This window comes from Taudactylus pleione, unplaced genomic scaffold, assembly GCF_031769625.1.
Source record: "Taudactylus pleione unplaced genomic scaffold, aTauple2 ptg001650l, whole genome shotgun sequence".
Taxonomy (NCBI): Eukaryota; Metazoa; Chordata; class Amphibia; order Anura; family Myobatrachidae; genus Taudactylus; species Taudactylus pleione.
The window spans coordinates 214901-286989 of NW_028286047.1; the positions used below are offsets into that span (position 1 = coordinate 214901).

Genomic DNA, 72089 nt, shown 5'->3' on the forward strand with positions numbered 1-72089 from the left:
GCTGAGGGTGTTAACTGTCCTGAAGTGCTTAGTGACCAGCCAGCGCTGCGGTCAGCCCAACCAGGGTCCAGCAGGAGAGGAGAAAACAGCAACAAAGTTTATAGGTTAGTGTGCTAGAGGTATAGGGGAGCAGTGCATGGGTGAGAGGGGAGGGGGGGTTTGGGCAGTATCATCTGTAGGGGGGCAGGTGAGGGGGTGTGCAGTCAGGAGTTGTTAGAGGGGACAGTGCGAGTGGTGACTAGGGGGAAATGAACTATGAGTGGGGGAAGTGAGGAGGGCAGTAAGCTTTGAGGGGTGCAGTGTGAGTGGGAGCAATGATTGGGGACAGAGACTGCTATGAGTGGGGGCTGTGTGAGGAGGGCAGTAAGCTGGGAGGGGGAGCAGTGTGGGCTGTGATTGGGGCAGTGATAGCTATAAATGGGGGCAGTTAGCTGTGAGTGGGGCAGTCTGGGTAACACATAACATTTAATACCATTAGTGTAAGGTGAAACTCATTTCTTGCTAATTAGCAATAACAATAAATATATCAGCATGTATGTATTTAATTATTCTCTGAGGGCCTGATTCAGACCCGCTAGCAAGCGCTGAACGCTCGCAAGCGGGTCGATGTTGCCCTAGTGCGCATGCACACGACGGAGGGAGCTCCATCGTGCGCATGCGCGAGACCCGAATAGCGATGGCCAAGCCGTCGCTATGGGTCTCGCTACAAAGGGGGCATGCTGTCGATGGTGAGTGACGGGAACGCCTACCGTCTGGGGCCGGCCCCACTGACATCACTAGTGATAGAGCCAAAAGCACTCCGGGCTTGCGGCAGGCGAGACCCTACCGCAGGGCCTCGTCGCAAGCCCGATGGTCGCAATGGTCTTGACCATCGCGACCATCTTTTTGGCCGCTCGCATAAGCTGTGGGTGGTCACCCACAGCTATGTGAGCGGCCAGGAGGCCGCTCCAATAAAAGGTAGGACGGCCCTGATTCAGAGCGAGCGCTCTTGTCAGAGCGTCCGGCTCTGAATCAGGCCCTGAGTCCATAGGATTACTCCCTCAGTGTAAATTATCAGTGTCGTTTGTAAGCAGCTTTCGATTGCTACTTAAATGTAATATTTGAGTTTGCAGTTCAGAGTTTATGGAATATATTTGTGTCAATAAAGTAGATGTAACAGTTTCTGGATTCCTAAAACTTCCTTGTTATTAGTCCTTTCCAACAGCAGGGGGTAATAAGAAATTAAATAACCATGCTACAATAGCAATATGCTCTCCAAGGGGAAGTATTCCATTGAAACTAACGCTGAGTGTCTCCAGTCTTTACAGTTATTCCTAATCAATACTTCTCCCCCAACTCTGTAATTACATACAGTAGGTATTAGTAACCTTGGATCTAGGGAATCCCCAAGGTTGTTGCTTTAGGTCAGGGGTTCCCAACCACGGTCCTCAAGGCACACTAACAGGCCAGGTTTTGAGGATAGCCATACTTGAGCACAGGTGTCTTAATTAGTACCTCAGTTATTTTGATTTACCCATCTGTGCTCAAGTCTGGATATCACTAAAACCTGGACTGTTAGTGTGCCTTGAGGACCGAGGTTGGGAAACCCTGCTTTAGCTAATATACTGTTCCCCTTCAATCCAAAAACCATAAAAGACCCGGTAACAAAACCCTCCTCCCTACTCTGTATATTCCTGTGTTGAACAGTGCTCCCACGGGTCTGGTACTTGGCTGCTGAAATCAATCCCTCCGCATACACCGGACTCTGGGGTCTATGTACCAATAATCGAGGAACGGACGCAATTAGTATGTATCCATCTTGTCCGGAATATTTTAATTTCTAATAAAAATATCCCGGCTATGTTCTTCTGGAAACTCGCAGGGATAGCGGTTGTGGTAACCGCTGTCGTGGCGAGTTACATTACTGGCATTTCGGTAACAGAAGATATCACAGATGTGAAAGACTTCCCTGAGGGAACCTGACACTGTGCAAGCGCATGGCGTCAGCTTCCGGGACTGGCCGGGGGCTGCGTGGTAGAGATGGAAAGATCTCTCTCCTGCACCTGGAGACCCCATAGGCCAGAGGTTTGCAGCCTGCCTGGAAGCCCGCCCGCACGCGATCCTGCTGCAGTGTGAGCGACAAGGGGGGAAGAAATGTGGGTTTTGTGGGGACCAGACATTTTTTTCTTCTTCGTGGGTACCAGCCATAGTTTATTTTTTCGTGGGAACCAGTCATGTCATTTTTTTTTGTGAGAACCAGCCATATGTTATCCAGCCATATATTTGCCTATTTAGTGGGGAACAATGTGTTTTGTTTTGTTTTTTGTTTCTGTGGGGCCAGCCATAGGTTTCTTTTTCTGTGGGGAGCAATTCTGTGGGGCGCAATGTGGTATGGTTGTTTTTTTTGTGGGGAGCAATGTGGGTTTTTTTTTCTGTTAGGCCAGCTAATGGGATTGTTTTATTCTTGTGGGGGCCAATGTAGTGTGTTTTTTTTTCTTGTGGGGGCCAATGTAGTGTGTTTTGTTCTTGTGGGAACTAATGTAGTGTGTTTTTTCATAGTCCGCGCACACCACATCGCCGGATAGTGTGCCTTGGCAATTTTAAAATCTTGTGTAGTGTGCCGTGAGTTAAAAAAGGTTGAAAATCACTGCCATAGGCTATCAGTAGTTTACGCCATCTTCAAATGGCGTAAACTACCGTGGCTAAACTCTGAAAAGCTTTGCTTTCTGGAGTTTAGTACATAGGGGTCAGATCGTAATCCCCACTGATAATAATGGGGACTGTGATCTGCAGAGCTGATTAGCACTTTGCCGGAGATTTCTGTGAAATCTACTGCATTGTGCTATTAGTACATAGGAGCGATATATAACATTATGCAGAGACTGCAGTTTCTGCATAATTTTATGTAAACAATGGCTTGATGCATAGGCCCCATAGTGCGATGAGTCTAATGCCCTCATTCAGAGGCGGTCGGAGGACAGTGCTGCTCTTAACCTACACGCCAGCTGGCTTTACCTACACTGCTCCAGCGAGCACAGAGACGGACACGCTGTGGCAGCCTAGCCGTCTGGACGGGTCCACCGCTCCCCTCCCAGCGTCTCTACCTCCATTGCTCTGGTGAGCACAGAGACGGACACTTTGCGGCATCACAGCCGCCTGGGATACTCATTAGACTTCCGCTCTGGACCCGTCTGCCGCCTGCAGCCCCACGGCGGTCACACGGTGGACACGTGGGCATCAATTCACCTGGGCAGAGCAGCTCACTGGACCTTCCATCCTGGTTTTTCATTTCCAGCCGTTTTCACATTAGTGGCCATTATTTGCCAGTTTGGTTGGCCCTTGTTCCCATCATACCAGCTGGGATCAGCAGCAGACACCACCTACTAGTGTGCCGGGACGCCGGTTACCTTTCCAAGGTGGTAAGATTTAATTGTCAGTTGCAAATTGCATAAGACGTTTATTGCAATACTCTCCTGAGCTCCTCACAGCTGGAATTAATTTATGCAAACTCTCCGTTTACCAACATTCTGATATATTTATGCTCTTTAGTTCCTGTGTGGAATATATGAGATGCTTTGTTATTAACCTATGTTTGCACATATTGTTTGGTGCATGCTACCATTTTACTATAATATAAAATATCCTCCTTATAGGAGATTTCAGGTGGTTCTATTATCCAGGAATTATGTATTTTGACTGTTATATATGTTTCTAAATGTCAGCTTTTTAATATATGTTATGTCTAATTGTATATTAAATTCATTTACCTCTGTCCAGCGCTCTCCATATTTTTTTTCTTGCTTAACCTATTAGTATATGTAACACACTCTACCTGTATTTGTAATCCTGTAATCAAATAGTAGAAATGGTATATAGACCAATATACTACTACTACTACCAAGTTGTACACTGTAACCAGTCCAATGCTAAAGCCTAGTGGCCTGATTCAGACCCGTTCGCGAGCGCATAGCGCTTGCAAGCGTGTCATTGGTGGGCCATTGCGCACTAGCGGTGCGTGCCACGCGCGAGGGAGAACTCCACTCACTCCGGGGCTCGCTACAAAACGGGGCGGCTGTCGATGTTGATCGACAGCTTGCCCCGTTTTGTAGGCAGGCAGGGGGGGTGGCTGCACAAATGGAGGCGTTCCCAAAGGAACGCCTGTCGTTTGTGATGTCAGTAGTGGACTTCCTTCTCTATTAGAGCAGGAAGTCCACTGGGGCTTGCAGGAGATGAGACCCTACCACAAGGGTCTTGTCACAAGTCCGATGGTCGCGATAATCGTGACCATCTACAGCCCGCTCGCAAAAGCTGTGGGTGGGCACCCACAGCTTAGCGAGCGGACTGCAGAAAAAAAAAAACACGCCCATCAGACCTGCGAACTGCCTCCGGTAGAGAGCGGGTCTGAATCAGGGCCTAGGTCCTGTGGTGATACTTGGTATATAACTATGGGAGTATATTTACTAAAGTGAGAGTTTTTAAAAGTGGAGATGTCGCCCATAGCATCCAATCAGATTCTAGCTATTATCTTCTAGAAGCTGCCAGTTGAATGTTAAGTAGAATCTGATTGGTTGCTATGGGCAACATCTTCATTTCCAAAAATTCTCACTTTAGTAAATATTCACCTTTGAATCTTATTAGATACAATCCCTGTTGCAAGTGTTCATCATATAGATAGATTGCAGTGTCCCAAAAAGAAGGTGATATTGGCAATTACCCGCTCCTGTCTCTGTTGTTGCCCGGGGTAGTCTTCTCAGGGCTGGAGTATATCACGTGGGAGACTTTGGACTTGTCCCCACAACCAGGACCAGATTCCTAGCGATACGCCTGTAATCAGCCGATCACCAGGAGCCGCACTCCGGATTAGTGGCCGGTGTCTGGGGAGGGGAAAATGTACCGGCTACTTACCCTTGTAGTATTGGTATTGAGTCTACCCCTGAATTAGGCCCATAGTGTATTACATGAAAACAGCCTGTTCATCTGCCATAGGTTCCCCTTTCCGCCCCTGCCCACCTCTGACTACATTTAGCCCCTCCATGTTGGTTTCATCCACTGTGTCTGTGGCTCTCTGTCCACCCCCACTCCTGTGCCTATAACAATGTTGCATGTATCCAGGGCTGCCCATAGAAGAGGTTTTGGAGAAAACATATCTGGGGGCCCAGTAGCAGGGGCGTATCTACCCATTGGCCAGGATGGCACTTGTCAGGGGTGCCTGCTGAGGGGGTGCGCCGTCCAGCGGTGTCACCTGCGGCAAAGGTGTAGAATCAGGCCGGGAATGCAAGGACTGGGGTCCCGGCTCCTGGGAACGCCCCTGGCTCCTACTCGGGTCTGATGTTTAGGGCCGGGTAGCCACTGGCGCTTGCCGGCAGCTGCTTGGTATGAGCAATTAATCAAGTTTGGGGTTTTTTTTGACACAAGGCACTGTGTGACATTATGATGTCACATGCGCCATGTTGCTACACTCACTGAGGAGCCTGCCACAGCCACAGGGTACGGTAAGTATCTGTGTGGGCTGCGGGGGCTGGGTGTGGGGGCCAGCAGAAGGGGGATGGCTGGGGACACAGAAGAGGGATGGCTGAGGACACAGAAGAGGGATGGCTGGGGACACAGAAGAGGGATGGCTGGGGACACAGAAGAGGAATGGCTGAGGACACAGAAGGGGAGTGGCTGAGGACACAGAAGGGGAGTGGCTGGGGACACAGAAGAGGGATGGCTGGGGACACAGAAGAGGGATGGCTGGGGACACAGAAGAGGAATGGCTGGTGACACAGAAGAGGGATGGCTGGGGAGACAGAAGGGGGACTGGATGGGGAGACAGAAGGGGGACTGGATGGGGAGACAGAAGGGGGACTGGATGGGGAGACAGAAGGGGGATGGCTGGGGACACAGAAGGGGAGTGGCTGGGGACACAGAAGAGAGATGGCTGGGGACACAGAAGAGGGATGGCTGGGGACACAGAAGGGGAATGGCTTGGGAGACAGAAGGGGGGATGGCTGGGGAGACAGAAGGGGGACTGGATGGGGAGACAGAAGGGGGACTGGATGGGGAGACAGAAGGGGGACTGGATGGGGAGACAGAAGGGGGATGGCTGGGGACACAGAAGGGGAGTGGCTGGGGACACAGAAGAGAGATGGCTGGGGACACAGAAGAGGGATGGCTGGGGACACAGAAGAGGGATGGCTGGGGACACAGAAGGGGAATGGCTGAGGACACAGAAGAGGGATGGCTGGGGACACAGAAGGGGAATGGCTGGGGAGACAGAAGGGGGGATGGCTGGGGAGATAGAAAGGGGGATGGCTGGGGAGACAGAAGGGGGACTGGATGGGGAGACAGAAGGGGGACTGGATGGGGAGACAGAAGGGGGGATGGCTGGGGACACAGAAAGAATATGACTGGGGAGACAGAAGGGGGATGGCTGGGGAGACAGAAGAGGGATGGCTGGGGACACAGAAGAGGAATGGCTGGTGACACAGAAGAGGGATGGCTGGGGAGACAGAAGGGGGACTGGATGGGGAGACAGAAGGGGGACTGGATGGGGAGACAGAAGGGGGACTGGATGGGGAGACAGAAGGGGGATGGCTGGGGACACAGAAGGGGAGTGGCTGGGGACACAGAAGAGAGATGGCTGGGGAGACAGAGGGGGAATGGCTGGGGAGACAGAGGGGGAATGGCTGGAGAGACAGAAGGGGGACTGGCTGGGGAGACAGAAGGAGATGGCTTGGGAGACAACAAGGGGGACTGGGGAGACAGAAGGGGGATGGCTGGGGAGACAGAAGGGGAATGGCTGGGGAGACAAAAGGGGAATGGCTGGGGAGACAGAAGGGGGACTGGCCTGGGGAGACAGAAGGGGGATGGCTTGGGAGACACAAGGGGGACTGGCTGGGGAGACAGAAGGGGGGTGGCTGGGGAGACAGAAGGGGGACTGGCTGGGGGGACAGAAGGGGGGTGGCTGGGGAGACAGAAGGGGGGTGGCTGGGGAGACAATGTAATTATTCAGAAAATATGGGGGGCGCCAGTAGATTACTTTGTCAGGGGTGCTCAGACCCTTAGATACACCCCTGCTCAGTAGGTTAATGGGGACCAGCTTATCCCAAAGACACCGATGCCATCTCTATCACATCTATATAAAGTGCAGCCCTTGTGGCTCACACTGTCCTAAGGCTCTGCCCAGCATGTTGATGTCACACAATTGCAGAGGGAGAGGTGGCTTGGTGGCACCAGGATTAGCAATGCTTCATTTGTGAGCCAGAGACTGGGACAGTAATGGTGATCAGAACTTGTCAGTGTCTATGGTAAGTATATAACTACTACGGTATTAGACCATGTAATGTGAGCACCGTCTGCCTCATCAAAGTGTGGGCGTGCAAGACGCAAACAGACTTGTCAGTACTGGGTGTATCTAAATCTACCCATGTCGGACCCAGGGAATAGGGAATTAGATATAGATGAATTACATTTTTTTGATCTCTCCTCCCAAGAAAAGATGGGTCTGGATTAGAAATGTGTCACGTCTGGCCTTTCTGTAACATTTGTTTTAAGTGTAGTGCTAAATCCAAATGTCTCTACTGCACCTAATACAATAACTCTTCCGTTTTACTGTTTTGTGTTCATATAATCTATTAGGAGTTTCAGGTAGCACCTCATTGTGCTATAAATAAATTTCTAGGGGTTTTATCCCCGAACATAAAAACATTTTCAATGAGATGAGACACTATATATAATAGATTAAGGATCATGTAACTGGTGCGGGATTGAAATATAAATTAGTGTTCTAAATCTAAATGTGTATACAGGTAATTAGGGCCCTATATTCTGCATGAGAGTAATGGTAACATTTATGAACTTAAAGCTCACTACCATTTGCTATTTACTTTAAATCCCAATGTACATTCATTTGCCCCCTTCTTCGTGGGTGACCTGCCCCCAGTGATATTGTTACTGGTCGTATTTTTGATGTACCTTTTGTATTCTTCTTCCCTCTCCACCTGTGGCAGAGCTCCCCATTGGGACACTTGCATGATCTCCCCTGAGTCAGAATAAGGGGGAGCATAAGGGGGCACGTGCCCAGACCAAAATCAAATCAGCGATATTGCCCATCGTCCCTGCATGCTGGACAACCTGCTCGATATCGAGCAGGGTATACTATAGGGATCTGCGATCGCTGGTCACTATAGTCATTGGCATGTTGGTGGTGTGTTGGATTATCTGTATAGATCATCCAATACACCAGGCACAGTGCGGAGTGATCAGCCAGCGATATTGCATTGCTGGCTGATCGCTCCGTGTGTATAGAGCATTACAAGTGATCTGTCTCTGGCTGTGCCTCCACCCAAGCCTTTTTATAGGTTGCTCATAAAAGGAAGTCCACCAGGGGAAGCCCCTATGGCCCAATGTGTGGGTGTAGTGGACTGCGATTACTCCCGCACCCAATAATCCAACACACAAGTAGGAAGGAATTGGAAACGATGCACATATTGGGGGTTTTTACTGGAAATTCTATAATGCATATTAACCAATATTAAGGATCCCAGTGGATGAGAGATAAAGCTTATTTAACAGGGTCTTAAGTTAAACTAAATAGCAGGATACACAATAAAGTACAATGATACACCTTAGTGCAGGGGTTCCCAACCACGGTCCTCAAGGCACACTAACAGTCCAAGTTTTAAGGATAGCCACACTTGAGCACAGGTGACTTAATTAGTACCTTAGTTATTTTGATTTTACCACCTGTGTTCAAGCATGGATATCACTAAAACCAGGACTGTTAGTGTGCCTTGAGGACCGAGGTTGGGAATCACTGCCTTAGTGACTACAAGGGGTATATTATCTACTAAAAGTCGCTTTTAATTTTTTGGGGGGGAAATTTACCATCAGTTTTGCAAACCGACCATTTACTAAACTCAAAACCGATGGAACACTGACCAAAAACTTGACTTTAAAACACTTTAGAACATCGGACCAACAATTTATTATTTAACATAGAGCAGAATAGAATGTGCAGATTTACTAATGGTCAGTTTTAAAACTGACCGTAAAATGACGGGAAACCTGCCCAAACAATAGCCCCGACTGTGGCAGGTGAGTTTGGTAGAAGCGCTACATAGATCAGTATGACCCCCCCCCAAATCAGTAATCAGATCTCTCAGCCTGGGCTGCTTCTGGAAAGTCAGGAGAAAAAATGATGTTGGGTTCCCCCTATTTTCCAATAACGAGCACCGGGCTGAACCAGCTGGGGGTATAATGCTATAGCAGGGAAACACAGCATGGGGTACCTCTGCCATTACATTAACTATCCCCTATTGGTCAGCCCAGGACTGGAATTCCTCAGACAGCGGGGACCCCAAAAATAAAATGGCGTCCCCACCTTCTGAGGAACAGCCAGTCATGGACTGAAAGTCTTTGTGCTTCTTGAAAAGATCTTAAACAGCACATCTTGTAATACCCCACTATGTGAGTTATTACGTCTAACTTGGAATTACATTGGCAGACATATCCCAGCATTCTCTGCAGCTGCTGAAGAGGTCAGGAGCAGCAGGTCACATGACCAGTGTCAGGCCAGTGACAGTTGGAGCTGTGGTAAGAGGAGAGCTGAGGGGTGACAGTTGGAGATGTGGAGAGAGGAGAGCTGAGGGGTGACAGTTGGAGCTGTGGTGAGAGGAGAGCTGAGGGGTGACAGTTGGAGATGTGGAGAGAGAAGAGCTGAGGGGTGACAGTTGGAGATGTGGAGAGAGAAGAGCTGAGGGGTGACAGTTGGAGCTGTGGTGAGAGGAGAGCTGAGGGGACGCCATTGCAGAGTGAGAAACAGCTGTAGTAACAGAGACAGAGAAATAAAAAATAGAAGAGTGGCTGGGACTTATAGTGCCACATAGTAAGCCATGCTGTTCACTTTGGCTACCTTTTGAAGAGAAAGTCGCATCCTAATTTTGGTCCTCAGATTTGGTGAGAGGAATCCATTATTACACACAACTTCTATGTGTGATATAGAGACACTGCTCCTAATTTATATATGAACACTGCAACATTGCTGCTTGCCATTCAGTTGTAAATAAGCTTTAAGGGCCCCAACGTGTGCACTAGGAGTTACCAGTTACCTGGGTTATAAAGGACATGTCATCTGTCTTAGGTTATTGGGACATTCTATTAATTTGAAAAGAACATTGCTAGTTTGGTATAGGAATAGTCAAGTAGAAAAGCAGTAAGTTTGTTATTGTAATTTATGTGATTTAGTGTGTGTATATTGTACCAAACCTATCATTCTATAACAGTTACCCATTTCAATAATTGTGGGTTTCTAAAAATAAATCCGTATAGCTTTTGCATGAATTTTGTCTCCCATTGCCTGTGTCTGATTGGGAACCCTTGCCTCTCTGTGGGTGTGGTCTGATTTAGGAATTGCCACCAGTTACACCTGCACCACACCATCTGTATTTTTTCCATTGGGGTATTACATTTTGACGTCATGAACAGGATCGACTACAGAGACAAAAGCGGGTGGCTACCCTCAAAAAAAAAAAAAAAAGTCACAGCAAGGAGACAGATTAAACAGACGAAGTCCTACTATGTCTACACTAATTACTATGCCATACTACTTCGAGGCCCCATAACTGCCAACTTACTCAGGGGATGCATGTACACCAGGCACAAGTGCATTTAAAGAATTTAAGTACAAATTACAATCGATGTTCAGACTGTACCAACTTGATGAAGTACAGAAAGTGGAGATACTCATCGGGCAGTTAAAAGGCACCACTTTACGTGAAGTGAAATCATGGCCTGACAGATACCGTAGAACTGTCAAAGATATCTTCGAAAAACTAGTCGCTATTTTCAACTCACGAACCGTATCCGAATTGAAAAGGCACCTTTATGCAAGAAAGCAACAGCCTCATGAGTCTTTAAGAGAATTTGCTCTTAGTTTGCAGGAATCACTTCAAGAATTACAAAACCTTGACCCTATTGGGATCCAGCAAGAGGATGAAACATTAATCAACCTCTTTATTGAGGGAGCACTCGGGGAGGAGGTGTGCACTCAATTGCGAATGTGGAGATTTCAGAATCCAGATTGTCCTTTCCTAGAATTTAAAGAGACTATTATGAAAATTCTGGGACTGAATCAAAGTTCTGAAGTTGACTGTTCCGTACTTGCAGAAAATTCGGAGGCAAAGGGTCCGCACGATGTTAGCTACAAAGAAAGACAAGACCCCCTAGCACCTAAAGAGTTCGTCATGCAACACACTCAAACATCCTCCTGTCCTGATCCTATTGGGGTATTAAAAAGCCAGATTGCTGAGCTCACACGAGGTCTAACCAAAGTGTGTCAAGAGCTGAAAGAACTAAAGCAAGAACAGGCGTCGTCTAAGCAAAATGAATGGCGTTTGGATCGTGGACCACGAAATAACCCTAGATGGGATACTATTAGGAGCTCAGTAAGAATAGAGAGAACAGGTCCATCCTTGGAAGAACAACATCACGAGGATGCAAGTGCAAACACAGTATTGCAGAGCCAGGTTGGAATGGTAGTTGAAACACATGCAGACAATGTTCTGCTAGCCAGTACAAAGAAAATTTCAGGTCAAGTTGTATGGTTCCATGTGCAACGTGGATATGGGTTCATACATCGAGACGACACAAAGAGCGATATTTTTGTACATTACTCAGCCATCCAGAAGAACAACCCAAAAAAATAATTTCGAAGTTTGGGAGATGGGGAGACTGTAGAATTTGATGTAGTCAAAGGAGAGAAAGGTGCTGAAGCAACTAACGTAACTGGTCCTGGTGGAGTTCCAGTCCAAGGCAGCAAATATGCAGCAGATCGCAAACATTATTGGCATTATCCATGTCGCAGAGGTTCTCCATGTAACTATCGACATAGTGAAAGTAGAGAAAGACCAGAAGAAATTGAAAGTGTGATAGAGGGTGCTAATCCACAATGGCCTTACCGGAAGTGTCACTACCCACCGTCCTATCTAAGGAGATCTTATGGACAGAGACCACAATATTCTGGTGTCGCAATGCAGGATGAAGTGCTGATGGGAATGGTTGGTCAAGATGTAGAAAAACAAAATATACTGGTGTGCCAGAACCAACAAGTAATAGTCCGGCCAACAGTTGCTCAAGAACCACAACCACAGAATCAACCAAAAGTATTTGACAGTGCTTCCAATGTGGTCTGCAATCACCAAGAGTCGAGTACAGATAAACATACAGAAGACACAGAGAAAGTTCAGCACTTACCCATAGCAGAGAAGTTGGGGTTCCCTGAAACAAATCACGTAGTTTATTCTATGCAAAAGTCTAAATCTATTGATATTGAGGAACCATATATCATACCCAAAGAGCCCCTAATGTCTGTGCCCTCAGAAAACAAATTCCCAGACCATGAATATACTGAAATAAGTTCTAGGGAGGTAGCATTAATCCTACAGAGTTCTGGGAAAGTCAGGAAAGAGAAACAAAGGTGCTCCATATTTACAGTATAGACATTAACATGTGAATAAGTGTTTAGAATAAATATTGTTCTTCTTATCGTACATATCAGATGTAAATAGCCTTTGTGTAAAAACATGTTAAAGAGACTGTTCTACAGTGGACATTGAGTGTTGCCTTTTGCGTGAGGACACGCAAAATTCAAGTGGGGAAGTATGTAATACCCCACTATGTGAGTTATTACGTCTAACTTGGAATTACATTGGCAGACATATCCCAGCATTCTCACATCCGTAAGGTCTCGCAATCCTGCGTATACATTGGTAACATTGAGTAACATCGGCCCCTCACACAGAATTACAGCAAGGCCTGAGCGGTCTCATAAATTGTTGGAGCGGTGGAGAGAGGAGAGCTGAGGGGTGACAGTTGGAGCTGTGGAGAGAGGAGAGCTGAGGGGTGACAGTTGGAGATGTGAAGAGAGGAGAGCTGAGGGGTGACAGTTGGAGCTGTGGAGAGAGGAGAGCTGAGGGGTGACAGTTGGAGATGTGGAGAGAGGAGAGCTGAGGGGTGACAGTTGGAGATGTGGAGAGAGGAGAGCTGAGGGGTGACAGTTGGAGATGTGGAGAGAGGAGAGCTGAGGGGTGACAGTTGGAGATGTGAAGAGAGGAGAGCTGAGGGGTGACAGTTGGAGATGTGGAGAGAGGAGAGCTGAGGGGTGACAGTTGGAGCTGTGGAGAGAGGAGAGCTGAGGGGTGACAGTTGGAGCTGTGGAGAGAGGAGAGCAGAGGGGTGACAGTTGGAGCTGTGGAGAGAGGAGAGCTGAGGGGACACCATTGCAGAGTGAGAAACAGCTGTAGTAATAGAGACAGAGAAATAAAAAATAGAAGAGTGGCTGGGACTTATAGTGCCACATAGTAAGCCATGCTGAGAGTCCTGTCCAATTGTTCACTTTGGCTACCTTTTGAAGAGAAAGTCGCATCCTAATTTTGGTCCTCAGATTTGGTGAGAGGAATCCATTATTACACACAACTTCTATGTGTGATATAGAGACACTGCTCCTAATTTATATATGAACACTGCAACATTGCTGCTTGCCATTCAGTTGTAAATACACTTTAAGGGACCCAACGTGTGCACTAGGAGTTACCCGTTACCTGGGTTATAAAGGACATGTCATCTGTCTTAGGTTATTGGGACATTCTATTAATTTGAAAAGAACATTGCTAATTTGGTATAGGAATAGTCAAGTAGAAAAGCAGTAAGTTTGTTATTGTAATTTATGTGATCTAGTGTGTGTATATTGTACCAAACCTATCATTCTATAACAGTTACCCATTTCAATAATTGTGGGTTTCTAAAAATAAATCCGTATAGCTTTTGCATGAATTTTGTCTCCCATTGTCTGTGTCTGATTGGGAACCCTTGCCTCTCTGTGAGTGTGGTCTGAATTAGGAATTGCCACCAGTTACACCTGCACCACACCATCTGTATTTTTTCCATTGGGGTATTACAATCTTGAAACCTCAGTCTGCTTTGAAATCTTTGCCTGGGAGAGACCTTGCTGATGCAGTATAACTACCTTGTGTCTTGTTGCTGTGCTCAGTCTTGCCATGGTGTATGACCTGTGTTATCTTCCACAACCTCACCTTTGTAGCAGAGTTTGGCTGTTCCTCACCCAGTTTTAAGCCTCCTACACAGCTGGTTCTGTTTCAGATAATGACTGTGTTTCAACCTACATACTGTGTTTCAACCTACATATGAAAATGATGATCATTATCACCTATTTAGTATGATTGGTTAATCATACACCTGATTATAATCCTACAAAATACCTGTGTGCAAGTGTACCTAGAAGAACTGATGCTGTTTTGAAGGCAAAGGGTGGTCACACCAAATATTGATTTGAATTAGATTTATCTTCTATTCAATCACTTTGCATTTTGTTAATTGATAAAAATAAACTATTAACACTTCTATTTTTTTTAAAGCATTCTTACTTTGCAGCATTTTTCCACACCTGCCTAAGACTTCTGCACAGTACAGTATGTCTAACACAAATGCTGATGTTTTTTTAGCTGGATTCTAAATTGACCACATACACTTTACTAAGGACGTTCCGGGGCCTATGCAGAGCATTCTCTGTGGCTGCAGGCAGTGGCGTAACTATAGAGGGTGCAGGGGGTGCGCTTGCTATGGGGCCCGGAAGCTTAGGGGGCCCGCCGGCCCACCAAGCAACCCCTTGCACCCAGGCAAAACTACGTGGTGGTCAAGGTGTGCATCGGCACCCGGCATGAGCACCCGGCACTACACACTAACAAGCGGCCGCTTCTCCTGCACCCGGCACTGCAGGGACAAGCTGCTGCTTCCATAGCACCCTGCAGCAGGATGGACCCGGCACGCGGCTCAGACAACCAGTGGCAGGCTGGCCCCCGCACCCGGAGGCAGGATGGCCCGGCAGGAGGTAGGCCTCGACACCAGGCAGCAGGACAGCCCCGGCAACCAGTTGCAGTCCCTGGCGGCAGGACGGCCCCGGCGCACTGCAAGGACAAGCAGCCACTTCCCCGGCAGCAGGACGGACCCGGCATGCGGCTCAGACAACTCTCGGCAGGCTGGCCCCCACACCCGGAGGCAGGTTGGCCTGGCAGGAGATAGGTCTGACACCCGGCGGCAGGACAGCCCTGGCAACCAGTGGTAGTCCCCGGCGGCAGGATGCCCCGGCGCAAGGCGGGAGGTAGGCCCCTGCACAAAAGTAAATTTGGCTCTTTGGTACTGTGGGGGTTGGGGAGGACAGCTGCTACTGCTACTTTAAGCTGCCCTCATATCTACCCTTACCTTCCTAGCCCCAGCACTGCCTGTCCCTAAAATCCTCCTTGCCCCCTCAGTACTGCCCCAGCTGCTATTAATACCCCCTCCCTACCCCCAGTACTGCCTGCCCTAACCTGCTCCTTACACCCCAGTACTGCCCCAGCTGCCATCTACCCTTGCCTGCTTCCTACCCCAAGCACTGCCTGCCGCTAAACTCTTCTTGCCCCTAGTATTGCTCCAGCTGCTATTCACCATTACCCCCTCTTTACTCCTAGCACTGCCTGCACCTAACACGCTCTATACCAACTGTTACCTGTCCCCAGCACTGTCCCAACTGCAATCTGCCCTCACCCCCCATAATATGTAATGGGACCCAGAAATAGTGGAGTAGGACCCAAATTTTTTAAAGTGATTGGTCCTTGGGACTTTTTTAGTCCTGCGCGATCACTGTATACTGTGTATTTGTATAAACTGTACATATAGATACACGTATATACATTTATATATGTATACACTCTGATTGAGACCTGAGTTGGTGGGGCCCCTTAAAAATTTTGTTATGGGGCCCACAAAGTTCTAGTTACGCCCCTGGCTGCAGGGTGTCATTCCCAGCTTCCTGCAAGCCACGGCAGAGACGATGGGCACGTACAAGACCCTGTACTCTATGCAGAGGCATCACTCGCACAGCCCAGCCCTAGTGGGTGGAGCTTCAGTAGTAATGAAATGTAGCGCAGGATTTTTAAGGGGGGTTCTATATACGGAGAGAGTGAGAGATTGATTCACAAATCCGGCACTCACCATCAGGCCTGGATGCGCAGCCAAAACGGGTATACCATTACTTAGAAGCAGGGGAGGCACTCCAGGACTTGCACAGGCAATAACAGTGGTGCTTAGTCCTGAAGTGCCTCCCCTGCTTCTTATATACATATACATACAGTATACACACAAGCATATATATTTTATATATACACATGCATATAGCTATGCACACACATACATATGTCACACACACACACTTACCTGGCAGCAGCTGCAGGTTGTAGAGATGGGGACAGGACCTGGCACTGTCATTAGGTCCCTCCCCTAGCGGCAAAGCACCGTGATTCGTGGGACAATCAGGAGGGGGCGGGGACAAGTGACTCAATTCCAATGACATTGCATCATATTGGTTCCGCCTCCTCCCAATTGAGCTGCGAATTGCTGCATTTTGCAGCGAGGGGGCGGGGCTTAATCATATGGAGCTCGCTCGTCTCATCTGTCGTGGGTTTCTGGGTACTCAGAAAACCCCCACTGCGTGCGCTACTGTTTAGAGATGAGCGGTTCGGTTTTGGCTCAGAACTTCCTGCCAAATCCGAATCTTAGGATTAGAGGCAAAACGTCATCTTTCCCAGACAAAATGTCATCTGCTCACCTCTAGTAATAGTACATAATTTTAATTAGGGGTGAGCGGGTTCGGATTTCTGAAATCCGAACCCCCCCGATCCGAGTCCGATCCGAGTCAGGCTCGACTTTTCCCGCCTGACTCGGATCTGAAATCGAGGCAAAATGTCATCATCCCGCCTTCCGAGTCTCGCGGGTTTTGGATCCTATATAAGGTACCCGCGTCGGCGCCATTTTCTCACTCGGCTGTGGACAGTGAAGAGGGAGGGTGGGAGTTAGGGCTGTGTAGTGTAGTGTAGTGTAGTGCTGCTGTTGTCCACTACTTCAAAGTCCATAGGGGCTGGCTGTGTTGTGCTGTGCTGCTGTTGTTAATAGGGGCTGTGTCCACTACTTCAAAGTCCATAGGGGCTGGCTGGACTGTGTTGTGCAGTCAGTTCTCCATAGGGGCTGTGTCCACTCCAAAGTCCTGTGCAGTGTCCCAGTCCTAAAGGGGTGCTGTAGTGTTGTCCAGGGGGTGCTCTGTCCATCAGGGGTGCTCCCCCCAAGTGCTAAAAAAATAATATATTTTCTGTGTTTGTGAATTGTGTGCGCAGTAGCCGCACGTGCATCAACAAAGTAGTGCCAAGCGTGCACCTGTGTCATAAGTAAAGAGCCGGCTGGCTTGACCGTTAAAGGGTGCTGTAACCCCCAAAGTACACTCCAGTCCAAACCAAAAAAAAAATTATTTTCTGTTTGTGAATTGTGTGCGCAGTAGCTGCACGTGCATCAACAAAGTAGTGCCAAGTGTGCGTCTGTGTCATAAGTAAAGGGCCGGCTGGCTTGACCGTTAAAGGGTGCTGTAACCCCCAAAGTACACTCCAGTCCAAACCAAAAAAAAAATTATTTTCTGTGTTTGTGAATTGTGTGCGCAGTAGCCGCACGTGCATCAACAAAGTAGTGCCAAGCGTGCACCTGTGTCATAAGTAAAGAGCCGGCTGGCTTGACCGTTAAAGGGTGCTGTAACCCCCAAAGTACACTCCAGTCCAAACCAAAAAAAAATAATTTTCTGTGTTTGTGACTTGTGTGCACTGTGGCTGCACGTGCATCAACAAAGGAGCAGCACGAAGCGTGCGCCTGTGTCCCATAAGTAAAGAGCCGGCTGGCTCATTTCTTAAAGGGTGGTGTAACCCACAAAGTGCACTACTCTCCAGCAAAAATAAAAAAATATTTTCTGTGTTTGTGTGCGCTTTAGCCGCACGTATATATCAATATAACATAAATGGAGGACCAAACTTTCTCCGATAAAAATAAAATAGGGAAAGATCAAGAACCACTTCCTCCTAGTGCTGTTGCTGCTGCTGGGAGTTGTTCATCATCCCAGAGAGGAAGTAGGAACATCACTACTTTTACTAAACAATTGACCCTCCAACAGTCCCTAGCGATGAGGATGAAGTACGACAGCAGTCATCCTGAAGCAAAACGTATAACTGAGGCCTTGACTGCTATGTTGGTGTTAGACGTGCGTCCGGTATCCGCCATTAGTGCAGTGGGATTTAGACAATTGATGGAGGTAGTGTGTCCCCGGTTCCAAATCCCGTCTAGATTCCACCAGCATCCTCAAAGCAGCAGTGACAAGCGTGCGTCTGTCTGTTAAAGGGTGGTGACACCCTCAAAGTGTGCTACACAAACAATACAAATATTGTTCTTTTTTTTCTGTCTTTGTGAAATGTGTGGGATGTAGCCGCACCTGCATCCTTAAAGCAGCAGCGACAAGCGTGCGTCTGTCTGTTAAAGGGTGGTGACACCCTCAAAGTGTGCTACACAAACAATAAAAATATTCTTCTTCTTTTTTCTGTCTTTGTGAATTGTGTGGGCTGTAGCCGCACTTGCATCCTCAAAGCAGCAGCGACAAGCGTGCGTCTGTCTGTTAAAGGGTGGTGTAACCCTCAAAGTGCGCTCCACAAACAATAAAAATATTCTTCTTTTTTTTTCTGTCTTTGTGAATTGTGTGGAATGTAGCCGCACTTGCATCCTCAAAGCAGCAGCGACAAGCGTGCGTCTGTCTGTTAAAGGATTACATCGGTGACAGCATCCAAGTAGGCATGTCAGACAGTCCGTACCTGTACTGGCAGGAAAAAGAAGCAATTTGGAGGTCCCTGTACAAACTGGCTCTATTTTACCTGAGTTGCCCCCCCTCCAGTGTGTACTCCGAAAGAGTGTTTAGTGCAGCCGGGAACCTTGTCAGCGAAAGGCGTAGGAGGTTGCTTCCACAAAATGTGGAGAAGATAATGTTCATAAAATGAATTATCAACTCTTCCAGGGAGACCAGCCTCCAGAACGTACAGAGGGACCTGTGGTTCCAGCGGGGACGAATTAACACTCTGTGAGGATGAGGATGTACACACTGAAGAGGGTGAGGAATCAGTGGATGAGGAGGATGAGGATGACATCTTGCCTCCGTAGAGCCAGTTTGTGCAGGGACAGATTAATTGCCAGCTTGTTTTGTGGGGGCCCAAACGAACCAATCATTTCAGCCACAGTTGTGTGGCAGACCCTGGCGCTGAAATGATTGGTTTGTTAAAGTGTGCATGTCCTGTTTATACAACATAAGGGTGGGTGGGAGGGCCCAAGGACAATTCCATCTTGCACCTCTTTTTTTTCTTTGCATTATGTACAGTTTGGGGCCTAGTTTTTCAAACTGCCATCCTGTCTGCCACTGCAGTTTCACGCCTAGATGGGTCACGTGTTTGTGCCGCCCACTCGTGTCGCTTAGCATAGTCATCCAGCTACCTCGTGCAACCTTTTGGACATAAAAACACTATTGTGAGGTGTGAGGTGTTCAGAATAGACTGGAAATGAGTGGAAATTAAGGTTATTGAGGTTAATAATAGCATAGGAGCAGAAAAACCTACAAATTCTGTGATTTTAGCTGTTTTTATGCTTTTTTTCAAAAAAATACAGATCCAAAACACAAAACCCAGAACCCAAAACACGGAAGGGTGGTTTTGGCAAAACCAATCCAGATCCAAAACACGAAGAAAGATCCAGATCCAAAACCAAAACACAATACACGAAAAGTGGCCGGTGCACACCCCTAATTTTAATGGATCTGCAGTGGAATGTCAGATATTACCAGAATTTTAATTAATACAAAGATGGTTCACTATTGAAGTTTGTTTATCTGGCTTTTTTTTGCTATACGTTTTATTTATTTATTTATTTATTTTTTACAACATTTTATTTTTTAAATCAAAATAATTTTTTTCTTTTTTATCATCAATAGCTTTTATTGAGAAAAGTATCAAAATAACGGATACAGAAAAGAACATGGAGAGGGGACAGGGAAAGGGGAACATATGGGAAATGTAATATGCGAAATGTAATATACATAACACAATAGGAAAGAGAACAATATCCATCATATGATTACAAAAAAACAAAGTTATCAGTATTTCCAGGGAAATTGCTTTCAGTCAAATTAAACTGAAGTGGGTGAGACATAGAAGGTATGCCAAGCAACAGAGCGTCTTCACCATACGTGACATATCCATGCCAGGCCAACCGCTTCATGATAGGAGAGGAAGCCAAAGATGAATAGGGTACCGTAGGCCGTCTCCATCTCAGAGTGAAATTGAACCTTGAGAAACAACTGACGTGAAGGAGGGGGATTAGGTTGTTTCAGGCATTGAGCTATGGCAGCCCGTGCGGCTATCATTATATGACCTAGCACCTATCTCTGGTGAGACTGCACATGAGTAGGACAGAGATGAAGGAGAGCAGGTTCGGGAGCAGGAATAAAACTCATCCCATAAGGTACGGAGAGCAGGAAAACAAGGAAAACATGACTGTAATCCCAACAATTCCTCCAGCAACATATGGACTGGGCTGACCACACAGTATGTAAATGGTCAGGAGTAATATATAAACTATATATAACAATTTAACATGCATTTCAGAATGGTTCAAACATCTGGACATATGAAAGGACTAAGGACCTCATTCAGAGTCGGTCGAAGCGGCCGCACGGTTGTACGCAGCCGATGTTCGCTTTACTGCGCATGCCTACAGTTCGCAATACACGTGCGCAAACTAGCGGCTACGATCAGAAATTTCTCTCTCCTTCAACACCGCCAGGTCGGTAGTTTGAGTAACAGATTGCGGCGTTTGTGGGTGGTAACAGGGGAAGGTGCTTGAAAACGGGGGTGTGGACATCGAACGCAGGCGTGCCTCATTATGCGAACAGCATTTTAAGGGAGTGCATAATTAACAAAGTAGCGTCATGGCACACGTGACAGGGGAGGTTTTACACTGACATGATCGTAGAGCTTAAGAGAGGGTCAGGTCAACCTTTAGCTCTACGATCAGTTCCGATAGTAAACGATGCTCGCAATTAATCCTTATGTAGCCGGAGATGACGTGTAATGCGTACGAGATGTGGGCGTATTTTTAGCGATCCGACCGCATACACCCCTTGGTCGGCCAGCTAACGATCCGACCTTAGGGACGCAACATGCATGTGTATCATTTGCATATACGGCCCCTTTTTCTATACGAACGTGCGGCCGCAACGACCGACTCTGAATGAAGTCCTAACTCCCATTGGGCATCAGAAATAGTGACCCAGATCTAGTTTACAGTGAATCTAGGGGGTTATATTTACTAAAGTGAGAGTTTTTAGAAGTGGAGATGTTGCCCATAGCAACCAAACATTCTACTTAATATCTAACTAGCACCTTCTAGAAGATAATAGCTAGAATCTGATTGGTTGCTATGGGCAACATCTCCACTTCTAAACACTCTCACTTTAGTAAATTTACCCTCAGGAGTATATTCAACAAGTATTTATGAAAAGTCTCTTTAGAAGCAAAAGGACTAACAAATGATAAAAGTTTCTCCTGTAATTGTATTACCGGTTTGGTGATTGAATCCAGGTGGTCTGGAGCACTGTGGTTACCGTTATATAGCTGCAGATAATACAGCAGCATATGGACACTATTATCCTGGCAACAGAGGGATCCCAGATGATGGATAAGAGCTGGGGTGGCCAAAACTGCTGAATGTTCCCGAGCAGATCCACAACGGGAGCCCATGCAGAGGCGCATGGATCCCTATTAATTCTGGCAATAATGAGCCCAAGCAGTAGAATATAAGTCATATGGCAACCGGCACTGCTCTGTGAGCCACAGCTAAATGACACTTTTATCATTTGTGAGTCCATCATCCCACCAGGACTGTACATACATACATGATGTCATTGCACTGTTACATCGTATCAGTTTATTTATTCTACCTAATTTGTTCATGTCTTTATGATATTTCTTAATGTTAGTACATATTATTATATGACACCTAACTCCTTATCTGATCACAGTTGGCTTTAATAGCGTTCTGTCTGCTCTGTTATATAATCATCCACAAAAGAGACAGAGTTTGTGGATGGTGTTACCAAACTTTACACCAGGGAAATCCCCTGTAATACGGAGTTTAGCAGCTAATGGTTTGATGGCCAAAACAAAAATTAGAGGGGTCCATGGTGGGTGCCATTACTGATGGAGACCATGTCAGACAGAAACCCATCACTAAATACACCAGCAAGAGGGGCACTATACAGAGCCAATATAGAGGTAAGAATTTGGTCTTGTAAGCCAGAACATAGATAAAACAATACGCATATACAACCAGTTTAGTCTATCAAGTGCTTTCACGGCACTGAGAGAAAGCAACACTAAACCTGTTCCCAATGTAGATAATCAATCAGGTTAAAGAACCTAGGGGCATTTCCAAAGGCCTGTCTGTCTGAATCATTAATCATTAATGAACCTGTCGGGGTCAGCGGCTTTGCTGAATCACTAATTCCACTTCCCGTGAAGTCCACGGAGCATTCAAGTCAATCAAGAGGTCTACAGACAAAGAGGGTAAGTCAAGGCCAGGAAGGCCTGGGTTAGATGGGTTAAGGGACAAATTACAAAATTGTGCATAGTAATTGGCAAATTGGTATTGGCTATTTTAACTTGATTCTGGGCCTGCCGGGCCCTTAATTTATGAACAATCATTTCCCAGCTCTATTGACCACCAAATAAATCTCCTGGCACAGTCTGTTAAGGGCAGCTTTGGTAAGTTCTATCAGGAGCTTTTGTAATTGACCTAATAGAGCAAAATTCCTTATGTAGGGCCGAAGAGTGGTGACTTTATTTTGGTCTTCTAACTCTCAAAGCCGAGCTTCCAAGTCTATCTGAGATTGGGCATGTTGCCGTTTAAGTGTAGTGCCCGTTTGAATGGCCGTACTTCCAGCCACCACCTTAAGGGCACACCAGAAGTTAAAAATAGAAGTGTCGGTCTGAGAATTAGTGTCCAAGTACAATGAAACACTATTATCTCAAGACTGCTTAGCATCAACATTTACTGATTACATGGTCAGACCATTTAGTCGGCAAAACTGACATTGAATTAGAGTTGCTGCAACGTCTACTTTTCAGACAAAATAAATCAATGCGGGAATAGGAATTATGAACCAGAGAAAAGTTGGAATAATCTCGTCCCATCTGATTCTGCAACATCCAGATGTCATATACATCACATTCTGCAAGTAAGTTACAGAATGCCAGGGAGGTAGAGCCTGTGACTGAGAGGTGGAAACGGGGTTGTTGAGACCTACATAATTTGGGATCCATGACTAAATTGAAATCTCCAAGAACAATAAGGTGACCCCTTCCTAATCTTCTGCAGTGTTAAACAGACCTTCCTAAAAAATGAAACCTGGTTAGAGTTGGCAGCATAAACACAGACAATAGTGACCCACTTTTCCTCCAGGAGACCAAATAAAATAAGATATTGCCCACTTTTATCTTCTACATTAGACTGAACAACAAAGGACACTGCAGCCCGAAAGAGGATAGCAACCCCACTATACTTGTACGGGCCATTAGCAAAGTAACTCAGGGGCTATCTATGATTACGGATCACTGGTGGGCACAAAGAGGAACATTGAGTCTCTTGCAAAGACACCACATCGACTCTCCTCTTATGGTAGGTGGACAATGCTAACCTGTGTTTACTAGGGGACCATCTAACAACAAAAAGCATCAGCTTGATGCAATATGTAAACCAACATAACAGGAGTGAAAGTAAATCCCTCACAAAAAAATACCTAATCAAATCTCAGGATGTAGTTACCATACTGGCAGTCGGGATGCCGGTACTTAGACTACCAGCGCCGGCAACCCGATAGCAGTCGGAATCCCAGCGCCAGAATCCCGACGGTAAGTATTAGTATTAGGGGGTGGGTAACCCTCCCGAAAGGGAGGGTTAGGGACAGGCTGCAGGGGGGGAGGATTAGCATATTAGGCTGCGGGAGGTTAGGGTTAGGGAGAGGGCTTGTACAGTTACCTAATTGGGTCGGGATTCTGACTGCCGGAATCCGACCACCAGGATCCCATACCCAGTCCCAAATACCATACAGAGAAAAAGGAAAGGAAAAATAAAACCTTTAAAGATTAGATAAATGTGAGTAACTGTGTTAAAGGTTTAAGTTTCAGATCTCCTGAAGAGTAGTAGATGATAAGTACAGGTCAGTCAGTATTTATATCTTCCGACGTCCTGGCATTATCCATGTGGAATGATTCCCTAAGGCTTTGACGAGCCTGTTCTCTGGTGATTTTGTGCCAATCTTCTGGTAACTTAGCCGGCTTGGCCTTGTATTCTCTTGCGAACTGATCATTAAACTCTTTGAAAATGAATTTCCAGTAATCGGAGGCACTGATGCTGCTGTCAGGCTGAATCATCCAGTCTGGGTAAAATGTGCGATAATCTTTATACGGGTGAAACTTCCAGTCTGTATCTGTGTTCCTGAATGACGTCTCTGTGACAACATCTGTAGAACATAGTGAGGAACATAGCACGTTAGTGTGTACATATCTGTATCTGCCAAGTCCCTGGGGGCGATGAACAGTAGCAAAGTGCTCTGTATGGTCGGCACACCCAGCCTCGCAGGGCACTTTACAGAACGGGCACTGCTTCCCGCATCCAATCACCTTCTTAAACAATTCATCTTCTGGTTTCAGGGTCACTTCCGCAAGAACAGACCCTATGTCTAGAGATCCCATTTCTGACATGATTTCATATCCAGTACCGGAGAGGTAGGACTCAATGTTGGCAGAAAAGAGAGAGACGGGTGAGGAATTATGGAAAATTATTACTTTTAATTCATCTTGTGAAATTACTAAATCCTTGTGTAACATCTCACAGAAGTTTTTTAGGAATTCGGATATGTCTGTGCTTTCCAGTATCTCTGGATTCTGAAGGACTCCTCTTAGTTTCCTCATAATTGACAGCAGGATGTTGGATAGTAAAGTTTCAAGACCACTGGATGTTTCATATTTCTCTTTAATGAGCTTCAAAATACAGTTCTTGACAAAACGCTCATAGTTATTGATGTATTCTATATACTGGTCAAATTAATTGTCATCCAGCAGTTTGCAGAGCACATGCAACTGAAAGAAGGTACGACTCATGTATTTCATGTTGTCTTCACCGTTTAGTATGTCATTTACTATTTCCTTGCCAAGGTGATTCTTCACATACTCCACTATTGCTGGCTTGAGGCACCGTTCACAAAAGAGCTTTGCCCTGTTTTGGCATTCGTCCTTCTCCTGGAATATACTTTTAAAAATAGAGCAATACTGAGATTTTAAGGCTTTTAGACACAAGTAATGGTCATTCATCTGGACAAAGCGGTCATGCATTTTCTGAAACTTTGGGGCTGCTCTTCCTAGAAGGAGAAGCTTGAGGTCCAACTCATACTCATCTGTGGTGTGAAGATTCTTCACATCTTTTTGTCTAATTCTTTCATTGACCATGTTCAGCAACTCTTGACAAAATGTATCATGATAATTGTCTTCCTCCTTGACCATTTGATCTACATAGCGAGAACTTTTATCTAGTAGGTTTTCAGCTATCTGCTTTGTCTTAAAGCTGTATTCTTCTCTGTAGAAATCCTTAACACCTGCTGCTTTGTACCAGATTTGGTCTTGACACTTTCTGTACCATTGAAGATCAATATGTTCCTCTCGCACTGCAAAAGATTCTTCTGCAAATTGAGAGATCTGTTTAATTCCGAGCATCCTCTGAGTAATGGCTCCCGACTTGTGGCTCATCTCTTTCTCCAGCTGCTGGAGCATGTGTTGGCCAATGTCTTGTTTTGGTATAGTGTTGACCGGAAAGCCTCCGATTGCGTCCTGCCACATGGCCTCAAATTCTGCTTCCAAGTCTTTATCATCAAGCTTGTGTGTTCTACTCTTGCATGAGTTAAGAAGTGAATTCACTTTTTGTTCTATTTTCACGATAAAGTCATCCTTCAAAATTTGAATGTTACGCTTAATTTTTTGGATACGAAGGGCTTGCTTACTCTTCCCTTTCCATTCTTCACGAAGCTCAGTTTTAAGACTTTTTATACTTTTGAAGAAATCATCTTTGTATCTTTCTACCAGATGTGCATTTTCCAATTCACATTCAAAATATGTGTTCAATAAATACTCCATTTGTTTCCCCTCTTCATTGAGTTTCTCCAACATAGAAAATGTTATTCCACTGGCTGTCAGTTTTTCTTCATGCTCATTCTTGATTGAAGTCAAAGTCTCAGTCATCCAGGTGTATATATGTTTACGAAAGGTCCATTCCAGGTGTGAATATTTTACCGACACTTGGTCATAGGCATCAGCTACCAGACTATTTCTAAAGCTGAAGATAAATTTTTCGTGTTTTACTGCATTCCATAAACTTTTAACCCACTCAAGAAAATCTGGGATCTTCTGGGGTTTTTTGAGTTTCCTTTTCATATACTGAAGCAAATATCTTTTTAGACAAATAATTCCTTCGCTGTACCCAGTGTTTATGGGAGCCATGGGTGGGACTCCTTGCCACAGGCCAGGGATGTACCATGTGTGGTCATTAAGATCATAATCCATGACATCATTAAAGGACATTATCCCGTCCAATTTTTCCATTTTTGCAGCAGTTTTTGTGATTTCATTCAGATGTTCCAGAAGTTTACTTCTGTCTCTTATACCCATGAGATGAGCGGACACATCGCTCACATTCTGATGTACAAACTGACAGTTTAATTTCTTCCCAATTTTTTTCATACGAAGAAATGCGTGGATCACGATCTGTAATATATCTTTCATTTCTGATGAATTTTCCATGGATATGTTAATTATGGTGATGTCACTCAAACCGACCACTAGTGTCGCCAGCTCATTGTCATGTTCATAACTGTCCTCCAGGAAAGCCACCTCAGGAGCTTTCAACCCTTCTGTGTCAATCACCAGAATGAAGTCACATCCCAGCTCCTCCTGGAAGGACTTCTCCACACTAATGAGGGTCATGAAGGCCCCTCGTGTGCATCGTCCACTGGCCACAGGGAACTGTAACCCAAACATGGTGTTCAGAAGGGTGGACTTCCCCGTACTCTGTACTCCCAGTACAGTTATTACTCTCATTCTGCAGCGTCCTCTCGTCTTGGTGTCCAGCTCAGTCAGGACATCAGATATCCACCGCAGGGGAATGTTGGAGGCATCTCCATCAATCAGCTCCAATGGGAACCCATTCAGCAGAAGATCAGCTGCCATTGATGGGAGGTTACTAAATTTTTCTTCTAGTGGTGCGTGATTGAGTGCAAGAACATGTGCCTCATGCATCTGCCCTAGTTCACGCAAGAAATGTTCAATGCCAAGAGAACTATCTGACATCCTCTAATCTATTTGCTTAAGCATAACCACATTGTTGGAATATTTTATATAATTAGTCTGTAACTCTTCTAAGTTTGAATGAGCAAGATCATCAAGACACAGCTTCATCCACTTCAAGAAATAAAGTTTCTCAATCTGGCACAGATCAGAGAGTGCAGACAGAAATGTTTTCATGTCTCCTTGAAGTTCCTGCTGACTCTGCTCCTTACGCAACTCCAAGTTTTGGCTTTTTAGTCCTGACCTGTAGATTTCCCCTTGAACGTCTCCTTGTTTTCTCATCCTACAAAGTTCTTTTTCATTCCTAGTGATTTTTTTCCAGATTTCCCCCTGCAGGGTCATTGCTTCCTTCTTATACTGAGGCACATCTGTTATTTTTTTGGTGATTTTTAGGGCAAGTCGCTTGGCCTTCTGGCACTCTTCCAAGTCCTCGTCTAAATGGATCCCAAGTTCTTTAGCCACATTCCCAATTTCCACCAGTGTCATTGGTTTAGGAAAATTCTTAGAAACACTTTTCATGACGTTCTGTATTTCTTTCACAATTTCAGCTTCGTTTTTACTTTGGTCTTTCACTAAGATATGGTTCTTCTTCACGTTCAGCAATGTCGATAACAATTTTAGTGACTCCTTTGTTTCTTTGCTGTCACGGTTGCCATTAGTTGGACAGATGATAAAGTAGTAGTTTGAACTCTCTGGCACAGAACTTGCTAACCAGCGGCACTGTTTCTCCTGTATGTTTTCGGCGAAAACAAAAACAGCAGAAGAGACCTGTGTTAGAAAGCTAACCTGCGCCTTGTTGGAATCCAGGTCTCCCCGCAGATTCATGACCGCAGTGGGTTCGGGAAAAATATTAGCGTTTTCTCTCCCTCCAGGAAAGAACCAGGATATTTCCAGCAGACCTTCTGAGATGGTTCGTGGATGGTACCCATACTCCATAGCCTGGTGCACAAAAAAGTCATGATGATTGTACGGGGGGCTCAGGACTTCATTGAGTATTTTAGACTTTGAAAAGCTGCAATTGCCCAATCTCAAGAAGGAGAAGACGGGCATAGAAATATTCACCAAGCTTTCCTCTCTAAATCCTTTAGTACTCAGCAGTAAAGGTGGCCTCCATTTCTTCACAATGTTCCTCATGGGCCATAGCAAAAGAGTACATTGCCCACCACCGCCAGCAGGGAGCAGCAGAGGGACAGCAAACTGGCACGTGGACATTTTGGAAAAAACCACTTGTTGTAGAAAACTGTCTGAACAATGCAGGAGAGCGCACAGAACATCTAGAGGGTGGATGGAACGTGACCCATTTGTAGATAACGCATCAAGTGACTTGTACAGATCGACCTCAGTGCTGAAGCCACATATGGCTTCTTTAGAGTCACCCAGCATTGTATTTCGGGCAGTTTCATCAAGTGCAGTAAGTTTTCTGAGGAAGCTCCATGGTAGAGAAGACTGCAAAGGGGATCCATCCGCATTCTCCTTTCTGATAGACAACACACGTTCTAGAGTGAGCTTGGAGCTCATGTGCTGCTCCAGCTGCAGCTCTGACAGTAGAGCGTCCATTGGAGTTTTTTGAGCCTAAAAAAAAAAAAAATTATAATAATAATTATAATTAGTCCCATCTTTAATTTCATTATTTACATGCAACTGGCTTTACGCTACTACAGTATTGTTACAAAGCACCCACATACGGGCCCACAGCATGGACTGCGGTAAGTCAAGAAAAATAAGATTAATTTAAATAAAAAATGTAATTATTATTATCATTGGGCCTGATTCGTTACGGATCGCAACTGAGATCGTGGCTGCGAATACGCACGCAGTCTCGCTGCGAAGGTATGCTAATCCTAGCGATCGCAAACCAGTCTTAGCTAAACATAAGGACGCCCACTTCCCCTGACTCACATCCATAATACTTAGATAGTCTGCAAAACCATCATTAACAACGAGTAACATTGGATCCCCACACACACTTTGCACAAGGTCAGACCTTACTCAGAAGCTGATCGCATGCACTAATGCTAATTCACTCCACTGAGTGCGTAATCGCAGTTGCGATCCTCGCTGAGTCAGGCCCATTGGTGTGAGTAGTGGTCCAGGCAGTATGCAGTACTGGGGATGATAATCTTTCACTTTTATCTGTGAAATTCCCAGTATGGGAAAAGGGAATCAATGCGGCCGGCGGTTCAAATCCCGACAGCGACAGCCCAGCAGGGGTGAAAACCCGATCGTCAAAATCACTAACCTAATTCTACCCCCTAACCCTCCCTTAGGGGTGCCTAACCCTAACCTCCCCCCCCTAAGTGCCTAACCTTAACCCCCCCTCCTTCCCCGCAGCTTAAACCTAAGTCCCCCGGGGGGGTGCCTAACCCTAACCTCCCCCCGGGGGTGCCTAACCCTAACCCTCCCAGGGGGGTGCCTAACCCTAAGTCCGCCCAGGGAGCCCCTAACCTAATCCCGCGCGGCTGTCCACGCCCAGCGCCCGGCTTACCTTCGATCGGTAAGCCGGGTGTCGGGCTCCCGGCGTAGGTCTAATGACAGGCGTCAGGATTTCGACGCCTGTCATTATTGCCTTGCCGGGATTAGACAGTCGGGAAGCCAGCGGTCGGGATTACGTCTGTCGGCTTTCCGACTGCTTCCCGGGAAAAGGTGGCAGAGATGGGAATTACCCTGGATGGATATAAAAACGGACAATATAGATTTTTCAAAAGCAATTCAAGTGTTCAAATGTTTTGCACGATAATTTATTTAGGTGTTATGACGCCAAACCTATGCACTATTATTGTATTGGGGAACGTGGGTGAATGAACAGGAGCTGTATGGATCCGTCAGCCGCAGAGAAATACAGGGCCTGATTTAGAGGTGGGCACATTACGCAGTCGCACGCAGGTGGCCAATGAGTCACACAGCGCGCACATCCTGATTGTTACCAATGCCGCATCCCGATAGTAACCATCCCGCACTACAGAAATGGACGCAGTCTGTGGATTTTACTAGGCTTCCTCAGAGGAAACAGGGGGGGCTAATTCAATCCGGGCGCGTTGCTGAAAGCGGCTGGGTCCAAAGAAGCACAAATACAAACACAGGAGGGGTACTCAGACGGAGTTATAGGGCTGGTCCAAGTTTTGATGGTGCGAAAATGGCGCGGCGGCAGAAATCAAGCCACTGGTTCTGATTTCTAAGAGTTGCTTTACAACTACTAATGCAGGTTCTGTGGAAGTATAACTATTTATTATTTTTGACATTTTCAAAAAAGAATTATTGAAATACAAAAGACAGTCTTGTGCAAAGAAAATATATTTTTCCTTACTGACCGTGTTCACTTGCTGCGATCACATTAGCGTACATCTATGAATCAGGGCCCTTGCTCACTTGCTGCGATCACATTAGCGTACATCTATGAATCAGGCACCTTGCTCACTTGCTGTGATCACATTAGCGTACATCTATGAATCAGGCACCTTGCTCACTTGCTGCGATCACATTAGCGTACATCTATGAATCAGGGCCCTTGCTCACTTGCTGCGATCACATTAGCGTACATCTATGAATCAGGCACCTTGCTCACTTGCTGCGATAACATTAGCGTACATCTATGAATCAGGGCCCTTGCTCACTTGCTGCGATCACATTAGCGTACATCTATGAATCAGGCACCTTGTTCACTTGCTGCGATCACATTAGCGTACATCTATGAATCAGGCACCTTGCTCACTTGCTGCGATCACATTAGCGTACATCTATGAATCAGGCACCTTGCTCACTTGCTGCGATCACATTACCGTACATCTATAAATCAGGGCCCTTGCTCACTTGCTGCGATCACATTTGCGTACATATATGAATCAGGCACCTTGTTCACTTGCTGCGATCACATTAGCGTACATCTATGAATCAGGCACCTTGCTCACTTGCTGCGATCACATTAGCGTACATCTATGAATCAGGCACCTTGCTCACTTGCTGCGATCACATTAGCGTACATCTATAAATCAGGGCCCTTGCTCACTTGCTGCGATCACATTAGCGTACATCTATGAATCAGGCACCTTGCTCACTTGCTGCGATCACATTAGGGTACATCTATGAATCAGGGCCCTTGCTCACTTGCTGTGATCACATTAGCGTACATCTATGAATCAGGCACCTTGCTCACTTGCTGCGATCACATTAGCGTACATCTATGAATCAGGCACCTTGCTCACTTGCTGCGATCACATTACCATACATCTATAAATCAGGGCCCTTGCTCACTTGCTGCGATCACATTTGCGTACATATATGAATCAGGCACCTTGTTCACTTGCTGCGATCACATTAGCGTACATCTATGAATCAGGCACCTTGCTCACTTGCTGCGATCACATTAGCGTACATCTATGAATCAGGGCCCTTGCTCACTTGCTGCAATCACATTAGCGTACATCTATGAATCAGACACCTTGCTCACTTGCTGTGAAGAAGTGGCTCTGGGAGAAATGTGAGATTAGCAGAGAAGCGCTTACACGCCATAAATGCTTTTCCTCCCCTCTTGAACTTTTCTGCACCATTTCCTATGTCTGCCTGTAATATAATACTAGTATGGAGGAGTTTTCTAGCCTAACAGTGGAGCACACGCCCTAGCAAGGCAGACTGGTGACTGTGACATATCCATTTATTTTATTTATTACCAGTTATTTATATAGCGCACACATATTCCGCAGCGCTTTACAGAGAATATTTGGCTGCCCCAGTGGAGCTTACAGTCTATGCTCCCTATCACATGCTGATACACACACATACACACACACATACACACATACACACACACTAGGGTTATTTTTTTGTTGAGAGCCAATTACCCTACCAGTATATTGTTTTTTTGGAGTGTGGAAGGAAAGCGGAGTACCCAGAGCACAGGGAGAATATACAAACTCCACACAGGTAGAGCCGTGGGGAGAATCATACCCACGACCTCAGTGCTGTGAGGCAGTAATGCTAACCATTAACCCTTCTGTGCTTGTTTTAAAGTCAGTTGGAAATACAGAATCCAAGATATAAAATGTGCCCACGCGGGGTCTCATTCAGATCCGCTCAGGACGCTCGCAAGCGGGTCGATGGTACCCAAATGCGCATGCGCACGACGGAGGCTGCTCCGTCGTGCGCATGCGCGAGACCCGGCGAGCGACGAGGAAGCCGTCGCTCGGGGTCTCGCACCAAAGGGGGCGTGCTGTCGATGGTGAGTGACAGCACGCCCCCTTTGATGAGCGTGCCGGGGGTGTGGCTGCCAGACGGTAGGCGTTCCCATGGGAACGCCTACCGTCTGGGTCCGGCCCCACTGACATCACTAGTGATGTCAGTGGGAGTGATTTTGGCTCTGATAGAGCCAAAATCACTCCAGGGCTTGCGGTCACCGAGACCCTACCGCAGGGTCTCGTCGCAGGCCCGATGGTCGCGATGGTCTTGACCATCGCGACCATCATCATGGACGCTTGCATAAGCTGTGGGTGGTAACCCACAGCTATGCGAGCGTCCTAGGGGCCGCTCCAATTTTAGGTAGCCCGGCCCTGATTCAGAGCAAGCGCTCTGGTCAGAGCGTCCGGCTCTGAATCAGGCCCGTGTTCCGGATGTGTGCCAACAGTGTTGATATTAAACACACTAGTCCACAAGTTCTCAAACTCTGGGGACGATTCAGACCCACTCGCTAGGCTGCGTTCGCATGCTGCTGGCTGATTTTCGCTATCTGCGCAGTGCACGTCCAAGAACCAGTCGTTGCGATAGGGAAGCAGTCGCTGCGAGTACACAGATGGCCAGCAAGTTTGAGTGACATAATGTGCCATTTTTGGGAGGTCGATGGAAACGGGGGGTGTGGTGTTGCGAACGCAGGCGTGCCTGAGAATCAAAATCCCGTTTCTAGGGTGTGCATATTTAAGACGCAGCGTCATAGTACATGTCACATGGTTGTTTAAAACACTGAGGCACGCGCAGTGCTCTGCGGTAGGGTAGGGTCAACCACAAGTGCTGCGTATGGTTCCGATGTTACCGATTGTTGCATACATTTCCTGGAGATGACGTGTGTTGCAAAGGGAAAGTGGGCGTCTTAACAGGCTGGTGGGCGACTAAAAACATACAGCGATCACACGTCAAGACATAGTGGGTGTGCTGATGTCTTGCCGTGAGATCGCGGGATTTGCATACTATAGCAGTTGATGGCTGCGTGCGAACGCATCTAGCGAACGGGCCTGAATCGGGCCCTATAATATTACGTTTCACTTTTACCTGTTTGAATATTTTCATGATATTGCTCAGTGTGCGTAGAAGTGATCTTTTCAGTCTGAGCATGCGTCCAAGTCGCCCCGCGCATGTGTCCCGCTGGTTACCGCACAAAGCCTCAGGTCGAAATTGCACGCAGAGAAGCGCCCTTTTCGGTGGGCCTGTCTGGGTGGTAACAGCTGGAGTTGCACTGACACAGGTGGTCATGTTGAGACGGAGATTCAGCGCTTCTATAGGACTGTCGTAATCTCCGATAATGCCAGCGATGGCGTGTCTTAATGCGCACAGCGGCAGATTAGTGCTGCCAACCGGTGGGCGTCTCAGTAGTAAGACCATCAGCCAAGGCATTATTAGAAAAAGGCAGCGCTTATTGAATAACAATAGTGATAATAAATTGAAAAACAAAAATATAAATACAAAACAGTTTTTTACAGGGGTCTAGTTACTAAGCAGTGTCAGGAGACAGAGTGAACAGTGATAAGAAAGTGATAAGGTACCAGCCAATCAGCTCCCAACTGTCATCTCACAGGCTGTGTTTGAAAAATGACAGTTGGGAGCTGATTGGCTGGCACCTTATCACTTTCTTATCACTTTTCACTCTGTCTCCTAACACTGCTTAGAAAATAGACCCCATAAAAAGAAGAACCGCGGTCACGTTTGTTACATGAATTGCCACTGGCATGTGGACGAATATCAGCGGCTGACTGACACCAATATATGACAAATTTCCAAATAATTTCAATACTTATTAAACCTCATTTAACTTCATGACAAGAGGCGCTGCTATCTAGGGCGCATCGCCGAGGGGGCACCACATTTGCTGCCCTGACAGCACCTGTTCCCTGCTTACGTGATGCCTGGGGAGACATAGACAGAATAAGGGAGCCCCCAATGCCCACCTTCCTGTACAGGCTCTGTGAGGTCATGAGGTCGCCAGTGGGTGGGGGTGCCAGATTCAGTATAGCTTGTCTACAGTCACATTGAATGTGTAGACACCAGAAATCCAGCGCTGGGCTCCTGACATGGTTATAATGCTACTTACAGCCTTTTATCCGTGCGAGCATTGTAACTTTAAACAAGATCCTACAGCCGCATGTTATAAGTTATAATGCCGGCAGGGTTATAATGCTGTATGTGGCATGTTCACCATGTCAGGAGCCCAGTGCTGACCTTCTCATGTCTACAGAGTCCCTGTAGTTATAGTAATTGTAGACATCTAGACTACATCCCGAGGGGCGAGCCCAGAGCTCTGCTACTAGTAATGGGCTCTACTACTATTGTGGTAATTGGTTTCTTTTAGTACATACAGTATAGGAAACCTGCTTTTATGTTGCTTCTAAATTTGAAGACATGCCCTTCTCTATCAGGGCCATATACAACCGCATCTAGCGTGATTTAGCAAACTGCGCAGTAGTGAAGGCATATTTAAGTTGGATGAGTATTCTGAGTGGGATGGACCTGGGCGGTTTCTCTGTGTAAGTGAAAACAAGAGATATGGTAAGAACTTACCTTTGTTATCTCTGTTTCTACGAAGTCCATAGGGTCCACAGGGTTGACCTTGGGGTATAGCTTGGATCTGGATCCACGGGAAACATACAGTTAAAGCTTTACCTCCCAGGATGCACTTGGGTCCTCCTCTATACCCCGCCCCCGAGCCACAGGCACCTCAGTTGGTAAGTAGCCTAGGCCGAAGGAGGAGACTAAACAGAGAGAAGGAAGACTGGAACACACAAGAAACCATACTCACAGAAATGGGAGACGGAAACACCGGTGACCAGTACCACAGCCCATTTGAAGCAGTTCAACTAAGGGCGGGGATGCTCCTGAGCAGAAAGGAGAATCCTGCGCCCGAAGGATGCATCCTGAGAGGCAAAGGTGTCAAACGCATAAAACCTCAAAAATGTCTGAATTGAAGACCAAGTGGCCGCCTTACACAGCTGAACAGCGGAGCCACCACGTCTAGCAGCCCAAGAAGGGCCTACAGACCGAGTGGAATGAGCCTTAACCGAGGCTGGAACAGGCAAAGGTTCCTGTATATAAGCCTCCCCAATAACAGAACAAAGCCAACGGGCTAAAGTTTGTTTGTTGGCAGGCCAACCCCTCTTTGGAAACCAAAGAGGATGAACAAGGAATTGGACTTCCTAACAGAGGCCGTCTGTTCAACATAAATTCTGAGAGCCCGGACCACGTCCAGCGAAGCCTCGCCAGCCGTAAGACCCGGAGCCTGAAAAGCTGGCACCACAAGTTCCTGATTTATGTGGAACTTAGAAACCACTTTAGGCAAGAACTCAGGACGGGTGCGAAGCACAGGCCTGTCCTGATGAAAAATCAGGAAGGGGGGGCTACAGGAAAGTGCCCCCAACTCGGATACCCTCCTGGCCGAAGCAAGAGCCAGGAGAAACACAGTCTTAAGTGTTAACCACTTGTGGTCAACCGACTCAAGAGGCTCAAAAGGAGGTCGCTGCAGGACCCGAAGAACCACCGCCAAGTCCCACGGAGCCACTGGAGGCACAAAGGGAGGCTGGATCCTCAGCACACCTTGGAACAAGGTGTGAACGTCAGGCAGTGAGGCAATCCTTCGTTGGAACCACACTGACAGGGCCGATACATGAACTTTTAGGGAAGCAAGCCGTAAGCCCAGGTCAAGACCTGACTGCAAAAATGCCAAGATCCTAGAAACTCTGAACACCTGAGGGTCATAGCTTCTAGACTCGCACCATTGAAAGTAAGTGTGCCACACTCTGTGGTAAATCCGTGCAGAGGCAGGTTTACGTGCCCTAAGCATGGTACTGTTGACAGAGCTTGAAAAACCCTGGGACCTTAAGACGGCTGTCTCAAGAGCCACGCCGTCAAAGACAGTTGACCCAGATCCGGGTAAAGGCAGGGACCCTGAGACAGCAGATCCCGACGTTGAAGCAGAAGGTACGGAGCGTCTACAGACAGGCCCCTGAGATCAGAGTACCAAGGACGTCTGAGCCACGCTGGAGCCACCAGCAGAAACGTGCCTCCATCCCGTTTGATCTTTCTGAGTACCCGAGGGAGCAGGGAGATTGGAGGAAACAGATACGCTAGGTGAAACGACCATTTCACTGACAACGCATCCACTAGGCTTGCCCCCGCGTCCCTTGTCCTTGAGCCGTATATGGGCAACTTGTAATTGTGACGAGAGGCCATCAGGTCCAATTCCGGCAGTCCCCACTTGTCCAGGAGAAGTTGAAACACCTCTGGGTGAAGCGACCATTTCCCGGGATGCACGTCGTGACGGCTGAGGAAGTCTGCCTCCCAATTGAGGACTCCCGGGATGAAGACTGCCGATATTGCTGGAAGGTGGCACTCCGCCCAAGTCAGGATTTGGGACACTTCCGACATCGCAGCTCAACTGCGAGTTCCTCCCTGGTGATTTATGTATGCCACCGTGGTGGCGTTTTCTGATCGCACCTGAACTGCTCTTCCGAAAAGAACAGTGCCTGACGCCATAAGAGCAGAACACTGCCCGTAGCTCTAGAATGTTTATGGGAAGGACGGCCTCCTCCGCCGACCAAGGTCCCTGAAGAGACAACGAGCTGGTCACTACCCCTCAACCCCGGAGACTGGCATCTGTCGTGAGCAGAACCCAGTCCGGGATCCAAAAGGGGCGACCCTGGCTGAGATGAGCTGACTGCAGCCACCACGCCAAGGACCGGCGCACTTCCGGGGACAATACCAGCATCTGGGATCGGATCCGGCGGGACAACCCGTTCCATTCCACAATTCTGGTGCCATTCTGGAATGGAACTGGGCGAACTCCACCATGTCGAATGCCGACACCATGGACCCCAGGACTCATTGCCGAATGTATTGACACCCTGCCACTGCTTAGGCAACCGTGTATCCTCAGTTGTAGGGAGGATACCTTTTCCAGAGTCAAGAAAATCCTTTGTTGACTGGAGTCCAGAAGTGCTCCCAGATGGACCATCCGTTGAGATGGGATCAGAGACGACTTCTTCCAATTTATTAACCACCCATGTGCTTGAAGACAAGCAACTGTCAGGTGTAGATGATGAAGAAGCACCGCCGGGGAGCTCGCCAGCAGCAGCAGATCGTCCAGGTACGGCAGCAGCCGTATACCCTGACCCCGAAGGTGGGCAGCCATGACTGCCATCACCTTGGTGAAAAACCTTCGGAGCCGCGGAAAGACCGAAAGGCAATGCCCGAAATTGGTAGTGATGGTTTATTATAGCAAACCTCAGGTACCGCTGATGTGCCGGTGCCATGGGCACATGGAGATAGGCGTCCTGGATATCGAGGGAGACCATGAAGTCCCCTGGTTCCATCGCCAGGATGATGGACCGCAATGTTTCCATCCTGAACCTGGGAACTCTGGAGGTACTTGTTCAGAGACCTTAAATTCAGAATAGGGCGATGAGACCCATTGGGTCTCTGCACCAGAAACAGAGATGGGAAGCTTTGGACTTGTCCAGCGAAGGACTCGTGCAAAAAAAAAAATTGGTGGGGCGGCCTGCACCGAAACAACAGGGTGTACCCCTGAGAGACTACTTCTCGAACCCAAGCATCCGTGGTGGTACTGAACCAACACTGGGCGAATCTGAGAAGTCAGCCTCCCACTCTGGGGTCTCCCAGGGAGAGGCCCGTCCCGTCAGCCAGCAGGTTTATCCTCCTGTTTGGAAGAGGGGTGCCGAGCATTCCATGCCTGCTTCTTGGGTTTGGATGAGGCTTTGGTCGCTGAATGTCTCGGGAAGGACTGGCCCTTGGCCTTACCCTGAACCCGAAAGGACCAAAAGGCAGTGCTCCTCACCCTAGCCGGCGCAGAAGCCGAAGGGAGGACAGCCGACTTGGACTTAGCCACGGTATCCACTATTTTGTCCAAATCCAGACCAAATAGCAAATCTCCATTAAAGGGGAGAGTCTCCAGACCCTTTTTAGAGTCCGCATCAGCCCTCCAGGACCGCAGCCACAAGGATCTCCGAGCAGACACAGCCGCAGCCGAAACTCTAGAGGTTAACATGCTTGCGTCCAATGACGCTTCCCCAATATAGGAAGCGGCATCCCTCATTTGTGCCACTAATGCTCTCTGAACATCCGGAACATCGTCCGTAAGAGAATCCTCCAAGGCATTGGCCCAGTTCTCAATGGCTTTAGCCACCCAGGAAATGGCCATGGACGGGCGCGCCACCGCTCCGGAGAGCGAGTAAATGGACTTCAAACAAATCTCCACTTTCCTGTCCGTTGGATCCTTTAATGAGGAAATAGACGGCAATGGTAGCGTAGCGGTTTTAACCAAGCGAGTGACATGTGAATCCACCGCCGGTGGAGTCTCCCATTTCCTGCAATGATCCTCAGGAAAGGTATAATGAGAAGCCAACCTTTTCTGCGGTTGGAATCTCTTGCTGGGTAATTGCCAGGCCGCTGCCATATGATCCAACCGATCGGACAGAGGGAACACATTAGACGTAACCTTAGCTTTCTTGAAGTCAGGAAACTTCGACTTAGGGACCGGTGCCTCCTCTTCTATATTGAGAATAGCCCGCACCACCCTAACTAATGCTGGAACATTAATGGAGGACCTAGGCTCAACCTCCTGTCCCACAGCATCCAAATCAGAATCCTCATGGACCTCTCCATCATCTGAAGAGGGATCCGATTCTGATACCTGCGCAGTGAGTAAACTCACAACAGGCCGCTAGGTCGCCTTCTGTGGCACATCACCCTGCAAAAATGACTGAAAAGCCGAGGATGAGGGCGCCAAACTCTGTACCGAGTTGGAGAGAACATCCACCCAAGGCGGAGGAGCCGACTGAGGGAAGCTCTGAAAAGGCACCACAGACTGTTGTGATACAGGGGGAGGCTGGACATACACAGGCACCCCCGAATATTGTCTCACAGTCTGGGCCCCAGAGGGAGACCGCAATACCTGCGGAATATCCGGGGAATGGGAGATAGAGTGCTGGGACAATGCCCCAGAAGGGGTCATTGTAGGGATCGACATCTGCAATAGATGTCAGCACTTGTGAAAACATCGTCCAAGAGGGGTCCTGCTGCATAGGGGGTATAGAGGGGCCTGGTGCCAGCTGGCACTGCCCGCAAAGACCATCCTGAGATAAATCCCCCCATTAACACCAGCAGAACAGCGTCTGCAGGAAAGCAACACAGGAGCCCCGGAGTGCTCAGTCTCCTCATCAGACATGATACAGTAATTATACAATAAATACTTATCAGCAGAGGACATACGGTGTTAACACCCTCGCACTCACCAGCATGCAGCACAAACAGGCCCAAAAATATGGTACTGTGTAGTACACAACAGTATGTGACTGACCTCACAAATACATGATTTATAAGAGTGAGGTTAATAGAAAACCGCCCCTCCCCCACACACCTTCGGGCTGTAGGAGAAGCAAAGGGATAGATATAAGCTGACAGCAATTAGAGAATAAGTACAGACAGCAGCACTAGCAAAGTCACATATAATGCAGGAAGATTGTACTTACTGCACCAATCGCTGCCCTCAACCACCCAGATTCAGTGTCTGGGGGGAGTTATAGCGCTGTGTACACTGTCCTTTAGGTAGGGGAGCGGTACACAGGGGGACCTGACCATGCACCTGCCTGGGAGCCTGCGTTAGCGGAGAGCTCTGAGGAGTGGCCAGCAGAGGAGCAGCTCAGCGACGCCAGTACACATGAGAAAAGGCGCGCTGAGCTGAGGGGAGGAGCCGCTAAACCAGGGAAGGCTGCCTCCCCTGGCTAATATTTAACCCCAGGGATGCCGGTTCCCCTCCGGAACTTATACCCTGGTGGTCCAGCGGAGCGCAGGTATGCCTGCATGAGGTGGAGCCCGCCGCCGCTACAAGCTCCGCCGGTCTGTCCCCAGAGACCGGCGGCAACTGACTGCATTTATCCCCGCGAGCAGCGCTCTTAGTGCTGCTCGCGGCTTACCTGTACCCCGTAGAGTCCGGCAGCAGTCAGAGGGAGGTCCCGGAGCCATGCTAGGACTAACTCCGGGGTCCCGCTGCGATCGCCAGATCAGTACTGGCGTTGCAGCGCCAGCGGGGTGTTGGAGCGGCAGCGTGGACGTCCAGAAGGACAGTCCTATGCTGCCGCATTAAGTGTAAAACAAGAGAAAAAATAAAAAACTTTTCTTCTGTAAAAATAAAGCTTAGGGGCTGCTCCTGCAGCCCCACTGCACAGTGCAACCGACTTCGGCCGGCACCAAACTGAAACTGAGGTGCCTGTGGCTCGGGGGCGGGGTATAGAGGAGGACCCAAGTGCATCCTCGGAGCTAAAGCTTTAACTGTATGGTGCCCGTGGATCCAGATCCAAGCTATACCCCAAGGTCAACCCTGTGGACCCCCTATGGACCCTGAAGTAGAAATGGGAATTTCTGGTGTAATGATGCTCATTAATGGCTATCCACCATCAATGGTTTGCCACTGGTGGTCAATGGTTTTGCCATCAATGGCTGATATGTGATGTTTCTCCACCATCGATGGCAGAGAGTGCAGCCATGTTTTTCTCCATTTCCTGATGGACTACTCATCCACCACCTCTCTTCCCTGATTGGCCTGTGGTGTCATAGTCGTTAATGATGCAAATCATCGATTGTTTCTTGACAGCAATGTATATCACCATCGATGGTGCACCATTTTACAACCATCCCTATTCCTGGGTGCAACTGGGCAGTGTGGATATTCGCCGGTGTGTAAGCTGTACACATCTATGCCATCCAATCACTTGGTTACATAGCCGTCACCATTATCAGAGCACATACGCACCTAAAAATGCACAACTCAGCTCGCAATGCCATCTGCGCGCCCTCAGCACACTAAACATATTCATGTGTGCTCTGTTGCCACTGGTTACGCCCTATCAACTGCAAGTAGTCATGGGACTGAAATGCGTATTTCCCTGCCCAATAATCACCATAATTTCCTGCGGTACCGGAATATGTCACTGGGGTATATTATGCTGTTACCTCCAGACGTTACGCATTTATTCAGAGGTTCTCACAGACATGTATAATACAACGTATGGCTCATGCAACATATTACATATGGTAGATACTTGTTATGACCCAAAAAGTGGCCATTTCTAAGCAAATGTGTACAGGCGCAACACAATGTCCTATGTAACTAAGGGCAAAATTTACTAAGCGGTGGGTTTTAAACCCCGGCGGTTTGGTGGCGGTTTCTAGATGACACCAAAACCACTGCCCAGTCATTTTATCCCTAGCTCTGCTCTAAAATGTGTTTTGGCGGCGGTTTCGTGGCGGTTTTGCAGTGGTTTTGAGGATAGCAAAACCGCCACCAAACCGCCTGGGTTTAGAACCCACCGCTTAGTAAATTTTTCCCTAATAAATAAAATATATATGAAATAAAATTTAGGCAAAGCCTTAATGGTCCTGAGTAATAAAAAATATTGATTGTTACTCGGTAACAAAAGGAAAAAAGAACAAATGATTTCACCTTTAAAACATTCTGTTTCCTTAATGTAACTACAGTAACTGTACAGAGAGATTTCCTGGAAACAGATAATGCAGACGTGAGGACAGACCAGGACAAAGTAATATAATACTTCCATAGTGACCCCGATTAGGCTATAACCCCGGCCGGTCAGTTATCCTCATGTGACGCTGATTACCTGCGATCTCTCCGCTTGTAGCTCATTCCTTGTATAAGAAGGATCAGTGGAAATGTCGCCTTCTGGTTCCCCAGACAAACACCTCATAGACTGCAGGGAGAAGCTGGGAACTTTCACTTTCTCTTCTGTTTGGAGGTGTCGCTCCCTCTGCTGGTGGCTTCATATATCACACCCAGGTACTGCAGTGTAAAGTTTGACTAAAGTAATAGTCAACTACATATTTTTTGAGGACATTGAGGGGAATTCAATATGAAACGTAAACTTCGCTGTTGAAGTTAACGTTTCATATCGGAGCTTTTACCTGGGATAAAGTATCGGGCGCGTGCCCACTTATCCCCGTATTCAATATGAAACTAACGAAGACGGGACCTGGCGAAGTGGGATTTGCGTAAAGTTACGAAATTTTCCTTAAAAAAATTGTAGGACCCCCCTAAAGTTGTAAAAACATGGGGGATCACTATGGGTACCCCCGTTTTAGCCTTTAAATGAAAGTCGGGGATTTAAATAGCCGCAGCAGGTGTTTTTTCCCGACATTGAAGAAGTGATGCAGAAGAGCACTTAGGTTATTTTTTTCGTTTTTTTAAGTGGTCCCATCAAATTTGGGGTACATGAAAATGGGTACTAGCATATTTTGATGTCCCTAAAGTAGGTTTTTAAAATTCTGCATTTGTGCACCTGCCGCTAATAATCTATTCTAGAAAACACGTACCGCATACATGCAGAATAGCCCTGAACCTATTTCCCTATTGTTAAACAATTTTTTCCCTTTTTTTTTTTTTCACCCCAATTTTTTTAATAATTTTTTGGGGTGTCCCTATTTTTTTTAAAAAACTTTTTTTGACACAGTTATCTTTTAAATGTCATTCCCAGGGGTGCAGGCTATTTTTTTTAAGCCTGCACCCCTAAACCCCAATTCTGCACTTTTTTTCGCCACCTATTCAGTGGTGGAAAGTTATCCCCGTTTTTTTTCAAAGACTTTTCGAACCTGCGAAAAGTCTTTGAAATTGAATACGGTGTAAAAGCAAAACCTGCGATAATGACGTCATAGGTGCGAAAACATCGCAAAAACGATGTTTTCGCTCCCATATTGAATTCCCCTATAAGGGGGGTATCCAATTAGCTCTGAAGTACGCCTGACATCGACACTTATCGGGGCTTTTTTTTTGGGACTTGATATGTCCAGAACAATAATCTATAAGTGACTTTTTTTGCCCCTGAAATCGCGAAAACACATTGGTCCGCAAGCTTATTGTGGATCCCATACGTTTTCGGGAGATATATCCTATTATTTCGTTCAAAATAATAGGATAGGGTGAAAAGATAAATCTGCAAAAAATGGGGATAATTGACGAAAAATCCCTGTTTTTCGACGATCGCGGGGCTCGATTAGCACCCAAATAATGTTCGGGGCTAATTGGATACCACTAGTCTAATTTGTAACGATAACAAAAATATAAGCATTTTAATAACGAAAATTATGACTAAGATTAAAATTACATTTAAAATCTAAATTTACACTGTTGTAACAAATTTAAGGCATTAATTTGTGTAAGACGTTCTCACTCAGCCTACTGAGCCTAGATTACTAAACACATAATTAAAATCCTTGTCAAAATTAACACTGTGTTACTTATTTATAGTACATGACCATCAATGTTTTTTTCAACCTTAGAATAGAAACCCCAGATTTTACTAAGCACCCCACCCAAATAAACGACCTGTCAGACAGATTTGCCAGCATTGCGCTTGTATTATATAAAAATTAGCTACATACAGGAAAATTGAACAAATATGGCTAGGGGGACTGCCCAAAATTGACAACCAGCCCTAGGCCTGTAAGCCTGGACTGGTAGTGAAAAATTGGGAGGACCCCACAACATTCGCTGGCACACTTCATAGAAATGAATAATTTAGTGCGGCGCTATAAAATGGGAGTGGGGGGTCCCGGTTTTTTCATCCATTTTGCTGCAGGTAGGGAACCCAGATATTTTTGAGTCCCAAAAATAACCGGGATTAAAATCGTGAAATCCGGGTATTACAGGATTCAAAACAGACTGGATTGCGCTGGGAGTGCGCTGCACGTTGATGATGTCACTGACAAGGCTAGGAGAGCAATGTGCGGTGACATCATCAATGTGCAGCGCACTCCCAGCCAATCAGTGACTTAGAGCAGCTGCAGCACAGGACTCCAGCTCTTGTAATACAGCTGAGCCTGGAGCAGACTGAACAATGCACCCACCGACAGAGAAGCCCCATCTGACCACTGCTCTGTGACTACGGTCCATGGGGAGGGGAGAGAGGGAAGCCAGGGGGAGACGAGGGAGAAGGAAAGCCGGGGGTGAGGTATCTTTGTACAATTACAAAAATGGGGTGGGATTGGCTTCCCTAGCTGCAGGATAGGGGTTTTCAAACTGGCGGGCATTGACGACGTTTCACTTTAGTAGCTCAATCCAACCTTTAGTAAATGCTGTATTTTGAGTTTAAAGCCATCCGTCAATCCGCGCAAATCCTCTCGCTTTTAAACACCCCCCCCAGCAAACCCTAGCAAGAGATGTATCTAATATCAGAGGAATTCTCTGCGTACGCACAGCTCAGCTCACAATTCCCGTCTGTGCGCCCTCAGCACATCACCCACTATCGATGGGAATCATTTGATGTTTCATCGGAAACATCGGTTAAATGGTTTCGATGTTCAATGTTTAACCCTGCAATGTTTTTGATTCAATGTTTCATTACCATCGCTAGATTTCTCCCCCGATGTTTTTCCCTACTTTTCCAATGGTTTTTTTTTGTAACACTGTATGGTGCTGTCACTGCTTTGGGCTGCCAGCTGGCTCTCTCCTTGTTTTATGGTCAGTTACAACTTAAGAATAGAGTACAAAACACTGACTGGGCTATGGCTGCTGTGTGCATGCTGCTGCTGGGGGAGGTGGCTGACAGAGTGACAGACACTCTGGTCAGCCAATTAGCAGCAGCACATAGGACAGTCCCACCCCTGGCTCACTGTCACTGGTGCTGCTCTCAGTGAACACTGGTTGGCTGCTGGGGTGTCTGGATGCTGCAGCTATTGGTAACTGAGCTGTCAGTCTCACAGTGTCACTGTCAGTCACTCACTGCATGTGCAGGACAGACCCAGCGGTGCCTCATTGTCTGGCGTGACATCATTGGTGAGGAGAGAGCGAGAGGGAGGACTTGAGGAGACAGAGGGGCTGATTCAGACTTGCTCGCAAGCGATTTGACGTTTACCCGGTGCGCATGCGCCGCCTCCATCGCTACAGGTCTCGCACCAAAACAGGGCGGCTGTCGATTGTGTTTGACAGCTCGCCCCGTTTTGGAGGCGGGTGGGGGGGGGTGGCTGGACAAACGGAGGTGTTCCCGAGGGAACGCCTTCCATTTGTGGGCAGCCCAGTAGGTGGACTTCCTGCTCTATTAGGGGCTTGTGACGGATGAGACCCTACCACAAGGGTCTCATCGCAAGCCCAATGGTCGCGACCACCGCGACCATCACCTGGACTGCTCGCAAAAGCTGTGGGTGGTCACCCACGGCTTAGCGAGCAGCTAGGAGGCCGGCACAAAAAAAAAAAAAGCCGCCCTGATTCAGAGCGAGCGCTCTGAAAGAGCGTCTGGCTCTGAATCAGGGCCAGAGAGTGTTTGTCATGATATAGACAGAGACTTAAGCTGAGGGTGGAGAAGAGAGAGAAAAAAAAAGAGGAGGCTCTGAAAGAGTAAAATCTGTAAAAATGGAGAAGAGAAATTAAATTGAGAAGACAATGAAATCTGTCAGTGTTACTTGTGTGTGGAGGTGGAGGACATTAAGGTCTGTACCACTATCACCAACAACAGGATGAGCCAGCTACACTGCCAGTGCCCTGCCAGCAGTAACACACAACACTTCTGCTATACTCTGTCACTAGTAGTGAGTACTGACAATAACATGGCACCACCCAAAAGTCATTTGTGGGAACACTTTGGGCCTGATTCAGAGCCGTTCGCTATTTGCGCTCGTTCGCTCAAAAACAAGGGGTGGCTATTCAAATGATCCGTTCGCAAATTGCAGTCTGTTCACACCTCTAAGTCTGAACGAGCGAGCAAAACATACGCACGTTTTTTTGATAAAAACGCCCCCTGGCCGCACGCACCATACGTCATGTCCGCTATTTATTAGATTAATCGAGTACATCGTACAGCGTATGAACTGCTCGCTATTCTTGTGGTTGGTGTTTTCAACCGCTATTTTGCGAGCAGTTCTGAGTTAAAAAAAACCAAGTGACGTGGTCAATGACGCCGCTATATTAATTATGCACACCCATAAAATGCCCGTTTTGACCTTTAAGCACGCCTGCGTTCGGATCTCCACTCCCCGTTTTCATGCACCTTCCCCTGTTACCACCCACATACGCCTCATTCTGTCACTCAAAAAAGCAGGCCCTCGCTATATAGCATACAAACGATTTTCGGCCGCACTGACTGGTTCGCGCATGCGTACTAAAAACCGTACGCATGCGCAGATGTGCGAACATCGCTCGGAACGAGCGTACTGCCGCTAGCGAGCGGCTCTGAATGAGGGCCTTTGATAGGAAAGATAATGAGCCCAAAACAGCTACTTGCAGATACTGCATGAAGATAGCCATAGTATAAGCTCATTTTAAAAGTTTATTAGTCTATTAAATGTTTAAATAGTTTGCTTAAAAAAAAAAAAAAAGGTAAACATCGGTCCCAGAGAACCCATGTTTATATCTAAATAATGTTTTGTATTCAATGTTAAAAACATCGGTACTTTCAATGTTTTCTTTCGATGTCCCATCCCACTACACTGACAGGCGAGCGCCCCACTGCCACCAGTTACGCCCATGGTACTGCAAGTGGATAAACACGCTTAGCACTGGGGCAGTGGAAAAATGGGGAGATGTACTAAGCCTAATAGAGAGATAAAGTGGAGAGCGATAACTACCAACCAATCAGCACCTAATTTTCATTTTTCAAAGACAGCATGTAACATGGCAGCTAGGAGCTGATTGGTTGGTACTTTATCACTCTCCCAGGCTTAATACATCTCCCCTAAAATGTAACAATGAAGTGAAAAATAATGGACACTTCATAGCAACAATATTGCATGTGTATTCCTATACAGATAGTTGCATTCTTTGAGATATATATATATATACACAAGAGAATTTCAGAAACCAAGCAGTATAATAACATTCATGTTAATATTTAAAGGTCACTAAATTACTGCTCGATATAATAAACAAACAATATCAATAGTTAGGCATCATAACAATATATGACAATTCGATAACACTGTATAATAACGCTTAAGCTCCGTACACACGGAATGATCAGACAGATCAGATAGCGATCAGATGATATCGCACATCCAGCACATGCACCAACCCCTAAACGACTATAATGACCCGCGTTAGCCTATAGTAACCAGACTAACCGGGTCGATATCGACCAGGTTGGCCTGCATGCACGGGCGATGGTCGATATCGATATCGACCATCCATGCCCGCCCATCGACCGTCGTTTGGGGGTTGGAAGGGCCCAAAAACTGGACGATAACAATATAATCGATATCGTTATCGTCCTGGTATATCTGACCATGTGTACGCACCATTAGTGTTAGTACATAGCTTTGGTTTCAGTGCACATTTTCTCTACAGACATTTCACATACCTTCAGTCATTTATAACAAGTATTTCGCTTTGCATTACTGGTCAGATCTCCAATTAATAGGATTTTAAGGAATTAGCAATAAAGTATTATGTTTTAAAACAGTTATTATTATACAGTATTGTAACCAAGTGCCCTTATTTTTTATACTCTCTTTTTTTGGTGTATATATAATATATATATATGTCTTCTGAAGAGTAAATAGCAGCACATCCAATTGGAACGGGGACGGGATGCCGGCACTCGGGATCCAAGAGGTCAAAGTCCAGATGTCGGCATCGCGACAGGGTTAAGATACCAAAGCTTGAAAAACGCTACGGCGGTAGCTGAAACGAGCGTTGCTGCTCTCCTTGTATCGCATCTGACGCATCACTGCACAATTGAGCAAATAAGCTGAATTAAATTGAGATTTTGTGTTTTACTCCAGAGACTTGTTTGGGAAAGTAACATACGGTTCCTATACATAGTGTCTGCTCATCTCTCTGTATTTTTTATAATACTATCTATATTGTTATCAGTATGATACATATATTCCTTTAGGTAGTGTACTTATTGGTATTTATGTAAATTTATGTACTTTTTCTATGTGGGTAATTAAACCTATTAATTTTTTACATGTATTTGGATTAATAACCTTACTGGGGTATTTAAGCGCAGTATATTGCCTTTTCTGTAGGGTTAGGATACCGACAACTGTCTTTAGGTATCCTAACCCTCCCCCTCTCTCTACTCCTAACCGTCCCTCCACAGTGCCTAAACCTAACCCTCCTCTCCCCACACCCTAAACCTAACCCTCCCCCCTTAGTGCCCAACTCTCCCCCAAGTGTCCAACCCTCCCCTTAGTGCCTAACCCTCTCCCTAGTCCCTAATCCTCCCCCCTATTGCGTAACCCTCCCCCTAGTGCCTAACCCTCCCCCCTAGTGCCTAACCCACCCCCCTATTGCCTAACCTTCCCCCCTAGTGCCTAACCCTTCCCCCTTAGTGCCTGACCCCCCTAGTGCCTTACCCTCCCCCTAGTGCCTAATCCTCCCCCTAGTGCCTTACCCTCCCCCTAGTGCCTAATCCTCCCCCCTAGTGCCTAATCCTCCCCCCTAGTGCCTAACCCTCACCCCTATTGCATAACCCTCACCCCTAGTGCCTAACCCTCCCCCTTAGTGCCTAACCCCCCCTAGTGCCTAACCCTCCCCCTAGTGCATAACCCTCCCCCCTATTGCATAACCCTCAACCCTAGTGCCTAACCCTCCCCCCTAGTGCCTAACCCTCCCCCCTTAGTGCCTAGCCCCCTTTAGTGCCTAACTCTCCCCCTAGTGACTAACCCTCCCCCCTTAGTGCCTAACCCCTCCTATTGCCTAACCCTCCCTCCTAGTGCCTAACCCTCCCCCCTAGTGCCTAACCCTCCCCCTAGTGCCTAACCCTCCCCCTTAGTGCCTAACCCTCCCCTTAGTGCCTAACCCTCCCCCCTAGTGCCTAACCCCCCCTCTAGTGCCTAACCCACCCTAGTGCCTAACCCTCCCCCCTTAGTGCCTAACCCCCCTAGTGCCTAGCCCCCCCCCTAGTGCCTAACCCTCCCCCCTTAGAGGCTAACCCTCCCCCCTTAGTGGCTAACCCTCCCCCCTTAGTGCCTAACCCTACCCCCTTAGTGCCTAACCCTACCCCCCTAGTGCCTAACCCCCCCTAGTGCCTAAACCCCCCATAGTGCCTAACCCTCCCCCCTAGTGCCTAACCCTCCTCCCTTAGTGGTTAACCCTCACCATTGTGCATAACCCTCCTCCCTTAGTGCCTACCCCTCCTCCCTTAATGCCTAACCCTCCTCCCTTAGTGCCTAACCCTCCCCCCTTAGTGCCTAACCCCCGCTAGTGTATAACCCTCCCCTTAGTACCTAACCCCCCCTAGTGCCTAACCCCCCCCCCCTTAGTGGCTAACCCTCCCCCTAGTGCCTAACCCTCCCCCCTTAGTGCCTAGCCCCCTTTAGTGCCTAACTCTCCCCCTAGTGACTAACCCTCCCCCCTTAGTGCCTAGCCCCCTTTAGTGCCTAACTCTCCCCCTAGTGACTAACCCTCCCCCCTTAGTGCCTAACCCCTCCTATTGCCTAACCCTCCCTCCTATTGCCTAACCCTCCCCCTAGTGCCTAACCCTCCCCCTTAGTGCCTAACCCTCCCCCTTAGTGCCTAACCCTCCCCCCTAGTGCCTAACCCCCCCTCTAGTGCCTAACCCTCCACCCTAGTGCCTAGCCCCCCCCTAGTGCCTAACCCTCCCCCCTTAGTGGCTAACCCTCCCCCCTTAGTAGCTAACCCTCCCCCCATAGTGCCTACCCTACCCCCCTTAGTGCCTAACCCTCCCCCCCTAGTGCCTAACCCCCCCTAGTGCCTAAACCCCCCATAGTGCCTAAACCCCCCATAGTGTCTAACCCTCCCTCCTAGTGCCTAAACCTCCCCCCTTAGTGGCTAACCCTCACCATTGTGCATAACCCTCATCCCTTAGTGCCTAACCCTCCTCCCTTAGTGCCTAACCCTCCCCCCTTAGTACCTAACCCTCCCCCCTTAGTGCCTAACCCTCCCCCCTTAGTGCCTAACCCCCCCTAGTGTATAACCCTCCACCCTTAGTGCCTAACCCCCCCTAGTGCCTAGCCCCCCCTAGTGCCTAACCCCCCCTAGTGCCTAGCCCCCCCCCCAGTGCCTAACCCTCCCCCCTTAGTGGCTAACCCTCCCCCCTATTGCCTAACCCTCCCCCCTTAGTGCCTAACCCTCCCCCCCTTAGTGCCTAACCCTCCCCCCTTAGTGCCTAACCCCCCCTAGTGCCTAAACCCCACATAGTGCCTAACCCTCCCCCCTAGTGCCTAACCCTCCTCCCTTAGTGCCTAACCCTCCCCCCTTAGTGGCTAACCCTCACCATTGTGCCTAACCCTCCTCCCTTAGTGCCTAACCCTCCCCCCTTAGTGGCTAACCCTCACCATTGTGCATAACCCTCCTCCCTTAGTGCCTAACCCTCCTCCCTTAGTGTCTAACCCTCCTCCCCTAGTGCCTAACCCTCCTTCCTTAGTACCTAACCCTCCTCCCTTAGTGCCTAACCCTCCCTCCTTAGTGCCTAACCCCCCCTAGTGTATAACCCTCCCCTTAGTGCCTAACCCCCCCCCCCCTAGTGCCTAACCCTCCCCCCTTAGTGGCTAACCTTCACCATTGTGCATAACCCTCCCCCCTAGTGCTTAACCCTCCCCCTTAGTGCCTAACCCTCCCCTCTATTGCCTAATCCTCCCCCTAGTGCCTAACCCTCCTCCCTTAGTGCCTAATCCTCCTCCTAGTGCCTAACCCTCCCCCCTTAGTGCCTAACCCCCCCCCCCAACCCCGTTACTTACCTTTGGGATGCCGGAGCCAGGATTCTGACTGCCACATCCCCTTTGTCGGGGTACAGAACGTGTCCTCATCCAATCATTTACATATAGTTATATTTTTTTAAAATAACCGATAATTTGGAGAGTAGAACACAAGGAAACGTGATACAGTGCGGCGGGAATATTTTCTCTCTTGGTTTTCATAGCAGTGAGAACAACCGCAGGATCCAAATCTGCAACAGTCCCATAATCACCATAACTACCTACTGTACCTGGGGTACATTATAGTGTTATCTCCAGCTGGTACACGTTTATTCAGAGGTGTTCTCAAACATGGATAATACAACGATATACTCCGTTATGTCTGGATGATACTTGTTCTCCTATATATACCTACCCTCCAACATGACCCATTCCATCAGGTACAAGACACTCTGCTCCTGGACTTCCCTCTTAATGTATGATTGCAGCCACCTGTGCTGAGCTAGGTAACAGGTGAGACAGGTGTTTCAGCACAGGTGTCTGTAATCATACATTAGGTGGGAAGTCCAGGAGCAGAGCACTGTGTACCTAATGGAACGGGTCATGTTGGAGAGTCTGTATAACTAAGAGATTTCCTGGAAACAGTTATGACATATGGCAGATATGAGGACAGACCAGGACACAGTAATATAATACTTCCATAGTGACCCCGATTATGCTATAACCCCGGCCGGTCAGTTATCCTCATGTGACGCTGATTACCTGCGATCTCTCCGCTTGCAGCTCATTCCTTGTATAAGAAGGATCAGTGGAAATGTCGCCTTCTGGTTCCCCAGCCAAACACCTCATAGACTGCAGGGAGAAGCTGGGAACTTTCACTTTCTCTTCTGTTTGGAGGTGGAGCTCCCTCTGCTGGTGGCTTCATATATCACACCCTGCTACTGTCACAGGTTGAGTCTCCCATATCCAAAATGCTTGGGACCAAAAGTATCGGATTTTTCCATATTTAGGAATATTTGCATACTGTAATGAGATATCTCGGGAATGGGACCCAAATCTAAACACAGAAAGCATTTATGTCTCTTATACACCTTATACACACAGCCTGCAGGTCATTTTATAGAATATGTTTAATAATTTGTGTACACACATTAAATTTTATTTTTGTTTCACATACACCTTATACACACAGCCTGAAGGTAATTTTATCAATATTTGTAATAATTTTGTGCCTTAAACAAAGTTTGTGTACACCGAACCATCAGAAAGCAAAGGTGTCACTATCTTAGACATGCTAAATAAAATCTGTATTTTGGAATATTTGGATATGGGAGACTCAGCTGGCATTATAGTACTGGCTCTCACACCAGCAATCTAAAGGGGACGTTTACTAAGCGGCGGGATAGAAATCCTGGAGGTTTTGCTATGGTTTGCTGGCGGGATTGCATCCCGCAGATTTACTAAGCTCAAACCATACTTACCTACTCTCCCGAAATGGTTCGGGAGCCTCTCGAAAATCGGTTGGTGCTCATGACCACCCGGAAGACTAGGCAAGTCTCCCTGAACCGGTCCGCACCCCCCCTCCGTTGCCGCACTTACTGTGCAAAAATGGGCAGTCCGGGGGGGCTGATGACGCAATTTGCGCTGAATCGCGTCATTGTAGCCCTGCTACCCGCTTTACAGTGCCTGTATTATCAGCTCTGTACAGCTAGGGGCGGGACCACTATGACGCAATTGAGCCGCCCCGCCCACCTGCTGTGACGAGAGGCCCGACCTGGCTGCCCCTAAAAGTCGGTAAGTATGGCTCAAACCCACCGCCACCACTGAGAAACCACACTACAGAACAGAGCATCAAATGACCATTGATTAATTCCATTAGAAGAATACCAACCCCAGCACCCTGCCCAAATAAATGCCCTGCCTCTGTAACATAGTTACATGTGATACCCTGCCCGAGCAAGGTATCACTACAAAGGGGCACAGTTACTTAATAGAGAAAAGCCCTAATGTATAAGGTGGTACAGTCACATCACACAAGCATATTATATTTATATCAATGTGAGTAATAATTGTATATGAGATAACATTTCTTATGATAATTGTTTTTTATTGTGTTTGTAAAGGTAAAATAAACTGTGCTGTATATAATAGGGGCTACAGCTGTAGGGGGGAAATGCTGCAGCCTGGTGTCACCGTGCACCAGTGTCAGAAGGAAACCGGCGCGAGCCCCTGTACAAAGGAGACCCACGTGGACAGCTACTGAGCCGGGCTGTTAACGAGTTGGCGGCAGGTGAGAGCCTAGGGGTGGACATCGGAAGCCGATAGCAACAATCAATGTTTCCAATTCGATGGAAGTACTTTTTCCATCTAATACTGGGAATTCAATGGTTGCCAGCCATCGGATGCAGCTTTCTAATGCCCATCCGATTTTCAGAAAACAGCTAGGTTGGGAGGTATGGCTAAAAGTGAGCATGCGCAAAGCTATGACTACTTCTGCGCATGCACAAAGTATAACCATCGCAACGGTTATACAATCGAATGGTTGCGATGCGATGGCTAGGTGCGATAGCATCGCTGGATTTGATAGGGATGGACATCGGAATCCCGGCATCGTATGGTTTCCGGCCTTCCGATGTCTATCCCGGGGCCGTAGCTAGGGTAGTGCGGCCGGTGCCATGGCACAGGGCACCACAGGTCAGGGGGCGCTGTTCGGACGTGTCAAATCTCTGTTTATTATCATTCTTGGTTGTAGCTTCCTCTTATGTCATCCCCAGCATCTCCTGGCCTCCCCTATCTCTTCCCTGGCCCGTCCCCATGAGGCCATGGCCCTCTCTCAGGTGCACTATATTATGTCCCTATTTATCCCCATCATCTCCTGGCCTCCCCTATCTCTTCCCTGGCCCTTCCCTATGAGGCCATGGCCCTCTCTCAGATGTACTATATTATGTCCCTATTTATCTCCAGTATCTCCTGGCCTCCCCTATCTCTTCCCTGGCCCTTCCCCATGAGGCCATGGCCCTCTCTCAGGTGTACTATATTATGTTCCTATTTATCCCCAGCATCTCCTGGCCTCTCCTATCTCTTCCCTGGCCCTTCCCCATGAGGCCATGGCCCTCTCTCAGGTGTACTATATTATGTTCCTATTTATCCCCAGCATCTACTGGCCTCTCCTATCTCTTCCCTGGCCCTTCCCCATGAGGCCATGGCCCTCTCTCAGGTGCACTATATTATGTCCCTATTTATCCTCAGCATCTCCTGGCCTCCCCTATCTCTTCCCTGGCCCTTCCCCATGAGGCCATGGCCCTTTCTCAGGTGCACTATATTATGTCCCTATTTATCCCCAGCATCTCCTGGCCTCTCCTATCTCTTCCCTGGCCCTTCCCCATGAGGCCATGGCCCTCTCTCAGGTGCACTATATTATGTCCCTATATATCCCCAGCATCTCCTGGCCTCCCCTATCTCTTCCCTGGCCCTTCCCCATGAGGCCATGGCCCTCTCTCAGGTGCACTATATTATGTCCCTATTTATCCCCAGCATCTCCCGGCCTCCCCTATCTCTTCCCTGGCCCTTCCCCATGAGGCCATGGCCCTCTCTCAGGTGCACTATATTATGTCCCTATTTATCCCCAGCATCTCCCGGCCTCCCCTATCTCTTCCCTGGCCCTTCCCCATGAGGCCATGGCCCTCTCTCAGGTATACTATATTATGTCCCTATTTATCCCCAGCATCTCCCGGCCTCCCCTATCTCTTCCCTGGCCCTTCCCCATGAGGCCATGGCCCTCTGTCAGGTGCACTATATTATGTCCCTATTTATCCCCAGCATCTCCCGGCCTCCCCTATCTCTTCCCTGGCCCTTCCTCATGAGGTCATGGCCCTCTCTCAGGTGCACTATATTATGTCCCTATTTATCCCCAGCATCTCCTGGCCTCCCCTATCTCTTCCCTGGCCCTTCCCCATGAGGCCATGGCCCTCTCTCAGGTGCACTATATTATGTCCCTATTTGTCCCCAGCATCTCCTGGCCTCCCCTATCTCTTCCCTGGTCCTTCCCCATGAGGCCATGGCCCTCTCTCAGGTGCACTGTATTATGTCCCTATTTATCCCCAGCATCTCCTGGCCTCCCCTATCTCTTCCCTGGCCCTTCCCCATGAGGCCATGGCCCTCTCTCAGGTGCACTATATTATGTCCCTATTTGTCCCCAGCATCTCCTGGCCTCCCCTATCTCTTCCCTGGTCCTTCCCCATGAGGCCATGGCCCTCTCTCAGGTGCACTGTATTATGTCCCTATTTATCCCCAGCATCTCCTGCGCTCCCCTATCTCTCCCCTGGCCCTTCCCCATGAGGCCATGGCCCTCTCTCAGGTGCACTGTATTATGTCCCTATTTATCCACAGCATCTCCTGCGCTCCCTTATCTCTCCCCTGGCCCTTCCCCATGAGGCCATGGCCCTCTCTCAGGTGCACTGTATTATGTCCCTATTTATCCCCAGTATCTCCCGGCCTCTCCTATCTCTTCCCTGGCCCTTCCCCATCAGGCCATGGCCCTCTCTCAGGTGCACTATATTATGTCCCTATTTATCCCCAGCATCTCCCGGCCTCTCCTATCTCTTCCCTGGCCCTTCCCCATCAGGCCATGGCCCTCTCTCAGGTGCACTATGTTATGTCCCTATTTATCCCCAGCATCTCCTGGCCTCCCCTATCTCTTCCCTGGCCCTTCCCCATGAGGCCATGGCCCTCTCTCAGGTGCACTATGTTATGTCCCTATTTATCCCCAGCATCTCCTGGCCTCTCCTATCTCTTCCCTGGCCCTTCCCCATGAGGCCATGGCCCTCTCTCAGGTGCACTATATTATGTCCCTATTTATCCCCAGCATCTCCTGGCCTCTCCTATCTCTTCCCTGACCCTTCTCCATGAGACCATGGCTCTCTCTCAGGTGCACTATATTATGTCCCTATTTATCTCCAGCATCTCCTGGCCTCTCCTATCTCTTCCCTGGCCCCTCCCCATGAGGCCATGGCCCTCTCTCAGGTGCACTATATTATGTCCCTATTTATCCCCAGCATCTCCTGGCCTCTCCTATCTCTTCCCTGACCCTTCCCCATGAGACCATGGCTCTCTCTCAGGTGCACTATATTATGTCCCTATTTATCTCCAGCATCTCCTGGCCTCCCCTATCTCTTCCCTGGCCCTTCCCCATGAGGCCATGGCCCTCTCTCAGGTGCACTATATTATGGCCCTATATATCCCCAGCATCTCCTGGCCTCTACTATCTCTTCCCTGGCCCTTCCCCATGAGGCCATGTCCCTCTCTCAGGTGTACTATATTATGTCCCTATTTATCCCCAGCATCTCCTGGCCTCCCCTATCTCTTCCCTGGCCCTTCCCCATGAGGCCATGGCCCTCTCTCAGGTGCACTATATTATGTCCCTATTTATCCCCAGCATCTCCTGGCCTCTCCTATCTCTTCCCTGGCCCTTCCCCATGAGGCCATGGCCCTCTCTCAGGTGCACTATATTATGTCCCTATATATCCCCAGCATCTCCTGGCCTCCCCTATCTCTTCCCTGGCCCTTCCCCATGAGGCCATGGCCCTCTCTCAGGTGCACTATATTATGTCCCTATTTATCCCCAGCATCTCCCGGCCTCCCCTATCTCTTCCCTGGCCCTTCCCCATGAGGCCATGGCCCTCTCTCAGGTGCACTATATTATGTCCCTATTTATTCCCAGCATCTCCCGGCCTCCCCTATCTCTTCCCTGGCCCTTCCCCATGAGGCCATGGCCCTCTGTCAGGTGCACTATATTATGTCCCTATTTATCCCCAGCATCTCCCGGCCTCCCCTATCTCTTCCCTGGCCCTTCCCCATGAGGCCATGGCCCTCTCTCAGGTGCACTATATTATGTCCCTATTTATCCCCAGCATCTCCCGGCCTCCCCTATCTCTTCCCTGGTCCTTCCCCATGAGGCCATGGCCCTCTCTCAGATGCACTGTATTATGTCCCTATTTATCCCCAGCATCTCCTGGCCTCCCCTATCTCTTCCCTGGTCCTTCCCCATGAGGCCATGGCCCTCTCTCAGATGCACTGTATTATGTCCCTATTTATCCCCAGCATCTCCTTGCCTCCCCTATCTCTTCCCTGGTCCTTCCCCATGAGGCCATGGCCCTCTCTCAGATGCACTGTATTATGTCCCTATTTATCCCCAGCATCTCCTGGCCTCCCCTATCTCTCCCCTGGCCCTTCCCCATGAGGCCATGGCCCTCTCTCAGGTGCACTGTATTATGTCCCTATTTATCCCCAGCATCTCCTGCGCTCCCCTATCTCTTCCCTGGCCCTTCCCCATGAGGCCATGGCCCTCTCTCAGGTGCACTGTATTATGTGCCTATTTATCCCCAGCATCTCCTGGCCTCTCCTATCTCTTCCCTGGCCCTTCCCCATCAGGCCATGGCCCTCTCTCAGGTGCACTATATTATGTCCCTATTTATCCCCAGTATCTCCTGGACTCCCCTATCTCTTCCCTGGCCCTTCCCCATGAGGCCATGGCTCTCTCTCAGGTGCACTATATTATGTCCCTATTTATCCCCAGCATCTCCTGGTCTCCCCTATCTCTTCCCAGGCCCTTCCCCATGAGGCCATGGCCCTCTCTCAGGTGCACTATATTATGTCCCTATTTATCCCCAGCATCTCCTGGCCTCCCCTATCTCTTCCCTGGCCCTTCCCCATGAGGCCATGGCCCTCTCTCAGGTGCACTATATTATGTCCCTATTTATCCCCAGCATCTCCTGGCCTCCCCATCTCTTCCCTCACCCTTCCCCATGAGGCCATGGCCCTCTCTCAGGTGCACTATATTATGTCCCTATTTATCCCCAGCATTTCCTTGCCTCCTCTATCTCTTCCCTGGCCCTTCCCCATGAGGCCATGGCCCTCTCTCAGGTGCACTATATTATGTCCCTATTTATCCCCAGCATCTCCTGGCCTCTCCTATCCCTCCCCTATCCCTTCCCCATGAGGCCATGGCCCTCTCTCAGGTGCACTATATTACGTCCCTATTTATCCCCAGCATCTCCTGGCCTCCCCTATCTCTTCCCTGGCCCTTCCTCATGAGGCCATGGCCCTCTCTCCGGTACACTATATTACGTCCCTATTTATCCTCAGCATCTCCTGGCCTCTCCTATCTCTTCCCTGGCCCTTCCCCATGAGGCCATGGCCCTCTCTCAGGTGCAATATATTATGTCCCTATTTATCCCCAGTATCTCCTGGACTCCCCTATCTCTTCCCTGGCCCTTCCCCATGAGGCCATGGCTCTCTCTCAGGTGCACTATATTATGTCCCTATTTATCCCCAGCATCTCCTGGCCTCCCCTATCTCTTCCCTGGCCCTTTCCCATGAGGCCATGGCCCTCTCTCAGGTGCACTATATTATGTCCCTATTTATCCCCAGCATCTCCTGGCCTCCCCTATCTCTTCCCTGGCCCTTCCCCATGAGGCCATGGCCCTCTCTCAGGTGCACTATATTATGTCCCTATTTATCCCCAGCATCTCCTTGCCTCTCCTATCCTTCCCCTATCCCTTCCCCATGAGGCCATGGCCCTCTCTCAGGTGCACTATATTACATCCCTATTTATCCCCAGCATCTCCTGGCCTCCCCTATCTCTTCCCTGGCCCTTCCTCATGAGGCCATGGCCCTCTCTCAGGTACACTATATTATGTCCCTATTTATCCTCAGCATCTCCTGGCCTCTCCTATCTCTTCCCTGGCCCTTCCCCATGAGGCCATGGCCCTCTCTCAGGTGCACTATATTATGTCCCTATTTATCCCCAGCATCTCCTGGCCTCCCCTATCTCTTCCCTGGCCCTTCCCCATGAGGCCATGGCCCTCTCTCAGGTGCACTATATTATGTCCCTATTTATCCCCAGCATCTCCTGGCTTCTCCTATCTCTTCCCTGGCCCTTCCCCATGAGGCCATGGCCCTCTCTCAGGTGCACTGTATTATGTCCCTATTTATCCCCAGCATCTCCTGGCCTCCCCTATCTCTTCCCTGGCCCTTCCCCATGAGGTCATGGCCCTCTCTCAGGTGCATTATGTCAGGTGCATTATGTCCCTATTTATCCCCAGCATCTCCTGGCCTCCCCTATATCTTCCCTGGCCCTTTCCCATGAAGCCATGGCCCTTTTTTGGGTGCCTTATGTCCCTTTGAAAAATGAGGGGGGCGCCGATGCTCTTTCTGGCACAGGGCACCAAAAAGTCTAGTTACGTCTCTGTGAGAGACGCACATCTGGCAGTTTTGAAAGAGGAAGGAAGGAGACTGTTGGAATTTAAAAAAAAGTTTTTTAAGAGGTACCTGGATGGAGATGGTGCGTCCAGTCAGCGCTTCGGTCCTGACGTCTGCGGTCTTGTAGTATCTCTGAAAGGAAGGCATTCCAGGCTGCCTTAGCAGAGCAGCAGACAGGGCCGGCGGCAGTGACCTGTTGGAGCTGCTGGCTGAGCGACAGAGGACTGCTGGGAGCAGAGGAGGTGATGCCTGGTACCGGGACCTGCACTATTGGTTTGCACTAAAAACAGCTGAGAGGCAGCAGCGTACTCTGACCAGAGAGAGAGGCAGTGGTGCAAGTAGAGAAAAAGTCTTAGTTCTACTGTGTGCGCGTAACCTCTGAAGAAACTGATCCTCTCTGGTCAGGCAGTGTATTCGGTCTGTGGGCCTGATTCAGAGCCGGACGCTATTTGCGGACGCTCGTTCAGAAAAAGGGGCCAGATATTTAAATTGAGCGCTCGCTCTTTGCGGTCTGTTGACGCCTCTATGTCTGAGCGAGCATCCGAAACATGCGCTCGCTATTTTGTAAAGACGCCCCTTGGCCGCTCGCATCCTACGTCATCTCCACTATTTATGTGATTAATCGAGTGAATCGAAAGGCATATGAACTGCTCGCTATTCTTGTGGTAGCATTTTCCTACCGCAATCACAACGAGCAGTTCAGGCTAAAAGACAACCAAGTGACGTGGTCGATGACGCTCCTTTACTAATTATGCACACCCTTAAAACGCCCGTTTTGACCGTTTGGCACGCCTGCGTTCGGATCTCCACTCCCCATTTTCAAGCACCTTCCCCTGTTACCACCCACAAACGCCTCATTCTGTCACTCAAATTAGCAGGCCCTCGCTGTTTTATGAGCACACGATTTCCGACCGCACTGACTGGCTGGCGCATGCGCATTACAACAACCCATACGCATGCTCAGATGTGCGAACATCGCTCGGAGCGAACGAGCGGCTCTGAATCAGGCCCTGTATTCACTATCCATGTAGGAGATCGCATGGCCCAGAAGAGTACTGTTTGTGTAGGACTATAACCAATGTCAGGGCCGGTTCTAGACATTGTGGAGCTCAGAGCGAAAGTTCACAGTTGCGCTCCCCCCCCCCCCAAAAAAAAAAAACCTTTAGTAGCTGACGTTCCTCTGTACGCACTGAAAGCACATGCGCTTCCGAAAAGGGGGCGTGTCCTTGCGGAACACCCCCAATTCATCACACTGTGGGGGTCGTGCCCAGCACTTATGAAGGTGCTGGGCTTCCCCCAAGCTCTCCCCTCGTGGCGAATAATTGCCATGTGCAGTAATGCACCTTACACAGTAATGCCACACACAGTAATGCCCTGTATAACACATTATGCCACACGCAGTAATGCCCTGTATAACACATTATGCCACACGCAGTAATGCCCTTTATAAATACATTATGCCACATGCAGTAATGCCCTTTATAACACATTATGCCACACACAGTAATGCCCTGTTTAACACATTATGCCACACGCAGTAATGCCCTTTATAAATACATTATGCCACACACAGTAATGCCCTTTATAACACATTATGCCACACACAGTAATGCCCTGTATAACACATTATGCCACACGCAGTAATGCCCTTTATAAATACATTATGCCACACGCAGTAATGCCCTTTATAACACATTATGCCACACACAGTAATGCCCTGTATAACACATTATGCCACATGCAGTAATACCCTGTATAACACATTATGCCACACGCAGTAATACCCTGTATAACACATTATGCCACACGCAGTAATGCCCTGTATAACACATTATGCCACACGCAGTAATGCCCTGTATAACACATTATGCCACATGCAGTAATGCCCTATATAACACATTATGCCACATGCAGTAATACCCTGTATAACACATTATGCCACATGCAGTAATACCCTGTATAACACATTATGCCACACGCAGTAATACCCTGTATAACACATTATGCCACATGCAGTAATACCCTGTATAACACATTATGCCACATGCAGTAATACCCTGTATAACACATTATGCCACATGCAGTAATACCCTCTATAACACATTATGCCACACGCAGTAATGCCCTGTATAACACATTATACCACACACAGTAATGCCCTTTATAACACATTATGCCACACGCAGTAATGCCCTATATAACACATTATGCCACATGCAGTAATACCCTGTATAACACATTATGCCACATGCAGTAATACCCTGTATAACACATTATGCCGCACGCAGTAATGCCCTGTATAACACATTATGCCACATGCAGTAATGCCCGTTATAATACAGTATACCACACGCAGTAATGCCCTTTATAACACATTATGCCACACGCAGTAATGCCCTGTATAACACATTATACCACACACAGTAATGCCCTTTATAACACATTATGCCGCACGCAGTAATGCCCTGTATAACACATTATGCCACATGCAGTAATGCCCTTTATAATACAGTATACCCAATACAAATTACGCCACACATTAGTCCCTTATTCATGTTATGACACACAGTGGTGCCCCTTTTACACAATGCCCAAATTAGTGCCCCTTATACACAAGGCCCACAGTACTGAGTAGTAGTGCCCCTTATACAATGCCCACAGTAGTAGCGCCCCCTATAGTAGTGCCCACATTAGTAGTGCCCCAGTAATAATGCCCCCTATAGTAGTGCCTACAGTAGGAATGCCCCCTATAGTAGTGCCCAAAGTTGGAATGCCCCCTTATAGACATGTCCCCAGTAGTAATACCCCCTTATAGACATGCCCCCAGTAGAAATGCCCCCTTATAGACATGCTCCCAGTAGTAATGCCCCCCTATAGACATGCCCCCAGTGGTAATGCCCCTTATAGACATGCACCCAGTAGTAATGCCCCCTTATAGACATGCCCCCAGTAGTAATGCCCCTTTATAGACATGCCCCTAGTAATGCCCCTTATAGACATGCCCCCAGTAGTAATGCCTCTTATAGACATGCCCCCAGTAGTAATGCCCCCTTATAGACATGCCCCAGTAGTAATGCCCCTTATAGACATGCCCCAGTAGTAATGCCCCTTATAGACATGCTCCCAGTAGCAATGCCCCCCTATAGACATGTCCCAAGTAGTAATGCCCCCTTATAGACATGCCCCAGTAGTAATTCCCCCTTATAGACATGCCCCAGTAGTAATGCCCCTTATAGACATGCCCCCAGTAGTAATGCCCCCTTATAGACATGCCCCCAGTAGTAATGCCCCCATGCCTCCCTTCTGAAAAATAAAAATTACAAACACAGGGCCTGATTCAGACCCACTCGCGAGCGGCTGTCCGCTCGCAAGTGGGTCGATGTTCTGCACTGAGCATGCGCACGACGGAGGGAGCTCCGTCGTGCGCATGCGCCAGACGCGACGAGCGAAGGAAAGCCCTTTGCTCGTGTCTGATCAAAGGGGGCGTGCTGTCAATGTTGATTGACAGCACGCCCCCTTTGGTGGGCGTGCCGGGGGCGTGCCTCCCTGACGGGGGCATTCCTAAGGGAACGCCTACCGTCAGAAGCCGGCCCACTGACATCACTAGTGATGTCAGTGGGAGTGATTTTGGCTCTGATAGAGCCAAAATCACTCAGGGCCTTGCGGTTGAAAACCTCAACCGCAGGCTCCGGCTCACAGTTTCGATGGTCGCGATGGTCACGACCATCGCGGCCATCAAACTGCACGCTCGTATAGGCTGTGGGTGGTGACCCACAGCTATACGAGCGTCCAGGAGGACGCTCCATAGTTATGGAGGCCGGCCCTCATTCAGAGCGTGCGCTCTGCTCAGAGCGTACGGCTCTGAATGAGGGCCACAATACTTACCTTAGGCCCCGCTCCTGCGTCCGCTGCCGTCCGGTCTGACCGCGGCTCCACCATGGATCTATGGGAGAGACGTCATGACGTCCCTCCCATAGTGCTCTTTATGCGGGAGCCGGAGCGCTGGAGTGAGCTTCGGCTGCCGCTGCAGGGAGGGAGCCGGGTGCCCGCTGATAACAAATATCAGTGGTCGCCCAGCAACGCGGGGGGTTACCTTCTGGGGACTCATTGAAGCCCTCTAGGTGCCGGCGCCCCGGGCGACTGCCCTGTTAGCCCACCCCTAGAACCGCCACTGACCAATGTCACCATCATACATCAGAGATTCAACCAAACTCCTGCCCCCTGTGTCACCTCCAGCCCACTGTATCCACTCCAGTGTCCTGCCCCTTGTGTCTCTCCAACCTCATGTTTTTCCAGCCTCCTGCCCCATCTATCCAGTCACCTGTCCCCTGTGTCTCCAGCCTCCTGCGACCCGTGTCTCTACAGGCTCCTGTCTTTCCAACAATTGCCCTGTCACTCAAGAATCCGGTCTTTCCAGCCTCTGTGTCTCTCAGCCTCACCCCTTTACCTGTGTCTCTCAGCCTCACCCTCACTTGTGTCTCTCAGCCTCACAATTTGTTCTCTCAGCCTCCCCCTCACCCTGTATCTCTCAGCCTCCAGCTTTGTGTCCCTCAGCCTCCCCATCACTATGTGTCCCTCAGCCTCACCCTCTTTGTCCCTCAGCCTCACCCTCTTTGTCCCTCAGCCTCACTCTGTGGCTCACAGCCTCACTCTGTGTCTCTTAGCCTCACCCTCACTCTGTGTCTCTCAGCCTCACCCTCACTCTGTGTCTCTCAGTCTCACCCTCACTCTGTGTCTCTCAGCCTCACCCTCACTGTGTCTCTCAACCTCACCCTCACTCTGTGTTTCTCAGGCTTCCTTTCTGTGTCTTTCAGCCTGCCTCTCTGTGTGTCTCCATTTCCGCTCAGTGTCAATCAGTCTCCCTCACTGTGTCAATTTGCCTCCCCATCTGTGTTGCCCAGCCTCCCCCTCTGTGTCATTCAATCTTTCCTTCAAAGTCTCTCAGCCTCCCCTCTGTGTCCCTCAGCATCATTGCCCCCCATGTCTCTCAAACGGGAAACATCAGGCTCCATCTTCAAGAGCGGCACAGCTCTTTATCAGTGTCCAGCGGCGCGACGTCATGACATCACGCCGCTGCATCTGCCTAAAAAACTTTATTGTGCCGCCCACCAGCAGCTGTCCTGGCACTGCCCTCTCTCTGCTTGTACAGTATGTCCCTCTTTCTGCCAGCGGTATGGTGGTAAGGGGTGCGTTGTACTGGGTACTAATCTCTCAATGGTACGCCATACCGTCCCATGCCACCATACTTGCACCACTGAAGAGAGGACACCTGGAAGCAGAGAAAGCAGCCTCCAACATTGAGTCCTGCCCTGCAAACACCTACACTATCAACCTGCCACCTACCACCCAGGGGTGGCGGGTATAGCCCCGGGCTATCAGCTTAGGACAGGGGTGCCCTGGAGAGGGAGATCCCTTTATTGGGTGCTATTCTTCACTCCCCAGTGTAAAAAAATAAAAACAATTTTTTGTGTGTGTGCATTAGCCTACCCCACAACACCAGTGTGAAAATAAAAATTGTGTGTGCGTTAGCCTGCTACACCACCAGTGTGAAATAAAAACAATTGTTTGTGTGTGCGTGTTAGCCTGCCACACCACCAGTGTGAAAAAAAAATTGTGTGTGCGCGTTAGCGAAACCACCAGTGAAAAAATAAAAAATATTTTTTTTGTGTGTGCGCGTTAGCCACATTTATCAGCAACGTAGGTGCGCAGGGGTACTGTGCTGCCTGTGTCATTTATCAAGAGGCTGCTGCCTCGTCCGGGTGCTCTCCCTCCCAAGTGCCCCCCAAAGCTTAATTAAATCAATCTGTTTTGTGTGTGTGTGCGCGTGTTAGCCATGGCATCACAGAACGGCTCAGCTGAGATTCACATACACATTTTCAAAGGTGAAATTAGAGGATATGGTTTAAAAAATGGAGTAAAGCAGCTATAACTGCGTTCTCTGATTATAGATGCCCTACTCCATACCCATGGCCCCTCTACCTGGTCAGAGGGGCAACTCCACAGTGGCGTAACTAGGGTATTTGGAGCCCAGGGCAAATTTTAAAATGGAAACCCCCCCTATGTGCACGCATGGTGAAAAATGGGCGTGGCCACTGAAAAATGGGGCGTGTCAACATGACACACAACCCTTTCTTGTCACTGGGAACATTTCTTTCCATTTGCACCTTAATGCAGTGACCTTTATACAGTCCCCCCTATGCAGGCCCCCCAGTAGTACCCCCAGTATACAATGCCCCCAGTAGTAGTCCCCCTTATGCAGCCTCCGATTAGTTCCCCTTATACAGGCCCCCAGTAGTGATCCCCCATATGCAAGCCCCCAGTAGTGCCCCTTACACAGTTCCCCCTGTAGTAGTCCCCCCTTATGCAGCCCGCCATTAGTTCCCCTTATACAGTGCCCCAGGAGTTATCCCCCATATGCAGTGCCCCCTGTAGTGATTCTCCCTTTTCAGTACCCCCTGTAGTGGTTCTCCCTTTTCAGTGCCCCCTGTAGTGGTTCTCCCTTTTCAGTGCCCCCTGTAATGGTTCTCCCTTTTCAGTGCCCCCTGTAGTGGTTCTCCTTTTTCAGTGCCCCCTGTAATGGTTCTTCCTTTTCAGTGCCCCCAGTAGTGGTTCTCCCTTTTCAGTGCCCCCAGTAGTGGTTCTCCCTTTTCAGTGCCCCCTGTAGTGGTTCTCCCTTTTCAGTGCCCCCTGTAATGGTTCTCCCTTTTCAGTGCCCCCAGTAGTGGTTCTCCCTTTTCAGTGCCCCCTGTAATGGTTCTCCCTTTTCAGTGCCCCCTGTAGTGGTTCTCCCTTTTCAGTGCCCCAGTAGTGGTTCTCCCTTTTCAGTGCCCCCTGTAATGGTTCTCCCTTTTCAGTGCCCCCTGTAGTGGTTCTACCTTTTCAGTGCCCCCTGTAATGGTTCTCCCTTTTCAGTGCCCCCTGTAGTGGTTCTCCCTTTTCAGTGCCCCCTGTAATGGTTCTCCCTTTTCAGTGCCCCCAGTAGTGGTTCTCCCTTTTCAGTGCCCCCTGTACTGGTTCTCCCTTTTCAGTGCCCCCTGTAGTGGTTCTCCCTTTTCAGTGCCCCCAGTAGTGGTTCTCCTTTTTCAGTGCCCCCTGTAATGGTTCTCCCTTTTCAGTGCTCCCTGTAATGGTTCTCCCTTTTCAGTGCTCCCTGTAATGGTTCTCCCTTTTCAGTGCTCCCTGTAATGGTTCTCCCTTTTCAGTGCCCCCTGTAGTGGTTCTCCCTTTTCAGTGCCCCCTGTAATGGTTCTCCCTTTTCAGTGCCCCCAGTAGTGGTTCTCCCTTTTCAGTGCCCCCTGTACTGGTTCTCCCTTTTCAGTGCCCCCTGTAGTGGTTCTCCCTTTTCAGTGCCCCCAGTAGTGGTTCTCCTTTTTCAGTGCCCCCTGTAATGGTTCTCCCTTTTCAGTGCTCCCTGTAATGGTTCTCCCTTTTCAGTGCTCCCTGTAATGGTTCTCCCTTTTCAGTGCCCCCTGTAGTGGTTCTCCCTTTTCAGTGCCCCCAGTAGAGGTTCTCCCTTTTCAGTGCCCCCTGTAGTGGTTCTCCCTTTTCAGTGCCCCCTGTAATGGTTCTCCCTTTTCAGTGCCCCCAGTAGTGGTTCTCCCTTTTCAGTGCCCCCTGTAATGGTTCTCCCTTTTCAGTGCCCCCTGTAGTGGTTCTCCCTTTTCAGTGCCCCAGTAGTGGTTCTCCCTTTTCAGTGCCCCCTGTAATGGTTCTCCCTTTTCAGTGCCCCCTGTAGTGGTTCTACCTTTTCAGTGCCCCCTGTAATGGTTCTCCCTTTTCAGTACCCCCTGTAGTGGTTCTCCCTTTTCAGTGCCCCCTGTAATGGTTCTCCCTTTTCAGTGCCCCCTGTAGTGGTTCTCCCTTTTCAGTGCCCCCTGTAATGGTTCTCCCTTTTCAGTGCCCCCTGTAGTGGTTCTCCCTTTTCAGTGCCCCCAGTAGTGGTTCTCCTTTTTCAGTGCCCCCTGTAATGGTTCTCCCTTTTCAGTGCTCCCTGTAATGGTTCTCCCTTTTCAGTGCTCCCTGTAATGGTTCTCCCTTTTCAGTGCCCCCTGTAGTGGTTCTCCCTTTTCAGTGCCCCCTATAGTGGTTCTCCCTTTTCAGTGCCCCCAGTAGTGGTTCTCCCTTTTCAGTGCCCCCTGTAGTGGTTCTCCCTTTTCAGTGCCCCTTGTAATGGTTCTCCCTTTTCAGTGCCCCCTGTAATGGTTCTCCATTTTCAGTGCCCCCTGTAGTGGTCCCCCCTGTGCAGTGCCCCCTGTAGTGGATCTCCATTTTCAGTTCCCCCTGTAATGGTTCTCCCTTTTCAGTGCCCCCTGTAGTGGTCCCCCCTGTGCAGTGCCCCCAGTAGTAAGCCCCTTATATAGTGCCCCAGTAGGAGTCCCCCTTGATGCAGTGCCCCCAGTAGTAGTCCCCCCACAGTAGTTGTCCCCAGTAGTGGTACCCCCCAATGCAGTGCCCCCAGTAGTAGTCCCCCCTATACAGTGCCCTTTATATAGTGGCCCCAGTAGGAGTCCCCCTTGATGCAGTGCCCCCTGTAGTAGTCCCCAGTAGTGGTCCCCCCCAATGCAGTGCCCCCAGTAGTATCCCACCCAGTAGTAGTCCCCAGCAGTGGTCCCCCCCAATGCAGTGCCCACAGTAGTATCCCCCCTAATAGTAGTCCCCAGTAGTTGACCCCCCCCCGAAGCAGTGCCCCCAGCAATAGTCCCCCCCCCCTCCCGATAAATATACACGGAAATTAAACAATAAATACAAGAAAAATTCTTACCTGAATCCACGCTCCCACCGCCGCTGTCCGCCGGCAGTCCTCCCGGGCTGGCACGCACTGCAAGAGCTGGAAGGGAGCCGGCTCTTGCAGTGGGCACTGCAGCAGTCAATGAGCATCTATCTGACTCTTATTGGCTACTGTTTAACACACACATCGCCGCCAGCACTGGCCACTACATGTGTGTGCAGCAGCACCAGCCAATGAGAGTCTGTCTGACTCTCATTGGCTGCTGGTTAACAGACACATCGCCGCCAGCGCTGGCGACGATGTGTGTGTTAGAATGCACAGCCTGAGCCCGCCTCCCACCCTCTGCCTGTTGCTATTGGGCAAGCACTCAGGGGGGGGAGGGGCTCGGCTGTGCAGCACAGGACTGGCGCTGGAAGCCTAGCGCTGGTCCTGTGTAAATGTGTAGTGCTGACCGCACTTACTGCGGTCTGCACTACACTGGCTAACTAGGGTGGGCCGGTACAGTGGCCAGCAGCGCACACACACACACCCACGCCGCCGGTCCCACGGCACCCAGGGCACGTGCCCCACTCACCCTGCCCTAGTTACGCCACTGTAATTCTATGCAACCGTATTCCAGAGTGCAGCTGCTCCTCCTGTAGCCCAGGTCAGAAGATGTGTAGGGGGTGTGGTGGTGATATGGACTAAAATGGAGCTCACATCCACTAAAGTGGACAATGAATCCCCAATCTAACAGAGAGCGCAGCTGTAACTTATACACAACACAGGATGGGATGACGATATAGGCTTGTGTGATGGTATAATCTGGGGTGATGTTTACATCATCTTCTTCACACAATATTAATTTGTCCCCGCTGGAATCCACCATTACAGGTGCCTCTGTAATATTTGCACGTAATTGACGGTAAAGGTCTTTCCAGTAGAATTTGTATTTCATTTTGATGGACATCATCTTTTCCACATTTTGGGGATGTAGTCTCAGGCCGATCACTGACAAGGTTCCCGGCTGTGCTGGAAACTCTTTCTGAGTACACACTGGAAGGTGGGCAGCCCAAGTAAAGCAAAGGAAGTTTTGTTTAAGGGCCTCCAAATTGCCTCTATTTCCTGTCAGTAGTTATTTACATCTCTTCAGATATGTGTCCGTTGGGAAGAAAAAACAATGTCTTCATCCCTTCTGGGATGAAAATATACTCCCAGCAGCAGGCATGGCGCTCAAGACACAACGTAAGACTTAAACCTTAAATGTTAACTGTTGCATTTGCTACTCTGTTCCGCTTGTCCACAATATCTGCTCTGGTTAAGTGGACAGTGGGTACAAGGGCAGTTTGAACTGAAGGCCACTAACTAACTATGTTTTTTTTAATGCCCCTGTAGAGGTTGGGAATTGGTTTTTCGGAAGGTTTGCAAGGATTATTTAACAGTCAATTGTTTTTGGAAAGCACTCTTCCTGGTCCCCTTCTAGGATGAAAATCCACTCTTAGCCGCAGAAGCAGGCGCAGGATTCTCAAGAAAGACACAACATAAGGTCTTTTAATTCAGGGGTAGCCAACCTCAGTCCTCGAGAGCTACTAACAGTTCACATTTTCCAGACCACCTAGCAGGTGCACAGGTGTATTCATTACTCAGCACCACATTTGAAAAGATCCACAGGTGGAGTTAATTATTACAGTTGTGATTATGTGAGGAGACCTGGAAAACATGCACTGTTGGTAGCTCTCGAGGACCAGGGTTGGCTACCCCTGCCTTAAATCAGAGATCTTACGCTTGTCCACATATCTGTGCTGGTTAAGAGGCACTTTGAGGCCACTAACTATGTTTTTTTTAATATCCCTGTACAGGTTGGGAAATGTTCAATGTGGAAGCTTTGCAAAGGATTATTTTACAGTCAATTGTTTTGGAAAGCAGTCTTCCTGGTCCCCTTCTGGGATGAAAATCCACTCCTAGCAGCAGAAGTTGGCACAGGATTCTCAAGAAAGACACAACGTAAGACCTTAAGGGGTAAATTTAATTTACAAGATTGAGAGTTTTTAGACGTGAGTTTCATAAGTGATGTTGTTTGCCCATAGAAAATAATCCGATTCTAGCTATTATCTTCTAGAAAGTGATGTTAAGTAGAATCTGATTGGTTGTTATGGGCAACATCACTTCGAAAACGCACTTCTAAAACTTCTCACTTTAGTAAATTAAATTTACCCCTTAATATCTTTGTGCTGGTTAAGTGGCAGTTTGGAGGCCACTAACTAAATATGTTTTTTTAATGTCCCTGTACAGGTTGGGAAATGCTTTTTCATATGGAAAGCACTACTAGAAGTCTTCCTGGTCCCCTTCTGGGGTGAGAAAATCCACTCCTAGCAGCAGCAGGCATGGCGCTCAAGGATTTTTCTGGGACAAGGACTGATGTGAATGAGTAAAGTATTTTTTTGTAAATGCCTTCTCCCCTCCCCTTCTCCCTCATAAATTTACTTCGGAATAAAATAATGAAATTAAATTTACTACCAAACCCTTCCTGTCCCTGCCTTCAACTACATACATACTCCAACTCCCTCAGGCCTCTCTTGAATAATAAAAACATTTGTTTCCTGATGTGCCATGTTGGCAGTTGAACTGCAATGTTTTTGTTCCGCCCACTGCTGCCGCATAGCTTAGTCAGCCAGCTAGCTTGGTGCAAATTTTGGGCCTAAACTGGATGAAAACAATATAGTGAGCTGTGAGATGGTCAAAATTGTCTGGAAACAAGTGGAAATAAAAGTTATTCAGGGTAATAATACTGTAGGAACAAAAACAGGCTCATTTTATGTATATATTAGCTGTTTTCTGGATTTTTTAAGAAAAAATCCAGATCCAAAACCGAAAAACAAAACACGGAGGTGAGGTTTTGGCAAAACCAATCCAGATCCAAAACCAAGGGAGATCCAGATCCAAAACCAAAACACAGTGGTTGGCGCACATCTCTATTTTTAAGCCTAAGGGATAAATTTACTAAAGTGAGAATTTTTAGAAGTGAGTTTTAGAAGTGATGCTGCCCATAGCAACCAACCAGATTCTACTTAATATTTAACTAGCACCTTCTATAATCTAGAAGATAATAGCTAGAATCTGATTTGTTGCTATGGGCAACATCACTTCTAGAACTGACGTCTAAAAATTCTCACTTTAGTAAATTTACCCCTAAGAAGAAAGTACTGTACAGATCATAGTGACCTGTGCATGCTTATTTTTTACATGTGTTTCAATTCGATTATAAGGTTGTATTTGCTGATCAAATCGAATGTTAGTAAATGAGTGATTTGACCAGTGATTTTTACAGTGTATTTCAGTTGATTAAAATCGACATAAAAATGTACACAAAATCGTCTGTTAGTAAATATACCCTGGAGTCCCATAGACTGAAAGGGAGAAGCTGTGTAACTTTCACTTTCTCTTCTGTATGGAGGTGGGGCTCCCTCTACTGGTGGCTTCTTATATCACACCCTTGTACCATTATTTATAGTTGTGGCTCGCAACATTTTGTTTCAGTGGCTCATAAGACCTAATTCAGAGGGGGACATAGTGTCATTGTTTGTTTGTGCAGAAGTTATTTGCTACTGCGCATGCGTGAAAACAGAGACACCCCTCTGGTGCATGAGTTCTCCTGACTGTACACGGAGACCGCTGTTGCGAACAGAATCGCTAGTAATAGAGCTGGCAGCGGACAGGCATGTGCGTTCCTGGCAGGCGAACACAAATCGAGGCCATCTCATGGGGGCATTATGGGAGTGTCAGTGACCGCGGCTGCATTCCCAATTATAGAAAGGGAAGGCTGGGATGAGCATTTGCATATTTTTGCAGCAGCAAATCCGCTAAAAAAAAAAACGCAGATGAGCCCGCATTACCGTTATGTGTGGTTCGGTTCTCCAGAAATCCGAATCCACCCAAAATTTTGTGAA

The 72089-nt window shown here is 48.2% G+C and overlaps 2 pseudogenes; one reads left to right on the forward strand and one right to left on the reverse strand.

Annotated features, from left to right (window-relative positions):
* The first annotated feature begins 10538 nt into the window (after window positions 1-10538).
* Window positions 10539-12458, forward strand: LOC148442036 (uncharacterized; annotated as a pseudogene).
* Window positions 12459-24137: 11679 nt separating this feature from the next.
* On the reverse strand, window positions 24138-28877 carry LOC148442037 (up-regulator of cell proliferation-like; annotated as a pseudogene).
* Window positions 28878-72089: the final 43212 nt, after the last annotated feature.